This window comes from Adiantum capillus-veneris, chromosome 11, assembly GCF_014529385.1.
Source record: "Adiantum capillus-veneris isolate H3 chromosome 11, ASM1452938v2, whole genome shotgun sequence".
NCBI lineage: Eukaryota > Viridiplantae > Streptophyta > Polypodiopsida > Polypodiales > Pteridaceae > Adiantum > Adiantum capillus-veneris.
Window position 1 is genome coordinate 151,315,975 of NC_140941.1, and position 72,089 is coordinate 151,388,063.

At 41.6% G+C, this 72,089-nt stretch overlaps 1 protein-coding gene and 1 pseudogene across 1 annotated transcript; both read left to right on the forward strand.

Moving 5' to 3' along the window:
* Positions 1-37,879: 37,879 nt before the first annotated feature.
* On the forward strand, positions 37,880-38,417 carry LOC147448232 (uncharacterized). The gene is given in 2 exon segments (XM_086524106.1): positions 37,880-38,335; positions 38,337-38,417. Coding segments are annotated over 2 exon segments (537 nt in total).
* Positions 38,418-39,459: 1,042 nt separating this feature from the next.
* LOC147448233 (uncharacterized) lies at positions 39,460-42,156 on the forward strand (annotated as a pseudogene).
* The last annotated feature ends 29,933 nt before the right edge of the window (positions 42,157-72,089 follow it).

The following is a 72,089-nucleotide window of genomic DNA, read 5'->3' on the forward strand; positions in this document are numbered from 1 at the left end:
ATAAATAGATATATGGATTCAAAGCCATATGGTACTTTATTTATGTATCACCCTATGGCCCTAAGGCCATGGGTTGTCATAGGGCCACAAGATGCCCTCTATGAGCACTAGTAAGAAATCATATATGCTTTATGTTGGCACCCTATGACCCGAGGGCCACAAGGTCTGCCTCTTATGCTAGTAAGAAACCCTTTATGCTACATGTTGTCACTCCATGGCCTTTGGGGGCCATAGGGTGCCCTTGTGCTTGTAACAAATCCTCTATGCTCTATGTTTGCACCCTATGGACCTAGGGCCACAAGGTACCCTGTATGATAGTAAGAAATCCTCTATTCTCTATGTTTGCACCCTATGGACCTAGGGCCACAAGGTAGCCTCTATGCTAGTAAGAAATCCTCTATGCTCAATATTGAAACCCTATGGCCCCAAGGCCATAGGATGTCCTCTATGCTAGTAAGAAAAACCCTCTACGCTCTATGTTGGCACCCTATGGAGATTTGAGGGCCACAATGTACCCTTTATAATGTTACTAAGAAACCTTGTCTACATTGGCAACCTACAGCCCTCGGGCCATAGGGTGCATCAAATGGCTCCTAGGCCACATGGTGCCCTCTATGCTAGAAAGGAAACCTCTGCGCTCTACATTGACACTCTATGGTCCCAAGGCCATAGGGTGCCCCTTACGCCTAGTATGAAACCATCCAAACTCTATATTAGAATCTAATGACCGTAGGCCACAAGGTGAGCTCTATGTTAGTAAGAAACCATCTAAACTCTATGTTGGTAGCCTATGGCCCAAAGGCCATAGGATAGCCAAGGAATCCTTTAGGAGCATTCTCGACAAAAGACCACCTTATGGACCCATGGTGATTTAGTGGCCTAGGTTCCCTTCTTAAGACTCTTTTATTTTTGTATCATATGGCCCCAAGGAAATAAGCTATCCTCTATGCTATCAAAAAACCGTTTATGCTCTTTGTTGGAATCATATGGCCCCAAGTCCATAGGGAGCCAATAGGGTGCTCTCTATGCTAGCAAGAAACCCTCCATACTATATGTTTGCACTGTATGGCACCAAGGACACAGGGTGTCCTCCATGATAGTAAGAAACCCTCTATGCTCTAAGTTTATACCCCATTTGACTATGTTGACACCCTATGGCCCTGGGGCCATAGGGTTATCCCTAAGGCCACAAGGTGCCCTTCAACTTAGGAAGAGACCCTTGATGCCCTAAATTGGTACTCTTTGGCCTCAAGGTCATAGGGTGCCTTCTATGCTAGTAGGATACATTATATGGTCTAGGTTTCCACTCTATAGTGTAGGACTAAAAGGTTTGCTCTATGAAGAAACCATGTATACTATATGTTGGCAATGTATGGCCCTAGGGATAGAAGGAAACCCTAGGGCTATAGGGTGTCCTCTATGCGACTATCATATGGTCCAAGGGCTAGATAGTGACCGAGGTATCATGTGTGTGATAATTCTCTACTATATATACAAAAACCACTTTATGACACTATGGCGTCCCAAGGGCAACAAGGTGCTAATAAAAATCCCTCTATGCTCTATGTTGGCACCCTATGGTCCCAAGGCCATAGGGCGGTCTTTATGCTAGTAAAATTCCCTCTATGCACTATGTTTACGTGTATACTTATAAGAAGCGATTTATGCACTATGTTGGCGTCTTATGACCCTAGATCCATAAGATGTCCTCTATGGTAAAAGAGAAATTGTACATGGGATATGATGGCATCCTATGGTCCTAGGGCCATAGGGTGTCCTCTATGCTAGCAAAATGTGTAAGCTAACAAATGCGATAAATATGCAACACGATATACAAAATTGAATCATTATCATACCTCATACATTTGTTGCTTTACCACACAGTTGAAGGGGTCTTTGCCTTCAAATATCATCATAACATTCAAACATTTAAATCAAACTTTCAAGTACTTTAATTCACAAATGCATTGATGTGTTGGTGGATGGAAGGTCCGGCTCACCATGCACTTTGATTTACAAATCCTGAGGGGCAAAAGTATTTGTGTTGGATTCTCCTTATGGCATTGCACATGTTTTTGAACTTGCATTGCCTTCTACTTCCAATTTACAAACTTAAACAATGGTTATAAATTATACAATCATTTCTTTGCAATAAACCTTGATACAATGTTCCGATTGCTACATGACAAGCTAAGAAATTCTACTAGTCCTAGCTTCTCTCTATTGAAAAAAATTCAAGATATAAATTCCAATTCTCTGCATCATCTAGAAGAGAAACAAAATCATAGTTTGGAACAAAATACTCGCACTTTATATCTTTGAATAAAATCTTGTTACAATCAAAGAACTAGATCTTCACATAATCCAAAGGACAAATGCTTCAATAACCATTTATACTTGATGTTTACTATCTAAGCAAATAATTGGCATTTACAACAAATGTTGAATATATGTTTAATCTAGTTAGTTTCAATACAAAGATAATTATTTCAAAGCAAATATGTTTAATCTAGTTAGTTGCAATTATTTCAAACGCTTACACCATCAATTCACAATAGAAGAACTTACACCCAACAAAAAATGATCATACATCAATTGTTCAAACTCTCATTTTGGAATTTTGAGGACTAAATACTTTTTAGTTTTTTCTAGCTTATTTCATTCTCAATATAATATTAAACCTTAATCACAAGATAAGAAATATATGTCCCTAATGTATATAGACACAAGATATAAGGCCAACGAAAAATGTTCTTGAAACACGTAAAGAGTCTTTAGGTGACCTAGAATAACCAACCTATGGTCTAAAGGCCATAGGGTATCATGTGATGTTTTATAAGATGTGTCCATAAGATCTAGGTGATTTGCATCCATGGGGTGATTTAAGTGCCCCTGTGGAGATTCTATGTCACCACTCTATGGCCTTAAGGCCTTAGGATATCCAAAATGCTCTTGGATAACTTATGTTTCCTTCTAGAATAGCCCAAATACTCATGTGCCCGTTTAGAGACTTTATGTAATCTCTCTATATACATAAGATTGTAGGATAGCTATGTTAACACCCTATGGCCTTAAGGTTGTAGACTAGCCCAAATGCTTATGTGCCCTTTTAAAGACTCTATGTAATCACCCTATATCCGTAAGATTGTAGGGTAGCCAAATGCTTTTGGGGGATTCTATGTTGACACCCTATGGGATTAAGGCTATAGAGTAACCCAGATGCTTATGTGCCCTTTTAGAGACTCGGTGTAATCACCCTACATCTGTAAGGTTGTTGGGTATCCCATTTTCTTTTGGGGGATTCTATGGCCCTAGGGCCATATGGTGTCATGTCTACAAAGAACTCTATGATCCTCAAGTCATAGTGTATTCTTCCCAAACCTCATATGATGAATTAACTTTAAAGTATTACATAATATATATCTTATGACCATATATAAATGTAGAATTCTATTTACCAAAACATGTCCATATAATATCATACACTTAAGTCTAATTCATTTATTGTGAAAAAACTCAAAATCACAAGTTCACATTTTTTCAAAGAAAATAAATTGAGAACAATAACCAGCCAAACATCAATGTTTTTAACATCATGGGCAGATTTGAGATGGGACAAATAAATAAAATGACAACAATAATAATCTAAATATCAGTAATGTAATACCATGGGTGGCTAGCTTAACCTGTTTCCTGTAGACTTTCTAGAATGGCCTCAGCACTTGCATCCAATGGTTCTTCAATTTCTTCTTCCTCTGAATCCTTGGCATTGACTTTATCTGTGTTATCCACACCTACCCACCTTCTAAGATCAAGGTCTTCTTCCACTATGGAATGGCAAAGAGATTCCAATTGCGTCATTTGATCACTACTACATGCAACTGATATCACCTTTCTCTGTTGTTGTAGTGCCTCTTTAGTCCCATAGCCTAATGAGAAGATGTCTATCATTTGATCATCTTCTTTGAGACAGATGAATTTGATTACACGACGTACAAAAAAGGATTTGGCCATGGTCACAACATCATACTCGTCGTCATTGATGCAGAGAGTATGCATTGGCTCCAACAATGACTCTTTAACACTAGAGTAGTTGGTGTATTGCTCTCCTTGACTGAAAAATGCCCAAACCCCAAAAACTACTTCACAAAGAGCACATGTTTGGATGATCTCTGATCCCATTAAGGAGCTCAAAGGTAGAACATGCATTTCATACCATTTAGCTTTTTCAAAAATTGCCTTCTCTAGGGAAGCAGCATGCTGATACTTGACTAAGCTGGCAATTAAAAACTCTGATGGTTGATGTGCTACCCCACATACTCCATCAATTACTTTACCAAATTGGGCAGCACTCCAACCACTAGATGTAAGACTTTTGTGTGTTGTGTCTATGATGCAAACACCAACACGAATTTTAGAGCTATTCTCACTGCTGCAGAGAAACTCAATGCCTTCCAAATTCTTTCCAACACACTTGATTGTCCATGGTAAAATGAATTGCAAACTAGAAGTGCCATTCTTTTCTGCAATGATCCAGTGCACATATCCCCTAGTGATCTCAGGAATTGGCTCTTTCTCCTTTCCTTTTTGTAGTAGGAGATTTAGCCATTGCGTACAACTCGTGAAGAGAGATTTGTAAATCTCATCTGTAATGTTATAATGAGACTTACATTTATCCCATGAAGTAACTGCTATTGCTGATGGATATATCTCTTTAAATTCCATCAACATTTGAGGCTCAAAAACCCTGGTCTTCTTTAAGACCGTTGCACGTGCAGTGAGGTCGAGCATGCCCGCTTGTTGACGTGATTGCTTCACTAAGCAAATCTTCTCATCTGCCAGTTCTTGTTGTAGTAGCTTGACATCATTATCTTCTAAACCATCTAGGTATCTAAAGGTTGTTATGCTTGGTTGTCTCCCACGAGCAGTTGATGTCTGATGCTTCTCCAAGATGTGTATCCACTGATCATAGATTTCATCATCGTACATGACCATGTGTGCTTCTTTGTTGGCAAATGATTTATGGTTGAACATGATGTTCACCACATTTACAAAGGCCTTCAAAATAAATAAAATAAAATTAACTTTATTTCAAGACATATTTGTAACAAAAACAAGCATAGGGAAGTGGAACTTACATCCCAACCTGCTCGACTTGGATGACCGACAGGAATAACTGCCTTGGGTTTTGTTGGTTTAGAATATGCAAGCCATGGACTATGGCCATGCTTCAAGACCTCCACATAAGGCTGGTGTTTCATTGTTGTTATTCTCTCCATGTTCTCCATTCTGGAAATTTGAACAGCAACCTCTTTTGGAGCGTCTACCACTATCCTTGCAGTTCTAAACTTGTAGAACTCTTTTCTCAAAGCATACTTAGTGCTGTTGTTATGCAAAAAAGCTCTAGCCACTATGATGGAATGCTGACCAACTAGAATCCAGTAGTGGTATGTTGATAGCTTGTCTCCATGCCCTTCAACTGTTTGTAAAGGCATTTTTGTAATCGGGTTATACGGCATGAAGTCTGCTACAGTGGAGACTGGCCTAGAGTGCCTTGCAAATTGCTTCAAGAGATATTTCACATATACATCTAACAACAGTCTGCATCTATAGCCTTCTGGTGCAAGGTTGCATTGCTCAACTGGGATCAATTGGGTAAATTTTACACCAAATTTAAAATAGTGGTCAATTCCGACGTATCCATCTAGCCCACTCTTAGAAGTTTTGGCAACTTCTTTATCAAGATCTTTTTCTTTGGGTTGTATAATAGAGTCCAACATAGCTAAGGATGCTGAGTCCACAACCACTGCCACTGAGGGGGTTCCAACTGTTAGGGTTGCAAGTCCACTAGAATCTCCTGCTTCTTGAGTCTGTAAGGGTATAACTGAAAGATTTTCTTCGGCCACATTTCCACTATTTTCTCCAAGTGAGGGAGTCTGACTCTCCTTGAGCGTCTTAGATTGATTTGTTGTACCTCTGTCTTCATTCTTTCGCTTCTTATTCTTCTTTGTGCTACTCAATTTACCTAAATATTGATTGACTTTCTTAAAGCCCTCAATATATAAGTCTATAAAGTTCTCACTTGGAGTGTCGTCTTGAAGCTCCACCCACCCTGCTTTTGTCATTGTCACTCCTTCATAATCAACCTTCACCAATTTTTGAGCAAAGGCCACAGGCTCCAACAAGTAGGAGTCACGTACCATTAAGTAGTTTTACTCCAACGCATGGAGACATTTCAAGATTTGAACAATCTTTCTTTATCTCCTTGACAATACCACAGTCCTTGAAGGGAAATTTCTCTTTATCTTGAAAGAACAAGTGGAATTTCTCATCACTTCCACCGTTTGGTAAGTGAAAATCTAGATACCAAGAACTTGGTGTTGAGCCTGTTGCATCAATTGACTTTGACTTTCTCTTCTGAGACATGTTCTGTAAAAAGAATGACATATATTTAGACAAGATGGATATTATTACATCCATATGGACCTAGGGCCATAGAGTCACCTCTATGTTAAACCATGTGGTCCTAGGTCCAAAGGGTGCCAACAAAATGGTTCTACAAGTGTACCTAGGCCACACTATGGTAGTGTGATCACATGTTCCCTTATGACATTAGAGGACCCTCAAAGAAGTATCCTTTGAATGGCCTAAATACCCCTTTAGAGCCTCTACACCAACACCATATGGAAATCTATGGCCTGAAGGCCATAGGGTCCCCTGCATGCTAGTAAGAACCTCTCTATGCTCTACATTGGCATCCTATGGCCCCAAGGCCACAAGGTGGCCACAATGTTTTAAAGAAACACTTCATGAGGTTTTTCTGGTAACCTATGACCCCAGGGCCATATGGTTCTCTCCATGCAATTAAAAACCACTATTTGCTCTATATTGAGGAGACCTTGTGGGATGAAGTCCATAGGGTCCCCTCTATGCTAGTAAGAACCTCTGTTTACTCTGTAATGGCACCCTGTGGCTTGAAGGTCATAGGGTTCCCTCTATGCTACTAAGAATCTCCTTGTGCTCTATGCTATATGATCTATATTGACTTCCTATGGCCCCAAGACCACAAGGTTCCCTCATCGTTTCCAAAAACACCTCATTGTTTTGCTATGGCCCTAGGGCCATAGCTCTCTATGCCGATATAAAGCACCATGCTCTATACTAGCTCCCTAAGGCCTGAAGGCCATAGGGTTGGCCTCAAGGGCCCCAAGGGTGCTCTGTATGCCAATGAAAAATACTATTCGCTCTATATTGAGAAGACCTTGTGGGTTGAAGGCCATAGGAACCCTTCTATGATGGATTTTTGACAACCAATCCCCCTAGGTCAGGATGTTCTATATGCTAGTAAAAACACTATTTGCTCTATATTGACACCATGTGACTTGAAAGCCATATGGTCCCCTATATTCTAGTAAGAGCCTCTCCATGCTCTATATTGGCACCCGTTGGCCTGAAGACCATAGGGTCCGATCTTTGCTAGTAAGAACCGATCTATGCTCTATATTGGCACCCTATGGCCTGAAGGCCATAGGGTCCCCTGTATGCTAGTAAGAACCTCTCTATGCTCTACACATCCGATGACCCCAAGGCCACAAGTTGCCCTCTATGTTTTGAAGAAACCCTTCAGGAGGTTTTTTGGCAACCTATGGACCAAGGGCCATAGGGTGCTCTCTATGCCATTGAAAAACCCTCATTGTTTTGGTACCCTATGGCCCCAGGTATAAAGCACTATTTGGTCTCTCTATGCTAGTAAGATCTGATCTTTGTTCTATATTGGCATCCATTGGCCTAAAGACCATAGGGTCCACTTTGTGCTAGTAAGAACCGATCTATTCTCTATATTCTCTATATTCAGGCCATAGGGTCCCTTGTATGTTAGTAAGAACCTCTCTATGCTCTACACATACTATGACCCCAAGGGCACAAGGTGCCCTCTATGTTTTGAAGAAACCCTTCATGATGGTTTTTTGGCAACCTATGGACCCAGGGCCATAGGGTGCTCTCTATGCTAGTAAAAACACTATTTGCTCTATATCCCGGAGACTTTGTGGGCTGAAGGCCATAGGTTCCCCTCTATGCTAGCGAGAACCTCTGTTTTCTCTACGTTGACACCCTGTGGCCTGAAGGCCATAGGGTTTGTTGTATTCTAGTAAGAAGCTCTCTATACTCTATGCTCTATGCTCTATATTGACATCCTATGGCCCCATGTATAAAGCACTATTTGGTCTCTCTATGTTAGTAATAACCGATCTATGCTCTATATTGGCACCCTATGGCCTGAAGGCCATAGGGTCCCCCCTATGCTAGTAAGTAACTCTCTATGTTCTACACATCCTATATGTTTTGAAGAAACCCTTCATGAGGGTTTTTTGGCAACCTATGGACCCAGGGCCATAGGATTCTCTCTATGCCATTGAGGAGACCTTGTGGGCTGAAGGCCATAGGGTCCCCTCTATGCTAGTAAGAACCTTTGTTTTCTCTACATTGACACCCTGTGGCCTGAAGGCCATAGGGTTCCCTCTATGATAGTAAGAAGCTCTCTATGCTCTATGCTCTATGCTCTATATTGACATCCTATGGCCCCAAGGCCACAAGGTGCCCTCATAGTTTTGTAAAAACCCTCATTGTTTTGGCACATTATGCTCCCAAGTATAAAGCACTATCTGGTCTCTCTATGATAGCAAGAACCGATCTATGCTCTATATTGGGACCCTATGGCGTTCAGGCCATAGGGTTCTATGTATGCTAGTAAGAACCTCTCATGCTCTACACATCTTATGACCCTAAGGGCACAAGGTGCCTTGTATGTTTTAAAGAGACCCTTCATGAGGGTTTTTTTGGCAACCTATGGACCCAGGGCCATAGGGTGCTCTATATGCCAGTAAAAAACACTATTTCTCTATATTGATGATACCTTGTGGGCTAAAGGCCATAGGGGCTCCTCTATGCTAGAACCTCTGTTTTCTCTGTATTGAGACCCTGTGGCTTGAAGGCCATAGGGTTCCCTCTATGGTAGTAAGAAGCTCTCTATGCTCTATGCTCTATGCTCTAAATTGACATCCTATGACCCCAAGGCCACGAGGTGCCCTCATTGTTTTGAAAAAACCCTCATTGTTTTGACACCTTAAGGCCCCATGTATAAAGCACTATTTGGTCTCTCTATGCTAGTAAGAACTGATCTATGCTCCATATTGGGAGCTTGTGGCCTTCAAGCCATAGAGTATCCTATATTCTTGTAAGAACCTCTCTATGCTCTACACATCTTAAAGAAACCATTCATGACAGTTTTTTGGCAACCTATGGACCCAGGTCCATAGGGTGCTCTCTATGCTAGAAAAAAACACTATTTTATCTATATTGAGGAGACCTTGTGGGCTGAAGGCCATAGGGTCCCCTCTATGCTAGTAAGAATCTCTGTTATCTCTATATTGACACCATGTGGCCTGAAGGCCATAGGGTTCCCTCTATGGTAGTAAGAAGCTCTCTATGCTCTATGCTCTAAATTGACATCCTATGGCCCCAAGCACTATTTGGTCTCTCTATGCTAGTAAGAACCGATCTATGCTCCATATTGGGAGCCTGTGGCCTTCAGGCCATAGAGTCCCCTGTATTCTAGTAAGAACCTCTCTATGCTCTACACATCTTGTTGGGGTATAAAGCCCAATGTGGTCGCCCAGGTAAGTGGGCGGGCCGCCAGGTATGTACACATATTCTTTTGTAAAAACCTAATAAGAACTCACTATGCTCTACACATTACAGTAGAGCGAGTTCACCATATCGTCGTGCTCTTCTTCTCGCACTCTCTCTCGCGTCGCACTTCCGCTCGTACTCCTTCAACTGGTATCAGAGCTCAGATCGAGGCTCGGGGCAGCACTGCAGGAGGCTAGAGTCACCAGCTCAGATTGGACTAAAATTATGAGGTCATCTCGGCCATCGTTCGACTTCAACAAAGGTCTACGCAGACCATTTTCGACTACGTGGTCTCAGCGGATGCAGATCTGACTCTGCAAATTTGGGGTTTTCGGCCTACGACTGCAGGTGTTGAGGATATCGACACTCCTAGAGTGTTGATTTGTGGCTGTCTACACATCGAAGGATGGCTCACAGTTCTTGGAGGCGTGTCACATACGACACGGGTGCATCTACACATAGACTGTAGGCGACATCCACTAGCTCATCAGGTAGCTTGTGTTTGCTGCTTGATATTCCAGATTTCATCCTGACATTGCAGGTACTTCCACATGGGATGTATTGTCAGAGATGATGTATGTCTGTTGAGGGTTTGCTGGCTGTGAGTCACGCAGCAAACAACCGCCGCAGCGGTTACAGCATACAGTGGGAAATTTGTGGATGTATGACTTTGTGGGAAGTCTATGTACTATCAGATTTACTGCAGCCTTTGTTGAGGGTCGAGTGAGGTTTTATTGAGCTGGGGGATTCTCGAATGTTGAGATCCTTTTGGTGATACAGGTCTTGGAGCGATCCCTCGAGCACCCTTAGATAGGCAGCTAGGATGTATTGACTGTGAGTTAGACAGTTGGGATTGCATCTTTGCTTTACTGTCGTTGAGGCATTGTCGCAGACTATGCTTATAGGACAGTGACAGGACAGTGAGAGACAGTACAGGTGCAGGACAGGTTTACCCGCAGCTTACAGTGTCAGAGAGACAGTGTTTTTTGAGCTGTTTTTTGGTCTGTTTTTTAGTACACCAGAGCCATTTTACAAAGGAGACTCTGCCAAAATTTATGCAGAATCTGAAGCTTTCTTGGTTCATTTGACAGGTTGATATTGGTTCAGAGGTCAGTTTACAGGGGAAACTCTGCCGAATATTTCCCAGGAAAGTAAACGACTGTGAAGCATAGCTATGGCTAGATCACAAGACACTGCTCTTTACAATATCAAGAAGCTGGATGGAACCAATTTCCCATTGTGGAAGCAGTAGATTTGGCACGTGTTGGTACAAAAGAAGCAGATAAAACCTATAAAGCTCAAGGGGATAAAACCAGAAGATATGGACGAAGATGAATGGAGCGAAATGGATGAATTGGCACTTTCTACCATTATGCTGACTTTGGCAGAAAGCGTTTACTTCAATGTAGCAGACGAGATGTCGGCTTATCAAGCATGGTTAAAGCTAAGTGATCTTTATGAGAAGCAGAGTGCAGCTTCACAGGTATACTGGCTTAAGAAGCTTGTTGACTTGAAGATGAAAGAAGGGACACCTATGTCCAATCATCTGAATGAATTCAACACAATCTACAGTCAGTTGTCAGCTCAAGGTGTCAAGTTTGATGAACCTGTTAGAGCTATGTTCCTGTTGATCACATTGCCGGAAAGTTGGGACACTTTTCGCACATCTTTGAGTAATTTTGCACCTCCAGATGGTTTGAACATAGCAGGTGTAGAAGGAAGTCTGCTTACTGAAGAAACCAATAGAAAGACAATGGACAAAGGCAAAGGAACGACCTTAGTTGTCAGGGGAAGGACCAAAGAAAAGTACAAAGGTGGAAAGAGGAATCAGTCTCGTAGCAAGTCCCGCAGTGCTAAAGGCAAGAGTGACATAGAATGCTACCATTGTGGCAAGAAGGGTCACATGAAAAGAGACTGCAGAGAATGGAAAGCAGAAAAAGGCAAAGAGAAAGCTGAAGACCATGGTGAGAAGAACAAGTCCTCAGTGAAGATTCAAGAAATAAATGTGACAAACACTGCTGCAGTGACAAACACTGTTGCAGTGGATGACAGTCTAGTGTCAGGAGACATCTACTTCTTGAAGAATACAATGGACTCAGCTCTTCTTACAGCATCTGATGGAAATGCACTGAGTGACTGGATTATAGACTCAGGGGCATCACTTCATGTGTCTCCAAACAAGGAGTGGTTTACCTCTTATGTGCCCACTAAAGATCATGTTCGGCTAGGCAATGGGAAGACATGTGAGATCTTAGGTGTTGGAGATGTTCAATTGAAGTTTCAGAATAGCTCTTCTTTCACGCTGAAGAATGTGAGACATGTTCCCGCAATTACAAAGAGCTTGATCAGCACAGGTTTACTTGATGATGCTGGCTACGTCACCACTTTTGGACAGAACATGTGGAAGATATCCAAGGGTTCTATGACAGTAGCACATGGAGTAAAGTCTGGAGGACTTTACATGATTTATGTATCAAATGTCTCTAAAAATGTAATCAATGTAACCGAGCATCCAAACGTTTCTTTGTGGCATAGCCGGTTAGGACATATGTCCAAGAAGGGAATGGAAATTTTGTCTCGTTCTGGTTATTTGCCTGGCTTTTCATTTAATGATTTTGAATTCTGTGAACATTGTCTGTATGGTAAGCAAACACAGCAGCCACATAAGCATAGAAGCAGTAGAAGAGATACACAGTTGGCACTTGTTCATAGTGATTTGTGTGCACCTATGCCTAACCTATCTCTAGGGGGAGCTTCTTACTGTATGACATTTATAGATGATTACTCGAGGAAAGTATGGGTTTACTTTCTCAAGCACAAGGATGAAGCGTTTAGTGTTTTCAAAACATTTGTGACACTTGTGGAGAATCAAAGTGGCAAGAAGCTTAAATGCTTACGCACTGACAATGGTGGAGAGTATGTTTCAAAGGCCTTTCAGGACTTTTGTGAGTCAAAAGGTATAAAACGTGAACTTACTGCTCCTTACAATCCTCCTCAAAATGGTGTTGCTGAGAGGATGAATAGGACCATACAAGAGAAGGTCAGAAGTATGTTGTCTAATGCACAGCTGCCAAATGGTTTTTGGGCTGAAGCTGTATCAACAGCTGTTCATCTTGTAAATAGATCTCCTAGCAAGGTTTTGCAGAAGGATTCAGTGCCAGAGATGGTATGGTCAGGCAAAATGCCCTCATACAAGCATCTCAGAGTCTTTGGCTATGAGGCATATACTCACGTTCCAAAGGAATTTAGGAACAAACTTGAGCCAAAGAGTAGAAAGTGCATCTTTCTAGGATATGGTAATTCTGGTGAGATGGGGTACAGACTTTGGGATCCCAAATCCAGAAAGGTTGTCCGCAGCAATGATGTTCACTTTAATGAATCCAAATATCATTCTAAACCAGAGAGGGTTGAGGAGATTAGAAGAGTTGTCTTCCAAGAAGATGGACCTGCACGTGCAAGACAAAATGTCAGGGCTCAAGAGGAGCAAGGACAGGATAGAGTGGAACCTCAGGTTGTGGCTGAGCCTGAGCCACCTATTGTGCGTAGATCTGGACGTGTCATGCGACCTCCTGATAGTTTTGTTCCATCTATGAACTATGTCATGTTGACTAATTGCAATGAGCCTTCATGTTACAAGGAAGCAGTGCAAATGAAGGACTCCGGGAATTGGCAATTGGCCATGCAGTCAGAGATGACAGCTCTTCATAAAAACCAGACATGGAAGCTAGTTAAATTACCACGGGGCAAAAAGGCTCTACCTTGTAAATGGGTTTACAGGTATAAGATCACCGCTCATGATAGTCAGCCAAAGTACAAAGCAAGGCTTGTTGCCAAGGGCTTTAAGCAAGAACAAGGCATTGACTTTGATGAAGTCTTCTCTCCGGTGGTCAAGATGACTACATTGAGATGCTTTCTTGCATTGGTTGCCATATTAGATTTGGTGTTGCACCAAATGGATGTCAAGACAGCGTTCTTGCATGGTGATTTAGATGTGGAAATTTACATGCAGCAACAAGAAGGGTTTGTTGAGAAAGGCAAGGAAGATTGGGTATGCCAGTTGTTAAAGAGTCTTTATGGCTTAAAACAATCACCGAGGGCATGGTACCATAAATTCCACAAGTTTATGCTTTCTCAAGGCTACAAACGTAGTGAGTTCGATCACTGTCTATATACAAAGAAGGCTAAGGATGGTAGTTGGTTGATCCTTATTTTGTATGTGGATGACATGTTGATTGCTGGCAAGCACTTGGAACAAATTTCAGTTTTGAAGTCAAAGATGGCAAAATCGTTTGACATGAAAGACATGGGTGAGGCAAGTCATATACTTGGTATGCGCATTGAGAGAGACAGATCAAAGAAGTTGATTTGGTTATCTCAAACAGAGTATATTGACAAGGTTTTGCAACGTTTCAATATGGAGAAGGGAAAGGCATTGAGTGTTCCATTGCCACCATATGTGAAACTTAGCAAACAAGATTGTCCTGTGTCTGAGGAAGAACAGGCTGAAATGGATAAGATTCGATATGTGTCTGCAGTGGGTAGTTTGATGTATGCAATGATTGCTACTCGCCCAGACATTGCATTTGCAGTGGGAGTAGTAAGTCGATACATGTCAAACCCAGGCAAGAAACATTGGGAGGCAGTGAAAGGAATATTGAGATACCTGAAAGCTACAAAGAGTATGCGTATATGCTATGGGAGTCAGGAGCTAAGTGTAAAGGGTTGTACAGACTCAGATTATGCAGGTGACTTAGACAACCGAAGGTCTACGTCAGGGTATGTCTTTACATTGGCTGGTGGAGCAGTATCATGGCGTTCTAGATTACAAGATTGTGTTACTCAGTCTACTACAAAGGCTGAATATGTTGCAGCATCAGATGCATGCAAAGAATCAATTTGTCTTAATCGACTAGTAACAGATTTGGGAATCAAAGAAGAGATGCCTGTGTTATATTGTGATAGTCAAAGTGCTATACAATTGGCTCGCAATCCAGTTTATCACTCAAAGACAAAGCATGTGGATGTGAAGTATCATTTCATCAGGGAAATGCTCAAGGATAAGCAACTTCAGCTTGTCAAAGTTCACACCACAGAAAATCCTGCTGATCTACTTACAAAAGGACTTCCCTTAGAGAGCTTTGCGCATTTTTGCAAGCAGTTAGGTGTAGGGTAGTACATCACTTCTCTACATCTCTTGTATATTAGCTTGTATAGTAGCTTATCTCACACTTAAAGTACCACATTGGACTTTAAGTGGGAGGTTGTTGGGGTATAAAGCCCAATGTGGTCGCCCAGGTAAGTGGGCGGGCCGCCAGGTATGTACACATATTCTTTTGTAAAAACCTAATAAGAACTCACTATGCTCTACACATTACAGTAGAGTGAGTTCACCATATTGTCGTACTCTTCTTCTCGCACTCTCTCTCGCGTCGCACTTCCGCTCGTACTCCTTCACATCTTATGACCCTAAGGACACAAGGTGCCCTGTATGTTTTAAAGAAACCATTCATGACAGTTTTTTGGCAACCTAGGGACCTAGGTCCATAGGGTGCTCTCTATGCCAGTAAAAAACACTATTTTCTCTATATTGAGGAGACCTTGTGGGCTCAAGGCCATAGGGTCCCCTCTATGCTAGTAAGAACCTCTATTATCTGTATATTGACACCATGTGGCCTGAAGGCCAGAGGGTTCCCTCTATGGTAGTAAGAAGCTCTCTATGCTCTTTGCTCTATGCTCTACATAGAGATCCTATGGCCCGAAGGCCACAAGGTGCCCTCATTGTTTCAGATGGAAAGTAGGACACCTTGTGACCCTAGGGAACATAGGGAATCCTATGGCCCTTGAGATTGTAGATTGTCACCCTATGGCCCTTGGACCACAAGGTCTTTAGATGGGACAGAGGGCATCCAAGGGCCCGAGGGTGTCCTACGTACATAGGATACACCATGGTGCATATTAACGGGCACCATGGCAGCCCCATGCACCTAGGGCTCTACGGCCATAGGATCTCCAAAAGGAACATAGGGAATCATATGGCCCTTGCGATTGTACATTACCACCCTATGGCACTTGGTCCATAGGGTCTTCAGATGGAATGTAGGGCACCTTGTGACCCTAGGGAACATAGGGAATCCTATGGCCCTTCAGATTGTAGGTTGTCACCCTATGGCCCTTGGGCCACAAGGTCTCTAGATGGGACGTAGGTCACCCTGTGATCCTATGGATATAGGGCCATAGGATCTCCAAAAAAAACATATGGAACCCTATGGCCCTTGAGATTGTACAAATACACCCTATGGCCCTTGGGCCACAAGGTCTCAAGATGGAACATAGGGCACCTTTGATCCTATGGCCATAGGTTCCTTATGTTCCTTTTGGAGATTTTATGGCACTAGGGCCATAGGATCTTCAGAAGGAACATAGGGAACCATATGGCCCTTGAGATTGTACATTGCCATCCTATGGCCCTTGGGCCACAGTGTCTCTTGATGGGACATAGGGCACCCTGTGATCCTATGTCCGTAGGGCCCTATGTTCCTTTTGGAGATCCTATGGCCCAAGGACCATAGGATCTCCAAAAGGAACATAGGGAACCCTGTGATCCTATGTCCGTAGGGCCATATGTTCATTTTGGAGATCCTATGGCTCGAGGACCATAGGATCTCCAAAAGGAACATAGGGAATCCTATGGCCCTTGAGATTGTACATTCCCACACTATGGCCCTTGGGCCACAAGGTCTCCAATAGGTCACCCTTTGATCCTATGGCTCTAGGTTCTTTATGTTGCTTTTGGAGATTCTATGGCCTTAGTGCCACCCTATCTCCAAAAGGAACATAGGGAACCCTATGGCCCTTGAGATTGTACATTGCCACCCTAAGGCCCTTGGGCCACAAGGTCTCTAGATCGGACATAGAGCACCTGTTAAGTATGGATCCTGATTTACCCTTGTAATTTTCTGTGGTAAAAGCGCACATTTGTAAGGCCCCCATTATGAGGAGAAGCCATCGTGCGTGAAGGAAAATCACTCACCGGAAACCAAAATTTTCACGAACAAGAATCAGGGGCAACTTTAAAGGCCTTGGAGGCGGAGGCCCCCGAGACTTTTTTTTTCGCCGGAATATTATGGCCGGACGGCGGTCGGAAAGTGGTCGGAAAACAACCGGTCGGTTGGCCGGTGGCCGGTAGTCAATGGCCAATGGCCGGTGGTCGGAAGTCAATGGCCGGTGGCCGGTGGCCGAATTCAAAAGCGGACTTGTCTTCTCAAGGGCGGCCACACATGGGCGGATTGGAGGGTCCGATTTGGACTTATTCGCACAAGGGCGGCTACACATGGCTGTCTCTCATAAGAGAGGGCAACCCTTTTGGCCTATAAACGGAGGCCATTTCTACACACATTTCATAGTGTGAAGTTGATGCAACAAGGTGAGTGTGAGGTGGTGAGAGTGAAGCAAGGCGGGAGCTCCATTAAGGGTATAATCCCTTTGTAAACTACTTCTTGTTTTGAAGTACTAAAGCCATTGAGTGGCTGCTTTCCCGTGGACGTAGCCCACATTGGGTGAACCACGTATATCGTGTGTACTCTCTTTCTCTCTCTCTACTCTATAATCTCGTGTATATAAATCTGTCTCTCTCCATTAAGTAATCTACTCAATTATCTATTTAGCTACGTCTTATTTCCTAACAGCACCATGTGATCCTATGGCCATAGTGCCATATATATGTTTTGGAGATCCTATGGCCCTATTTCCACAGGATCTTCAATAGGAACATAGGGAACCCTATGACCCTTGAGATTGTACATTGGCACCCTATGGCCAGATGGGACATTGGTCACCCTATAGTACGATGTGAGACCGCCCTATGGCCTTATGGTCATAGGGTGCCTTAGGGCCATATGTTACTCTTTAGTATGAGGTGAAACCCTATGTAGCCACACCCTGTCTGCCCTTCTAAAGATTCAATGTCTAGTTTTATTTTAGTGTGACTAAAAATGAATTTAAAGAAACTATATTACACCATATCTTACAAGCGCATATAGTGTACACTTTCTTTCCCACCTTCTTGCCTCTTTTTTTTTCCCATCCTCCAGCCCCGAACTGAACCCTAATCCATCCTCATACAATAGTGTGCTCTACTCGTCCTCTTACAACGTGTGCCCAACTCCCCACAACCCAATTACAGGTATCCATAGTTTCAGTATTTTCTGTAGTTATTGTCTTTTGCATTTGCAGGTTAATAATTTTTTGTTGTAATTAGAGATTTTTGCAATTAGAGTTTTACAATTTTACAGTATTAGGTCACTTATGAGGAGTTTTCTGTTTTACAGATTTAGGTCCCTAAAAAGAGTTTTTCATTTTACAAATTTAGGTCCCTAATTAGTGTCTTCTGTTTTATATTTTTAGGTCTCTAATTAGAGTATTCTGTGTTACAGTTTTAGATCTCTAATTAGAGATTTTTCTGTTTTATAGTTCTACAGTCTACAGTTTTACAGTTTTTGAGATGTAATTAATGATTTTTGTTTATTGTTCTAGAGAGAGGTGATTCACAACTTAGCTAAAACGTAATTAGGTTAAGAACATTTAAAACCGAATTAAGCAAAAAGATTAGGGTTTCTACAGGTTACCTCTGAGTAAATCTGTGTTTGATGAAAACCGGCTGCAGCAGTAGCAAGCAGTAACTTAGGTGTGTTGAGGCCGCGATGATGATGGTAACAGATCTGTGTTTGGGAGGTCGCGACAACAGTCCTTCTGTTGAAGGTTGTGGCGATGGCTTCGCGTAGATCTGTGTGCGCGTTGCAACGATGGCGTAGAACTATATTCGTAGGGAGAGAGGGAGAGAGAGACAAAGAAAGACAAGCTCTGTGCAGGTTTCTGTGTAGGTTTCGAGCAAGAAACGAGAGAGAGAAAGAGAGCGATAGCGCGGAAAAAATTGTGGTAGAGAGAGAAGAGAGAGATAAGGTTAGTTACGTTAGGTTAGAAATTCAAAATTCAAATTTTGAATATAGGGGTTGTTCTCACGGGTTTGCAGTCGAGATTACTAGAGTTCTAAGCTTTGTGCGAAAATGAGACATAGCTCGTCGGCTCCGAAATTGAAAGAGCTTTTATAAATTTTTTTTAAAAAAAGAGTATGGAAAAAAAAAAGTTGGTGCAAGGCTTTGTCAATGTCCATATCTTTGTAGTACGAGTGGAACGACACCCATGAAGCAAAATTTGACTTCAGAATCAAAATCTGCATAGTAAAAAATACACTAAAAATAGCTAAATTTTAAAAAAATTATCCTGAAAATTGTGCGCTATTTTTTTGTCCGATATCAATAAGTGTATTTGAAAACCCATTATGACAAAGTTTGTCGTAGCGTAAAAATTATTTTTTAAATTTATGCCACTTGCGGATATCCCTTGAATGGCCGAAATTATTATGAAGACACCTCAGCCACCCCTGGGCTCACACCATAGGACGGCAATGTTGGAGGTCAAGGATCAAAGCGTGCACTTAGTTCCATTTGAAAATCCTATGTCCTAGGGTTTTCTTCTTCTATCTTGTGAGATCCTTGTGGCCCTACGGTGGCAATGTGAAATCTTGTGGACCTAGGGCCATAGGGTGGCAATGTATAAGCTCAAGAGCCATAAGTTGCCCTATATTCCATTTGGAAATCCTGTGGCCCTAGGGTTTAGGGGCGACAATAGATAAGCTCCAATACATAGCCCTATGTTCCAGTTGGAGATCCTATGGCCCTAGGTCCACGATAATGTATAAGCTCAAGAGCCATACCTTGCCCTACTTTGTAGTTGGAGATCCTATGGCCCTAGGGTCATGGGGTGGCAATATGTAAGCTCAAGGGCCATAGGGTGCCACATGTCCCATATGGAGATTCTACGACCCTAGGACCATGGGGTGGCAATGTATAAGCTCAATGGCCATACATTGCCTATGTTCCATTCGGAAATCCTATGGCCCTAGGGTAATGGGGTGGCAATGTATAAGCTCAAGGGCCATACATTGCGTATGTTCCATTTGGAAATCCTATGGCCCTAGGGTCATGGGGTGCCACATGTCCCATATAGAGATCCTATGGCCCTAGGGCCATGGGGCTGCATTGATATCTTGGCCACCCTTGAAATCGAACCCTTGAGCTTAGGGGCCTTAGGTTCTCTTATTGTATGTTGTGAGATCTTGTGGCCCTAGGGCCATAGGGTGGCAATGTATAAGCTCAAGGGCCATACATTGCCTATGTTCCATTTGGAAATCCTATGGCCCTAGGGGGTGGCAATGTATAAGCTCAAGGGCCATAGGGTGCCACATGTTCCATATAGAGATCCTATGGCCCTAGGGCCATGGGGCTCATTGATATCTTGGACACCTTTGACATCGTGGCCATAGGTTGTCTTTTTGTATGTTTTGAAGTCTTGTGGCCCTAGGGCCATAGGGTGTCAATGATCACACCCTTGGGCTTAGGGCCATAGGTTGTCTTTTTTTATGTTTTGAAGTCTTGTGGCCCTAGAGCCATAGAGTGTCAATGCTCACACCCTTGGGCTTAGGGCCATAGATTGTCTTAATGTATGTTTTTAAGTCTTGTGGCCCTAGGGCCATAGGGTGTCAATGTATAAGCTCAAGGGCCATACGTTGCCCTATGTTCCATTTGGAAATCCTATAGCCCTAGGGTCATGGGGTTGCAATGTATAAGCTCAAGGGCCATACATTGTCGTATGTTTCATATGCCAATCCTATGGCCCTAGGGTCATGGGGTTGCAATGTATAAGCTCAAGGGCCATACATTGTTGTATGTTTCATTTGGAGATCTTATGGCCCTAGGGTCATGGGGTGCCATAGGATGTATATATACTTGACATGAAAATCCGTGAGGTGATCTCGAGGACAACCCTATGGCCTTCAGGCCTTAGGGAGCTAATATAGAGCAAATATGCTTTATACCGGCATAGAGAGCTATGGCCCAGGGGCCATAGCAAAACAATGACGGTTTTTTGGAAACAATGAGGGCGCCTTGTGGTCTAGGGGCCATAGAAAGTCAACATAGATCATAGAGCATAGACGATAGAGCATAGAGCACAAAGAGATTCTTAGTAGCATAGAGGGAACCCTATGACCTTCAGGCCACAGGGTGCTTCTCATGAAACACCCACATACATACTTGTTATGCTTTATGCTACGTAAATCAATATAATCTACAAGTGGTTTGTTTAACAATTATTCTTGCAATCTTCTTGCAGGTATGGCTAATTTCAATCATGGTGATAGAGTGTGCATGTTTGTATGCGACACAAAAGGTTGCCATTGGGACTATATTTGAAATAAATCCAAGTGCATATTTTTTTGGCATGCTTACTGGGGAAGGCAATGTATCCGTGTCAGTTGATTTGTGTTTTGAAAAGAAATAACTCATCCCTTTTCCAACAATGGATGCATTGACAGTGGGAGATGCTTTTCATAGTATTGTGAAATGGAGTAGTGGGTTGTTGCAACATATAAATGAGATGCAGTACAAAGGGGCTTCTATGCATGAGGCTGACGAAGCAGAAGGAGCATTGGATGAACAATGTAATGGAATGAGCTACAGAGAGGTTTGGAAGTATAAGAGGGTTCAACTTTGGGATGAAAGAAAAACACATGTAGTAGCCGAAGGGGTTGTCATGTACGTCTGTCCGTTTGACTCTGTAAACTTTGGTGAGCTAGGTGAAGATAACATTGGTATTGGTATCGAAACATCCTATGCAGATGAGGATACTATTTCTACAAAAGACAGTGTATGCAGCATTAATTTAGTTTGTTGGCCTATCAAGAGAGTGACAACTATGGATGGAAAAGAATTTTTATGCTATGAGGATCTACATGCTATGCATGCGTTACAAGACACATGCATTGAATCAGATTATTTGGTAGAGCCTATTTCAAAAAAGCGAAAATATTGCTTTGTAAATAGGAAGCCAAAAATGTCAGTGAAAGCTTCTAAGAGATCCAATTAAGCATCTCTAGCATTTGTCGAGCTTGTTTCAACCATAGATTGTTGTTCCAAAAGGTGTTGTCAATATGCCAATCGAGATAAGGTCATGGCTATGCGCAATGAATTTTGGGGACAGAGTTTGCAAAATAGAACAAAATATGTGTATGATACAATGTTGACTGCATGGCGTGAGAACAAAACAACTACAAAGACATGCTATGTGTTTTCTTTTAATGGTAGTGAGGTTTGCAGTAGAGCTTGGTACGAAATTCATGGCATTCCAAAAACTTCATTTTATCGTTACTGTGAACATTTTGAGAATGGGGTTAGACGCTCAGTGCATGGTAATGATGGTGTCATGAGAAAAGGAAGAGACCATACAGAAACGGGAAGGGCATTGATGCGCTCTTTTGTTGATGAAAACTCGGAGAGAATGCCACATAAGAGTAGAACCATGGAAGATGGTACTAGGGAAACTTTGCTTGCAATACCAAACATGTACAAGCAAGTAGACATTTTACATGATGTCAATAAAACACTTGACAGTATGAGTCTCAAGCCAATGTCTAGCACGACATTCAATAGGATTTGGAATACAGAGTTTGCTAATGTGACATTGTCAAAAACAAATGAGTTCTCCAAATGTGTTGTGTGTAGTCGGATAAAGTCTCAACTAGAGTCAACAAAGGATGACGAGATGATTGCACATTTGAAGGATGAACGTTGAATTCACATGTTGCAACAACAAAGTTGTAGGAATGTGTACTACACCTGGCATAAGTTCTCCCAGTTTCAAAAGGATACGTATTTATGCATTATACATGATAAAATGGATCAAAAAAATACAGCAATACCTAGGTTGCATGTGAACTCAAAAGATTATGCGAATGCATATCAATTGCAAGTATCATTAACAGGTATGATAACACATGGACATGGTCATGGAATGTATGGTCACTTCTCACTTAATGGTCTATGGCCTTCAGATCCCAATGCTACAATTGGTTCCCTTGCATTATGCTTACAGAATCTGGAAAGAACAGAAAACCATGGACAAGGAGATTTATGCCATGACAGTATGCCACGTAGCAATGTAACGTTATTCAATGCATTGAACTCAAGGAGAGCTCTAGACCTCCAAAACAAAATGAAGCAAGAGTGTGAGAGGAATGCATCAACAATGACACCACCATTGGCCATCCAGGGATGTAATGACGAGATTGTACACATACAATCATCTTCCTCTCAATGTGTTGTGGATACCATATCCACTCCTGTATTTCAGAAATTGCCTGAGAATCTTTTGCTACAACTAGATAATTGTGCAGGAGAGAATAAAAATCGATATTTGTTTGCATACTTTTCCTTGTTAGTAGCAAAAGGACTTTTCAAAACCGTGCATTTGGGATTCTTAATGGTGGGTCATACACATGAGGACATAGATGCAATGTTTAGTAGGTTCTCAGAAAGATTGTGAACAGGAATGACATTCACTTTTCCACATCTGATGGAACATTTTCAAAAATGTGAAAGCTCAGCTCCAGCACCATTTTTGATGACATAAGTTCCTGACTTTAAATCCTTTGTGCAAGGGTACATGTGTGACGGACAAGATGCTCTAGTCGGACACTCTAAGCCACTTCAATTTCGTTTCTATATGCAAGGTCCCAGTAATGCAGTACAAAATTCATCCCAAATCACCCGATTGGATGCCAAAGGAGTCGGGAAATGAGTTGTGGAAAACAAATGACCAGGGAAAACCAAAATTACCAACAGGCTGTCTAGATGTGGTACCTATAGCAGACTATGTGAGAGATAGTCCGCTTGTTATTCAAGGGATTAAGTCATATCTTGAATTTTGGAAAAGATGTTCTCTATTAAAGGGAAAGGACCATGACTCCACAAAATACATGGAGCCTGTTATCACTTATTGGCAAAACATAATCAATGATCTTGAACAACCAACCAATAAACACATTGGTGAATATACAACATTTATAGGGAGTCATAGAATGCAAGAGATAGAGGAAGACAGAGATGAGTTTCAAGGATATGAAGAATTGAATGATCACTATGTTGGTCCTCAAAGTGCAAGGCCACAAGAGGCCTTTAGGCCTCAAATTGATGTAAGAAAAGGGGATCTTGTTCTTGTGAAACCCACAGATCCTGAATATCCGATATGGCTAGGAGTGGCAGAGTCAAACGTTGATGTAGACAAATCATCTCCTAACTATAAGAAAGTTCTGATTCAGTATTGGGCACCAAAACATCGAAAACAAAATCCCACAATCCAAGAACAGTATGAGGATTGTTGGAAAAAGAGTTGGTGCTGCAATCTTGTTGACCCAAAGCGCTGGGAGTGTGTTGATACAATTGTATGGTCATGGACTCCAAGGGGTGGAAGAATTGCGGAAACAATCAAGATCCCATCAAATGTCATGGAGAAGGCACAGGCTAGCTTAATAGGAGAAATTGAATAGCATTTCATATCTTGCTCATTGTTTTATTTCCCCAGCTAATGTATGATTTTATGAAGTATTTTTAAACACCCACATAAAAATAAAAATTCTAAAAGGTGTTTCTCAACACCACCATTTTCTTGGGAATCTATCTCTTTTATGAAGTGTTTTGAAACACCCACATAAAAATAAAAATTTTAAAAGGTGTTTCTCAACACCACCATTTTCTTGAGAATCTATCTCTTTTATGAAGTGTTTTGAAACACCCACATAAAAATAAAAATTTTAAAAGGTGTTTCTCAACACCACCATTTTCTTCAGAATCTATCTCTTTGTCACATTCCCAAATTAAATGAAATTTTTCCAAATTTAATGGGAAATAGGAATCCATAGGCGTTGAAATTAGTCCCAAAGTTGTGGGATTTTTCCATTTCATCTAAAATGGTGTTACAAGGATCTTATGTCCTTGTAATTAATGTAAACATGTTGTGAAATGGATAAGGCACGTTTCTTTGTAGCATGTTCGCGAGTTTGGTGAGTTTGACCCATCTATTATAGATTGAGTTGTTGCCAATTACAACTCGTTGGAATCTGATCCTGGCCAACAAGCAGTGATCATCCAACGTAATAGACGTGTTAGCAGGCGCTTTACTCAAGTATCATACGTGAGACTGCAAAATGTAGTCTCTTCAAGATTGAAGGGTGACCGTGTAGAGCACATCCGTAACCAAGCTATCTTTGAGTCCAAGATTGACAAAATGATCAAGACAATCATGGATTCAAAAAGGCTTGTCTACATGAAACGTGAGTCCGACACACCCTTGTATGATGGAACACGAGTGTTTAGATTGAAGGCACTCTTGGTTCTTCTCAACATGCAAGCAAAGTTTGGATGGAGTGACATTAGCGTCACAAAACTTTTTAGGTAATCTCTTGCAATGTGACGAGTTGAATAAAAAACTATACTTATATAATGTACCAAATTATGAGAGATGTTATTGTGTTTCTCTGTGTACATTGATAAAGGAGCACATTTTTCCACCTGATAATGTGTTGCCAGATTTTAGAGAGGATGCAACAAAGTTTTGCAAACCGTGGGGATGGATAACAATTCCATTCACGCGTGTCCTAATGAATGCATTCTTTTTAGGGGGGAATATGTGGACATACAGAAGTGTCTGAAATGTGCGTCAAAAGGCATGTCCAGAGGGTAGCATGGCAGAGGGTTGGCTTGTCTTAGAGTCCCTTGTGTACATTGGAAGTGGATCTCCAGAGATAATCGTGCACGCATACACTTTGACGTACCATTGATGATGAGCACATTTTTGGGATTGTGATGTGCAGTCTCGGTGTGGAAAAGAACATGACGGAGGATCTACTGGCTAAGATCAATCCATCTTGCATGATTCACAACCCAGTGATACAAAAGTGGATTTCACAGTACAAGGATGCAAAGCAAGAGCGACAAAGGGCACGACTAGAGTGGAGACAGGAAAGACGACCATCAGTGTATTATCCAATGATGTTTTTTTTAATGCAGTTATGGATCCAGATGCGTTTTACTCTTCCTTGGACCTTGAGAAGAGGAGGTGGTACAACGTCCACCACGGTGTTGATGCACATGCATGTCATCTTACTCCTTCGGAGTCTCTATCTACTTTGGAGTGATCAATGCATTGTGAGAGCTCTTTGTTGACTAGACGGTCTACATACTTTCCTAGGCACTGACGCTCTAGTGGTGGAGATGGTGGCTACTATGGAGGAGGCACCACTGGCGCTTCCACACCATTTCATAGTCATCGACGCTCCTTACCTCCCCCTTCTTTGCCCGCCCCCACACTGGCACGGCGTTGCCCTCTACTTCGGCTTTTGCGCGACTTTTTGGGCACTCCTGTCTACACACCACTAGCTACTCCTTCGGGACTCACCACACTTAACACTCCTTGCTATACACCACTAACCACTCCTCCTAGGCTCACCCCACTTGACACACCTCATTTTGGAGCCCAGACTCCCGTGGAGACACTTGGAGTGACACCTAGGTTCAAACAGCCCAGGCAAGAGGGCTTGCCATACTTGAGACACCACTTGAGACCCTTGCCAAGACGCCTGCAGTGACACCTAGGTTTAGATGGCCCAGGCGAGAGGGCTTGCGATACTCAATTGACGTCAACAACGGGTTGATGTTGGATGAGGACGGCAAGAAGGTGATAACGCACATCCACGGCCTGTCCTCTCAGGTTTTTTAACACTACATATTAAATAAATGGTCAAAAGTGTCCAATGAATTGAAAGACAGAGCCATCGACATGCTGCATGACGAGTTTCCCGTGGAAAATCTGGATGAGCACGTCAATGAACACTTAATGAGGGTGCAGATGCACGAGTACTGCAAGCACCTGCGCTCCAAAGTGAAGAAAGCAATAAAGCATGGGTGGAGCAAACCAGCTTGGCTGAGTAAAGAAGATTGGAAGATTGCAAAGTGAGAAGCGCACAAGAATCCTAACAAATGGAAGCAACAAAAGGAGGCGGTCATAGCGCGAGTAGAGGCAAGGAGCTCGCACCACTTGGGGATCAGCAGATGGGCATCATTTGAGGTCGACTTTGCAAGTGTTGTTGCCTTTCTTTCTAGGTTTAGTAGTTTTGGGTATTTGTAATCTTAAATTTTAACATAACATTTTCTTTGTATGTATTGAATAGTGCTTGATGACTGGATGTGACCCCACACCGTACGAGCGCAAGTTGCTGGCAAAAAGGGCTTAAACGCCTTGATGGACATTTTGAGCTCTTGATATGGCTTGGTAATTACTTAATTTTAAGCTCTAAAATTTATTGTATCTTTAATAATAAGTTGTTAGTTTGTTTTATATTTATATGTTTAAACTTACAAAAAAATTTATTGTTTTTTTTGTAGAATTCGTGACGAGACGTCAGATTAGCCGACATCAGACTAGCCCTAGCTAGAACTAGCTAGTCTTACTTCTATATAACATACTCGATAGAATCCGACAGATACGTCGTTGGGTCATGACAAGAGGTTAGATTAGCCGCCAACGTCATACTAGCTCTAACTAGGACTAGCTAGAATTACTTCTACATAGCATATATATTAGGAGATGATGTGTATACATCAATTTTGTAGATTGTGAACAACAATGTAAATCAGTTCTACAGTTTTTCATAATGGCTTTTGGTTCTACAGTTTTTGTAGATTGTGAACAACAATGTATTTTGGACGTTCTACAATACTTTTTGTAGATTGTGAACAACAATGTAATGTAATTTGGTTCCATAGTGTTGTTGTCAATTCATTATGCTTTTATCAATTCACACTGCTTTTGTCAATTCTATGCTTTTGTATTGTGTTAAATATATATGGTTGATTGGGTGTCACGACATTGTTTTCCCTGCCACCAAAAAAATTTATGCTCTGGTTTCGCTATCAGCATTGCTATTTAGGAGTCTGCAACATCGCTATGACCGTTGCTATTTTTGATCTGCAACATCGCCTATCATCATCACTATATGCATTTTTATATAGCGACGCTTATAGCGATTCTTATAGCAGCGGTTTCTTTTCGATGCTTTTAGCAACATCGAGGATAAAAATTTCCCAATACATTTCCATCACTAAGGTCGTCACAAGCCTTCAACACCTCTTGTGGTGGATCACAATGAACTAGCAATCTCACTCCATGCCAATTATAAAATATGGTGGTAACATGCCACATCTCAAGCTATGAGTAGGCAAAACAAATGCTCTACCCTACTAATTCTTCATGGTTGAGTGTTCATAGCGTTTATGAGTCCTAGAAAGAGGAATGCAATATCATGGCATACAATATTACCATCCACAAAGGATGTGGTGTTTGAAACCTTTCCAAAAAGGATGTCTAGTACAAGAGCATGGACAATACAAGTACAAAGTTGGTGTATGCCACCTTATTACATGCATTTGGAATCCATAATATCACAATGAATTGGGCTTGTTGTTCAAGTTGTCAAAAACGTCTAAGAACAAGTGTGTTGCTATATTGCAACCCAGTACATATAGACCATCCTAAATAAATCCAAACCAACTTATAGAGAAAATCTTTAGTGTCATCAAAAAAGTCTAAGAACAAGTGGTTTTGCTATATTGCAACCTGAGTGCATACAGAGCATCCTAAATAAATGCAAACCAACTTATAGAGCAACTCTTTAGTGTCATCAAAGTCACAATTAGTATCACTACCATAGCAAATGCAGTTGCAAAATATTTTCTTGATAAAATATCGTTACTTGACAATCCGCTAATTTGATAACAAACTTGAATATGTGTTGCTCAACTTTATACATTACAAACACACCACTAGCAGCAACACTAGCATACAACATATGAGACAACATAAAGATTAGTTCAAGAAGTACAAACCATCACTACGCAACATACCAAAAAGACATCCATATATGTATTGTCAATATTGGCTGTGGAAGATATTGGTAGAAACCATTGGGAGAACAATCTATACAAATGCATGTAGCAAGCAGAGGCTCAATGTGCAATTGGCATTTTGCAGAATCTATATACCACATCAAAGAGAACTGCATTTAGTAAAAAAGACACACATAAATTTGATTCCATACAAATATGTGATATCTCTTAGTTGAGCAAGCGGACAATCAGCTTTCACTACAATGGACTACCAACCCATGAGTCTGAAGCTAAAGACATTGCAATGGAGTCGAACATATTCCCTTTCCTCTTTTTGACAAGAAATTGTAACTACCAAGGTGAAATGGGCTTTAGTGAGTACACTAGAATGAGAGTGAAAAAAATATTTTATTTATACACGGTGTACAAGCTGTACTTGCTCATGATGTACCAATTCAAACAACCTATCATGATTGCAAATTGCGCCGACATTACATTTCTCCAAAGGGACATTGATAACTACAAGAGAACACACAAGAATGCATCTATCCAAGATGCAGTTAAACAGATTATTCAATACAACCTGCATCAACAATGTTAGGTACTCCATCATGGTATCAAAGAAACTTGAGAGACCTCATAACAATGGTGGACACATGGGGACTCCCACATTTGTTATTGACATTCATTGCTGACAAGGTTTTCCAAACTAGATGGCAAGAGGGAGGCAAGAGGTCATTACTATTGGAAAAATTTCTCAAGGCTATAATCCAAATTTTAGGTGGGCAATTGTCCCATTGAATGTGCGGCCCTCTTCCATCACCGTGTGCACACATTCTTGAATAGATGCATCCTTGGTGGAAGTAATATGTTGGGACGTACAAAGCGTCAACTGGTACGCTATAAGATATAGAATCATGGATCATTGTGCATGTTATTTTATAGATCTCTAAAGAGGATTTATCTCGAGCAACAAACAAGATCGTTGCATACATACCAGCACAATCACAAGATGGTTTCTCCTCCGAGCTGCAAAACCTCATTCCACAAAACAAATACACAAATGTAGGGAATCTAACAAAGTAATGGGAGAAGGAAAAGTGTGTAAATGCGAATTTCCATTTGCAACTTAGTATAGTAGAACTCCAACTATAGATCCTTGTGTCTGTTGATGGATTTACTATCAACTTGGTTACAAACACCGAGCTGTTCTTCCATATCATCTCATGTCCTCCTCCTATGGAAAGCACACATGAACATTCAGAGAATCACAAATTCCTCTATATCACATTATCTTCTCAAGTATGCAATGATTGTGAACCCCTTGAAAAACTGAACCTCTTGACAAACAATGTTGTAAGGCATGGACTTCATGGCTCCTGGACAAAGTCAAGCTCCGGTTGACTGCAACCTCAATATTGTCAAACAATCTTTGCAACGCGGAAGCAACAATCAATTGTCTAAAGATACCTAATATCACAAAGATTCACATGCATTGAATACATTGACTCCTCTCCACCATCACTTTTTCAAAGGGTTCTATCTCGTAGCCAGACTATAGTCATGCATCCAATTGATTTATATTGTGCAAGGCCGTTGCATCTAGGAAGCATCACATTCTATGAGTATCACAAAAAATACAAAGTCCTTAAGCTAGGCAAACATTATGCTATCAAAGGCTTTTGTGATGCATATAACAACACTACCATCATGATCCAATGCCTTATTAGGTTCACACAATACGATCCAAGCCACCAAATAGAGGAATTCTTCTTCAACCTTTTACAAAAAGTTTCCTTTAGAAATGAGACAGAGCTTCTCTCCCCAAATATACATCCTCTTCCTACTTTTGTGGATTAATTCTCAATGACAAAGATTTAGAGATGTATATAAATGAACACATACAATGCAACATGCTCAATTTTAAATTTAATAAAACAAAAATTCATCCTCATCCATGAAAATCCAGTCACATGTGTAGTAGATCAACCTATCAAGCCAACAATCTTCCAAAGCCATGGTAGAATGCTCCAGCTGCTTTAGGAACTCTATAAGACCAACAATACAGCTCTCATTTCAACCATCTTTGAAGAGATATCAAGGCTAAACAAAGGTCTACATATGGTAATAGGTGTGTCAGGATGTAAAAAGATGCTCCTCATTAAATACATTGACTTTCCATAAGAGATAGTAAAAACATTGTCCTCACTGCATCTATAGGCATAGCAGTTGCCTGCCTCAATAGCTTGGCGACAATAGTTCACTACCAATTCAAAATTTCATTGTCAAAACAACATTTTCCACAAGCTATAAATCCCACCAAAAATCAGAGATTTATAGCCATACATGATGCCAACATCATTATCATTGACAAAATATCGATGTTGACAAGTACAATTTTCAACATGATCGTTTATCAATACTGAACATAAGTAGTGGAACACTGCTTGATCCATTTTGTCAAAAGCTCATTCTATTGTTCAGTGATCTTGCACAGCTATTACATGTATGCCACCACCAGACACAACTATGTTATGTATGCAACATTCAAAATTTGGCATACATTGTTGTAGCCACCACACACAATATGACTCTCGGTTCACCATGCAATAGACCCCATTTACGTCCAATTCCTGGACATAATCCGTGTTAAGTATCCAATAGAGAAACAAATAGTAGATACTTTGTCACAATGTCTGATTGACGAGCATGAACTCCTCAAGACTATTGAACAACTCAACTACAATAATATGCACACATCAAAAAGATGTCTATAAGTACAACAACTTGATTCTACAAAAGTTTTTCCGAGCATGTGATCTGGTGACGGTTGCACTTAAGACCAATGCTACAGCCTTGTGCAGTATTCCTAAACTTTTGCAGCCTTGCGTGCTCATTGCTTGATAGTATACACCAGCAACCGCTAGGATCATAGCCTCTATACCAAGTTCAACCAGCTTGTCTGCAGGTCTGGTACCTTCTGCAATTTGTTTTCATGCTGCTGGTGCATTGTGTTTATGCTACTACAGCTAGTGATTGCCTGATGCTGATTATTAAGCAACAAGTAGTTTCCTTTGTACAATCATCAGCCTCAGACGTACAGGGCTATTGCAACAATTCCCACATTTGCGTGCTATTCTACGCTCGAGGATACCTTTTCTATCAGAATGTTCCTCATTTATCCTGTCCATGATCACACCCGTTGGTTGAGCTGCCATGGCCTTCGGGGTCACCTGGATTCTGTTTTTTTTTCTTGCTGATCCTCATAAACTAAAGTTCTTGTCTCAATTCTTTTGTTTTTCACACACACACACACACACACACAGAGCTTCGACATCTTTGAATTTTACCTCTTGGTCAGTTCTTGCTCCATAACGGCTACCACATTTGCTCCAAGTGTAACAACAGTTCCCACACACCCTTCACTTGGACATATGGCTTGACTATAGAGGACTTAGCTAGTATTGAGATGGCCACTCGACATTACCTGGGCTGGTGGGTGGGCCTCTTTCTCTCAGGCGGCATAGTTTGTGAGTGGCTTTAGTTTGTACTTAGTGGCTTTGAGGGCATCATCTTGAAGTGGTGGCATCTTTTAGGTGTAGCTTTTAGACGTGCATTGTTCTGAGACTCTGTACAGTTGCTCTCATATTGTGGTTGGGACCTGGTGGTTGGTTTGAGAGCGTTGAACACCAGACTTCGACATTGAGGAGTTTGATCACTAGCAACAGATCCCTTGTTTCCCAGTCACTCTTTCCTTTCCATCACTCCCAGTTCACCTTTCAGTTTGTCTTACTAGTTTAGCCACTCAATTGGGCTTGGTTATACTAGGTTCATTGGCTACGAAGATTGGTTCTTCATAGATACAAGTGTACGCTCTTGGTGGTACCCATTTTTTGGACACTATTTGACTTCAAAATCTCACTATAGAGCGGTTCCGTCTGCAATGTTTGGCCGCACAAATTAGTGCCTCATGTGCCATGCATTTGGGCAATGGTGAGAGATTACCCTACCCACCCTACTCATTGGTCTCATCCCACAACCCCCACCCGAGGGAGTCGCAAAGGGTTGGCAGAGAACTACTTGCCTTCATACTTTTTGATAGCCATAGGCTGCTACGACACCACCTCAACCACCTGTGTCTCCAACAGTTTCTTAGGTTCTAGCTACTCCACCATATCATCCATTATAGGACATACCCTCTACTTTCTAGCATTCCCTCATGGCTCAATGGGCACCTAGACCCACCACCGCCGGGGGGAGTATTGAAGTGTTTGAAAAATGATGTTTTTTTACTCATGGTCCAGACATGGATGATTATTTACGAGGGGAGTATTAAGAAGTCTGAGCAGTGGTTACTCTCAGCACCTCCAAAAGATGTATGTTGCAGTTTGGGGGGGCGTTTGGTTGTAAAAGGACTCTATATCTCATGGCCCGAACCTTTTTAGGTTATTTGCGGGAGGAGTGATGAGGGGGTCGTTGAACAGCTCATGGCCCGGACCTAGATGGTTATTTGCGGGGGGAGTGTTCATCGGTGACTTAATGTTTCTATGTCTTGTAATTTGAGTTGTTTTGCAAATATACTATAATCGTGGACGATTATTTTCTTTCAAGAAGGGGGGATGTGATAAATTGCTGACATGTCAAGCCACTAAAGAATGGAGCCAACCTTTAGATCCTATTCGAGGGGCATAAACCCTAAAAAGAAGCAACAAAAGAAGTAAAAGTTCCACCAACTTTTGGGACCTGGTTCGATGGGGCCCAGAGGACATAAAGGCATTAAAATAAACCTAGATCCACACACACACACACACACATAAAAAAAAATAGCGTAAAACTAATGATGTGGCAGCCAATATGGATTTTTGAATTTTGCACTGGCTTGCTAATGTGGCAACTTGTACGGATTTCCATGATTTATGTTGGAAGCTTTTGAGCAACTACGTTTGGACGAGATGCTTTTGAATTTAAAACTTTTCATGTAACTGCTTTGGAGGCCAAGGGCCTTTAAATATATGAAAAGGGCTCATTCTTTGGCATGATTCGGTGAGAAGGTGCAGAGCGCAAGCACCGGCATGGTACTGAGTTCAAGTAATATAAAGAAATACCGAAAGGGGCACCAAGGTTTGGGGCCAGTACTCTCTAGGGTGGATTCTGCCACTCCGTGTCGCGTGTGCTCTCTCTCTCTTATTCTTATTCTTCTTCTTCTCTTTCAATTCAGTTGTTATTGAAGTGCTAAAAGTCTATTCAGTCTGTTCTTTAAATATGTGCGAAGGGCTCATTCTTTGGCATGCTTCGGGTGAGAAGGTTCAGAGAATGAGCATTGTACTAAGTTCAAGTAATATAAAGAAATATCGAAAGGGGCTCCAAGGTTTGGGGCAAGTACTCTCTAGGGTGGAATTCCGCCACTCCATGTCGCGTGTTCTCTCTCTCTCTCTCTCTCTCTCTCTCTCTCTCTCTCTCTCTCTCTCTCTCTCTCTCTCTCTCTCTCTCTCTCTCTCTCTCTCTCTCTCTCTCTCTCTCTCTCTATTGAAGTGCTAAAAGTATGTTCAATCTGTTCTTTTTTGTTGGCACGTGGTGCCTGTCTTGTGACATCATTAGCTGGACCATTCCCAAAGGCATGGAGTTATTACTATGATCTGTAACACCAGTCTTGGGACCATGTGGGCAACTTGTCGTGCTCACATTCTGGGCTCACAGTCTTCCCCTACATTCTGGGATCACAATCTTCCCCTACATCCACCACTTTGACATCTATTTGGAATAAGTTGCCACACACTTCGTAGCCAGTGGGAGACTTTGATAGATTCCTCCACGACAGCAGAGAGCGTCGATACTCTTTTATTTGGACATGGGTGAGATCTTTATTCCCTTTCAGTCAGGACCAAGGTCGCATCCCATGGCACTATGCACCTCCCCAGTGGTTCATTTTGCATTTGTTAGAAAGTGCGTAGAGGACATTAGAGAAGAATAGGTTGTCCTTCTCTATGCACTTTCATACCTCCAACATTTCTAGCAATAGTTGTCAGAGACATGAAAGTGTAAAGAGAAGAACTGTAACATTTAATGACCTAGTAACTTGTGTGTAGCGGAAAATAGCATGAACATAGTGAGCATTTCAATAGAATAGAATCCTAATGAGCATAACAAGAGTGCTTGGGTGGAAAGAGCAAAAAAAAGCATAACACCTAGTTAGATAGGCATGAACAATACTTCAAAAGAGAGAGAAATTAAGCTATTGACAATAGTTGAGTACCGGATTTACATGGATCCGGTCCCCCCCTCCAAAAGGCCTTGTATTATAGGCTTCTCCCATCAAGAGAGACATTTTACAATACAATTCTTTGTGTTCCTTCAATACTAGCTAGTGCAATGAAGATGGAAGCTTCAATCACTAAGCAAAACACTTATAAAACACAACATCAATTCCCTCACGGTCTCAGACCCAAGACCTCACATACCTTCGAAGATGGTGAGAGTTGGCACGGTATGAGAGTAGATAGAGAGAAAGAAGGAGTAGTATTATGAAAAAAATGTACATCTGCTCACATCATCACTCATATTAACATAGCATAGCTTAGTAATTATCATGGTAGAGGAGATGAGCATGCATTGAATCTTGGCTCTTGGTTGGATTTGCATCACAAAGCCAAGATTTGTGGGTGTAGGCCTCCCTTCTCACACGCTTGGAGTAGGTGATAAGCTTTCCATTAAAGCTTGAGAAGGAGAGGGAGAGTCTTCTTGCTTCACACATGAGATTGTGTGAGTGTGTGTGTGATAATGACTTGACAAATTCAGCCCCCTCATGTTGGCACCTCATTGGACGTCTCCAGGCTTACGTCTCCAGGCTTAGCCAATGAGAATTAAGTAGCATAAGTGATAGCCTTTTGACGTGTGTCCCCATTTTCCCTTTTGTGAGAGCTTTAGGTTGCAACTAAACTCTCATTGGACCCCTTTGTCTCCTGGCAATTACGAATTAGGCAAGCCATTGGGCTGTTGAATGCTCATTGGACCCCTTGGGAGACTGTCCAATAGTCTTCTAGAGAGCTTAATTCTTATTGGTTCTTTTATTAAGTGTTTTTAAATTAACTAAAATCCTAAGTCTCATTGGTCCACCTCCATGGTCATCCAATACGATTTGAGTACTGTTGACGGGCGAGCGTCAATGACATGCATTATGGTTCCATTGGTGTGTACACATATGTGTATGCATATATTTTTTGTAATTACGGGCTCCACAGTGGGTTCCAAGTTGTACATTGATGATTAGATGAGCCTAGATACCTGCAACATGCTATACATTTTTTGGCCGGCCGCCCATTTTTAAAATCCCTTGTATATAAGTCAATTCACAAGATGTGAAGGGGCATTCTTAGAGAAGAGAGTGTGAGAGAGTGTGGAGAAGAAGAAGAGGAGTGGCTATGGAGCTTGAATCTTCCACATCATATGTAGTAGTCATTGGGATTAATGGAAGCTAAGTTCTCTCTACTTTCTCTTGTCTTTCGAGCTTATGTGTGTTAATGGTGTATGATTAGTGTTAATCTTCTCTTCTCTCTCAAGTTTTACCTCTTGTTTGAGCATTCTTGCTTCACATGTGTGATAGATTAGAGTGTGTGTACGTGGGCTGCATACATTTCTCTCATTAGTCTTCTTTGTGTATGCTTAATGTGTGATTAGAGTGTGTGTGCTTGAGATTAGAGCAAAGGGATACACCATTGTCTGCATGATTAGAGAGTTAGAGTGTAAATTGAGAGTGTGTGTGCATAGATCTTGCTTCATCGGCTTTCCTTCTTCTCCTCTCTTGCTTTACCCCTCTTCCTAGAGTCCTCATTTCATCACATTAGATGCATCCATGCCTCCATGCACTAGCCGGGTTCCGATCCACCGGATTGACATTATGTGGGTGGGTTGTGCGTTGTGCTATGACCACCAACATTGGCGCCATTGTCGGGGATTGAGCGCCTAAGCTAGAGGATCACCCGAGTGATGGTTTGAGTTCTAATTTTCATTAGGATGAGGTATTGGTGATGGTGAATGGTTGATTTGTGATGAGATTTTGTTAAAAAAGTTGTGTGTAATTTTCATGTTTTCTCTTCATTTGCACTAATTGATCACTAATTTACTACTAATCCGCTAACAATTGGAGTGTTTTACATGTTTATGTGCCTAATTAGAGGCTTGTGCATCACTCTTACGGGTTGAAATCTCATCAAATTTGCATGATTTGAGTGATTATAAAGTGTGTAATTATGTGTGATTTATGCTAATTTTTATGTCTAATTACTCACTAATCTTGTGTGTTTTTGGTGATACACATGAATAAATCTCTAATTGGATGTTTTGCCTTCATGATTATGTGTTTGATTTGAAGAAAAATGATGCTACACATGATGCTTTGTGATTGGTGCTTGTAGGTGGAGATACAGTGAAGCGGTTGCCTACACACACACGTGTGCAATCGTCAATTGGAGTGGGGAAATCGATGCGATTCTTGTTGTAATGTGAGTACATTAACCCTCTTGAAAATATGAAATTAAAATGTAGGTTTGAGAATTGATACGGTGCACTTAATCGGTGCAAATCTATGTGCACTAGTGTATGCCAACGTGAGGGCAAATGTGTACAAATTGGTGCTTGTTTTTTGGCAATTTTGATGCTAATGTGTTTGATGCAAAACCATTGATTGATTAGGTCATTATGTTGATATGGTTTATGGTTTTCGATTGCCAATTTTGCACTGAACTGCTGTTCAAATTTCGGTAGAATTGTGTGTGATTAATTGATGCATTTTAGGCTTAATTGTTCTTGTGTATACACACATAATTAAACTAATTGCAAGTGGCAAATTGGAGTGTCTATGGTTGTATTGTGATGTTGGATTAGTGGTAAACAAGTGTATGTGTAGAAATTTTCTAATTGAACCACCAATTGCGCTAATTTTTGGGCCAAAAATGGACAAAAAAGAGGTTAAAACAGGTCTTGGTTTGATTGGCAATTGATGTGTTAAACACACACACACACACACACACAAACATACACCCCTCTTCATTTTTCTTACTTCTCTCTCTCGGATTCACACACACACACACACACGTCCAAAAAAAAAAAGTTTTTTTTTCTTTCTTTCTTTGCTTCTCACATATATTCCACATGCATCACACGCCCCACATACTCGACGCTCGCGCGCATGTACACACGATTAGACACATTTAGAGCAGATACATCCGAGAGTTAGGTTTTGCCAGATTTGAGTCCGATTGTATGCATAAACCTCGATATAGTGCAGATTTTGATTTTAGTCTACATTCGACGAGTTGACGAGGTTTAAAGGCCTATCACACGCCGAGAGCGCACATATGATGGCCATGACCACTTCGTGCTCTAAGTACACATTGCTCACACTTGTAGGCGAGCACAGAGGCTGGCCCTTTTACACGGACACATATGGACATTTCTTTGTCCAGTGTCGTGCCTCCTTTGGCCCCACACAGACCCTCCAAGTGGTGCGAGTCCTTCCCGGCGACACGCAGGACGGCACATTTAGAGATGACTATCGTGCCACGTATGTGGTCGACCATTTGATTAGGCTAGAGGATATAGAGCTAGTACACGCAGATGATTGCCTTGAGGCCTTCGACCATCTCGTGCAGGTTACAGTACAGTGGGTAGGTCCTCAAGTGATCTATATAGATAGTGCTCAGCGCATATATCGATTAGAGTGTCACACTTCTAGTAGACGCCTATCCATAGATGTTGTGACACTAGTTGGCGAGCCTAAAGACATATGCTACATGAGCACCACAGGCACTGAGCTTTACTTTTTGACTTGTGGATTGCCGTACGATCCTCGACCGACCCAGCGCCCTACTTCGAGTAGGAGTGCCTCACCTCCTTTAGACATAGTGCCACCACCCACATCACTCAAGAAACCACCGCCAGGATTCTCCTCACCTAGACTTGATTTTCCACCAAGCGTTTTGAGCTATCACGAGTTTAGAGCGATGTACACGACGATTGCTAGCACTTTGCGTACCACTCAGAGTGAGCCACAGATAGAGACCCAGAGCGTTCGAGACACGTACTTTAGAGAGTCTCAATCTCGACACCTTGCACCATCTAGAGACCCATGCCAACCTTTGATGACACAGATTAGAGAGCATACGAGAGAGTCTATGATGACCACATCACCCCAGTTGAGAGCACCAGAGGTAGGGCCCGGTAGATCACCCATTGTAGATATGCATGCCCCTAGACCACTGACCCCCACCCTTCATACACTGTCCGAGACCAGAGAGACTAGGGATAGCATGAGAGATATAGATGGTCAGATCTTGCATATAGTAGGCCGATCTCCACGAGGGGTTGCATATTATGTTGACACTTATGATCACCCCTTTGTGAGTCTAGCCACCCCGCAGCGCATGATGTCTAAACCTAGGCAGATTGTGAGAGCCTATCCAAGCCGATAGAGTAGTTTTTATTGATGAGCTCAAAGAGCAATATCTCTTGATTGAGACCCTTGATTTTGATGACATTGAGTGAGCACACCCAGATGATAGCCTAGACACACAGACACATCCTAGGCTAGTGGAGATTCAGAGAGTTGAGCAGACCGTGACCTATCTAGATGAGCTTGGTCGTAGGTACAGACGCCTGACGAGTGGTGGATCCAGAGATCCTTCAGCCCACCTTCTTGCATATTTGATAGGAGATCCACGTGAGCGAGTTTATAGGGATGTCGATCATGCAGTATATGTTTTGACTATAGGTCTACCCTACTACCCTCGACTTAGACATCATGATTTATGTTTACCCACGACGACCGACGACGACCACGCTAGCTCCACAACTATCGAGAGCTCCGAGTCCTCGAGAGACACCACTAGAGAGATCACCTCCTAGGCTTCTTTTGTCATGTCGTATTCTACCACCTTGGGAGATGCCAAATGAGGATGATAGTGTGCCACAAGAGATAGCTCCAGCACCTAGCCTGCCACCACAGGTAGATCCCCTGACACTAGATCCGAGTCAGAGTATTGTTAGGGAGCCTACACCACCTACCACACTTATCCACAAGACTTCCAGCACACAGCGAGAGATCTCACAGAGTTATAGAGTGAGTGACTCCGATGGCTTTGTTATAGATGAGACCACTCCACAGATTCTAGCTGCCCTTGAGCATCCTTGTTTAGATCTGCCAACCTCACAGAGGCCCTTAGAGATAGCTGTCGAGCTAGAGCCATCTACGAGAGTAGATCCCCCTATGAGAGAAGATGCAGAGCCGATAGCATCACTATCCCACTCTTTTAGCTTGCATAGCGGTGTCATAGCCAGTGAGTCATAGAGAGAGCAGCCACCACATATAGATGTTGCCCTAGTGCCATCTATGAGTGCCGATTCACGATCAGATCACCCGATTGAGCGGAGACCAGCCACGAGCCGTAATTTTCTAGATCAGGTTCCTAGAGACCACATTACTGACACCACAGAGATAGAGGTTACACCACAGATACATGGACGTACATGGACTAGAGTGACCTCTACTAACACCCTATGTAGGGATATGATAGAGCCTGCTAGACTTGTTTGGAGACCACGTACAGAGGCATCTCAGTCATGTGTAGATCCTTCTCTAGGCAGAGGCTCTGCTACGATAGTAGTGCCACTGAGGAGCGACACACGATAGATCAGGCACGTAGGTCTCCACGTAGAGCTTCTAGGACAACCCAACAGGTATTTGTTCCTCGTGACGAGATACATGCTAGATTTTTACCTTGTGATGACACGATCGTATTTCTAAAGATCCATTTGACCGACGACGGACTTTCACATGGTTGGCTCACATCTAGATGGTCACTGGAGGCACAGGATTACTTTGAGGGACAAAGACATGTTTGGGTACCTAGGCCATGAGCGGTAGCACACCCAACGCATACAAGATCATACCCTAGAGCGAGACCTCCACGAGCCAGATGTCGAGAGATGAGACTACCCCTAGAGAGGTCGGTACCTTCATAGCAGATAGTATGTCCTAGAGCTAGATGCACACGTAGACATGCTAGGAGAGCTCAGACTGACATCCCTACAAGAGCGCGAGCATTGCAAATTTGGCTATCAAAGAGCCTTCCAAAGAATATTCGAGTAGAGGCTGATGCCCCCCCTATGCCCATTCCTTGTGCTGTTGAGCAGACTTTACATATGGAGCTAGGTGTTAGCCAACCCTTGACTATTAGAGATCGAGCTAAGAGATTGCAGATCATGCTTCATGGTGAGAGCTCTCTCTTGACTGCTAGTTGCACAAGATTTGAGATTTGTACACATTGATATGTGCACTAGATTTATGTGCATATACCAGAGGCACTTTTTCCCCTTTTGGGTTTTTTCCCTCTGGATATCCAGGTTTTAGACCCTAGCTTAGATGTTTTATTTTATTATTCTGTTACTTTTGTTATTTTATCTTACTGTTGACATACCTCTTGGAGGTACAGTGCTTTTGTTCATCTTTTGATGCAGCACGTAGACAAACATTAGCTTGCCCATAGAGATTGGACGACCATGTAGACATGATGTATCTCCAGACACGAGGAGCTCCCATGACATTGACCTCTTCATCGAGCCCATGCACAGGTGTACTCCTTCCTATGCTATATGGTTTTGTACATTTATATTTATTGATTGTGGCTTCTTCTTGGTTTGATTAAGTGCATTCAATTATGTTTTGATATTTGCCATTAAAGATGTATAAACTTGTCCTTTCTTTAGTTAATTGACTTAGAGTTTAGTTTTATTGATGAGCCTTGAGGTTAGGAGGCCGTGACTTTAGGGTAACTCATTTACTTGACTACTAGTCCTAGTTGGTAAAATTATTTGAGTGTTTGAAACCTTAGGAGTGTTTTAAGCATAGAGAGGCTTTCTCACCCAAACAACAAAGAAAACTAGTGAAAATACAAAGGAAATGGAAGAAAAACAAAAGTGCCACAAGTGTAAAAGCTTAAGCTAGAAGAGGAATCCTTGCTTGATTTGGTACTTCACGCACATGTACTGCCTATGGTACTAGAGCCCTAGAGGTTCCCAGTGTGGGTGCTTTTCTTTGAGAAGCAAAAAGCCCCCAGTATACAAATAAGCACACACGTCAAATGATTTTGCAAAATGTGAAAAATAACAAATGAAAAGCAAGAAAAATGAAATGATAAAGACTTCCATTGAGCTTCAAGTTTTAAAAAAATCAAGATTTTGTTTCGAGTTGTGAGAGTTAGTTACCTAAACTATGACAAACATAATTAGGGAATCTTGCATTGGGATAAATTTACTAACTTAGCTAGTACTAGAGTAAATGTTTTAACCCTTAGTCGTAGCTAACTAATTGATAGGCTCATTCATAAGCCCAAAACTCTTGATTAATTAATTTCAGCAAGTGCAATTTATTTTTCCTTAATGGCAGTGTAACATTTCATAATTCTTTGCATCTACTCATTACTACATGTGTTTTGCCTTTTCCTTATGCCTTATCACCATATATTTGAGCTTGCTACCTCATCCACCTTTTTCTTTAAATTGCAGGCACATTCTTTCTCAAGCATCTACCACGACATGGATTTGTCAGGGACGACAAAGCTTCCGAAGGGGAGAGTGTTGACGAGCGAGCGTCAACGACATGCATTATGCTTCCATTGGTGTATACATATATGTGTATGCATATATTTTTTGTATTTACGGGCTCCACAGTGGGTTCCAAGTTGTACATTGATGATTAGATGAGCCTAGATACCTGCAGCATGTTATACATTTTTTGGCCAGCCGCCCATTTTTAAAAGCCCTTGTATATAAGTCAATTCACAAGATGTGAAAGGGCATTCTTAGAGAAGAGAGTGCGAGGGAGTGTGGAGAAGAAGAAGAGGAGTGGCTATGGAGCTTGGATCTTCCACATCATATGTAGTAGTCATTGGGATTAATGGAAGCTAAGTTCTCTCTACTTTCTCTTGTCTTTCAATCTTATGTGTGTTAATGGTGTATCATTAGTGTTAATCTTCTCTTCTCTCTCTAGTTTTCCCTCTTGTTTGAGCATTCTTGCTTCACATGTGTGCTAGATTAGAGTGTGTGTGTACGTGGGCTGCATACATTTCTCTCATTAGGCTTCTTTGTGTATGCTTAATGTGTGATTAGAGTGTGTGTGCTTGAGATTAGAGCAAAGGGATACACCATTGTCTGCATGATTAGAGAGTTAGAGTGTAGATTGAGAGTGTGTGTGCATAGATCTTGCTTCATCGGCTTTCCCTCTTCTCCTCTCTTGCTTTACCCCTCTTCCTAGAGTCCTCATTTCATCACATTAGGTGCATCCATGCCTCCATGCACTAGCCGGGTTCCGATCCACCGGATTGACATTATGTCGGTGGGTTGTGCGTTGTGCTATGACCACCAACAAGTACACCTTGTGGGCATCTGGGCTAGGGAGATGACATGTGTCCCTCATTCCCTTTGTGTAAAGGAATCTTGTGAGAGTGTGTGTGTGTGTTTCTCTCTCATCCCCTACTTGCAAAGCTCACCCCCTCCTATTTAGGAAGCATGAAGACTTTTTGTACACACACACAAAGAATCCAATTTTACTAAGCTTGACCATTGGACACAACCTTTGAATTTTGGAACCTTAGCATTTTGGAGTTCTTAATGGGCTAAACCTTAGGGTCTTTTAAGCCCATTATTTCACATTGCTCTTTTGCAGATGGCCCGCCCTTTGGATCCCTAGTTTCCCTCCTTTGCATCCCTACTGTGGCTGTTCTACCAGCTTAACCAATATTCCTTTTTCTCCCCTAGCACTTCCCCATATTAAATGATCAGTTTAATATGAGAAAATCATTTAGGAGATTTAGATATTAGTTATTATGACATTACCTCTCTCTTGAAATCATAGTCGTCCTCGACTATGGGGTAGAGAAGATAAATCCTATTCGTTAGTCCTTTTTCTAGCGGGTAGAGGATCCCTATGTTAACTAGTCCATTTGATGCTTGAGAGTCTAAGCCGCTACAAGCATGTCTGCACATTAGTCCTATCAATCTTCCATAGTAGAGGGACAACCTCTACTTGGTGTTTGGGAGACGTAGTCTCCGCAAACTTGATCTAAGCATGCATACTACTTCACATTTGTGCACAATAAAGAAAAAGAGAGTCTTATAAGACAAAATCTTTGTTCATTTTAAACATTTGTACATTTTCTTACTCTAGGGAAGCATTGTAAGCATTGACAAGGTTTAGGTTATCCTTTAATTGTATGCCTTGCATCCATCTAGCATCTTCAAAAGGATAATTCTTAAACTTAATACGATATCTTCGAATAGTCTTACCGCCTCTTAATACCTTGTCTTCATGTCGGAGAATGGATTCGGGATGCAACACCTCTTCTTGGTCCTCAATCTCCGGTGGGTCTTCAATAGTTGGTTCTTGAGGTGTCTCTCCTTTGTAAGGATTTAGTAGGCTCACATGGAAAGCATTGTGTATGAGCCAATGGTTGGGCAACTTAAGTTGATAGGCCATCTCATTGATTGTTCTAAGAATCTAGAAGGGACCATAGTACCTTTTTGCTAACTTAGTATAGTACTTTTGGTGCCCCGTAGGATTCTTGCCTGTCATGTGCCTTAATCGAGCCTTAGGAAATTTAAGTAAGACCCAATAATTTTCTTTAAAGGCTTGGGCTCTTCTGTGCTTATTAGCAGCAGCCTTTTGCCTTTGTTGTGAGATAGAGATAGCATCCTTAATCTTTTGGAAAGATGCTTGTAGGACTTGGCTATACTCATCTACAACGAATATCTTCCCGTGTACCTTAAGTAGCAGGGGACTTTTTGATCTTCTCTCAATTACCTCAAAAGGTGCTTTTCCCGTGGAAGTATGTACAGTGTTATTGTAAGCATACTCCACTAAGGGTAAGTACTTCTCCCATTGGGACCTTTGATCTACTTCCGTTACATAGACTTTTAGTAGATCAAGAATTGTTAGGTTAGCTATTTCACTTTGGCCATCCGTTTGCGGGTGATAGGCCGAAGAGAAATTTAGCCTTGTCCCTAAATTTTCAAAGAGACCCTTCCAAAAATTACTGGTCATTCTAGGATCTCTATCCGACACTATGGACAATTGCAAGACATGATACTTGAAGATTTGTGAAATGAAGAGGGTTTCCATTTGATGGGCTTTGATAGTCTTTTTGACGGGTATAAAATGGGCTTGTTTATTGAACCTGTCTACTATCGTCCATATTCTTGTATTCCCATGGATAGACTTAGGCAATCCAAAGATAAAGTCCATGGATATGCTCTCACATGGTGAATTAGGGATTGGCAAAGGTTGAATCAATCCAGGTTGCTTCCCTCTATCAAACTTTGTCTTTTGGCATACCACACATTTAGAAACATACTCTTTTATGTTTGCTTTCATGCTAGGCCAATAGAAATATGTTTCCGTCCCTTTTAGGGTAGAGTGAATCCCTCTATGCCCCGCATAAGGAGGAGCATGAGATTCATACATTACTTTCTCATGTAGTGAGTTAGTAACACATAGTCTATTGCCATAGAGAACATAACCATCTTGTAAAGTAAATGGTTCCTCTTTCTTCCCTAGTGCAAGGACTAAAATCACATCTCTAAAATTGGGATCAATAGCATACTCATCTATCATAGAAGATAGATCGTTGTGAGTTGCTATGGAAACCGCTTTCACTCTCGACCGTCTTGAGAGTGCATCGGCTACTTGATTATGCTTGCCAGCAACGTGAGCAATATTAAAATGAAATTGCAAAAGAAAATTTTCCCACCTCATTTGTTTGTCAAAGAGCTTGGTCTACGTCATGAAGTATTTAAGACTTTGGTAATCCATCCGCAAAATGAAAGGAGTCCCCAATAGATAGTGCTTCCATGAGTCTAAGGCATGTAGAACTACGAGGAGTTCCTTTTCATTTATGCCTAGAGCTTGCTCAATAGGGTCGATCCTTCGACTTTCATAGGCTATGGCGTGCCCTTCTTGGAGCAAAACAGCTCCAAGGCAATCACCATAAGCGTCACATTGGACCTCAAATGGTTTTGAGAGATCTGGCAGTGTAAGCACAAGTTGAGAGATCAGGTTTTCTTTAAGATTTTCAAAATCATTGTTCTCCTTGGAAGACGATGTATACTTAACATTTTTCTTTGTTAGGTCATGTAATGGTCCTGCAATTTGTGAGAAGCGTCTATAGTATGCACACATACCTATAAAGCTTCTTAGTTCATGAAGATTCCTTGGTTTAGTCCATCCTTTTATTACCTCTAACTTTGATGGATCCATTTGGATGCCATCTTGAGAGATAATGTGACCTAAATATTGAATCTCTTGCAAGAAAAACTCACTTTTCTTTCGATTACCTGGAGGTGTTTCTTGTGTTCGTCTAGTGAATTAGAGTAGATGATAATATCATCAAAGAACACTCTAATAAAGGTTCAATGAGGCCTGAATAGCTTCTCCATCAAGCGTTTGAATGTGGCTAGTGCATTGGTCAAGCCAAAAGGCATGGTAATGTATTCGTAAAGACCAAATGTAGTGTGAAATGCGGTCTTTACAATGTCTTGATCAACTATCCTTATTTGATGATAGCCACTTTTTAGGTCAATCATACTGAAGTAGGTGGACCCTTGTAGCTTATCAAATAGATCTTCTACCCATGGAACGGAAAACCTATTCTTGATAGTGATCCTATTTAGTGCTCTATAGTCGACACACATACGATATGTGCCGTCTTTCTTTTGCACTAATAACATAGGTGAGCAAAATGGAGATGAGCTAGGCCTAACCATGCCCTTTTCAACTAACTCATGCACTTGCCACATAATCTCCTCTTGTTGAGCTTGAGAAACTCTATAAGGAGGTTTATTAGGCGGTGAACTTCCTGGAAGAAGTTCAATTGCATGGTCATCGTTGCCTTGTTTAGGAGGTAGCTCACAAGGGATGTCGTCAATAAAGACATCTTGAAACCCCTTGAGAAAATTGGATAACTCTAATTCCTTGTGGTTGTTTATATTTTCTTTTGCTAAAGCATTAGGTTCATTTTGAGAATCTCTAACAAAAATCATGTACACGGAAATAGAGCTCTTTATTGACTTATTGAAATCTTGTGTATGTACAATGGGTATGGTGTTACCCATCTCCTTAGCGTCTATGTACATATCTTTTTTCCTGAACCTAAAGTAGATTCTCCTTTTAGGGAATTTAACATTGGCAGCCATGCGATCAAACCATGGTGCCCCTAGGATTACATCCTCATGCTTGAGACGAGAGGTAAAGAAGTCCTCTTTGTCCACATAGCTTTGGACATGGAGCCTCAATTTCCCAATTAAGGGAGTGACTGAAGCTTCTTGCCCCTTTAAAGCACCATCTGCGGGTACGACATCTCCCATCTCGTAGGCTTGGATGCCTAGCTTGGTGGCCAACTCTATGGATATGAAATTGTGAGTAGAACCAGGTTCAAAGAGAATAAAAGCATCACTTTCTCTTACTTTTCCCCAAGCATGGCATAGACATCCTTTGTGGTGAGCTTCCTCTTCTTGGATTTCAACCAAGGTAGCTCTAGGAGACTCATGGCGGGTGTTCTTTTGGGGACAAGCGCATTATGCATGCCCTTGATTGCAGCACTTGAAATAGAGTTTATCCTTGCGATAACGCTCAAGATCTTGAGGAGAGAGTTTGTTTTTTCCTTTATAAACTCCCTTCTTCTTAGCTTTGTTGGAATTGCCCTTAGGAAACTTTTGGGCATTGTCCTTCCCCTTGGGCTCATTGAAACCCTTTTTTTCCGCGGCCTTAGAATTTCTTTTAGCCCTTGTTTGGAAATTGATTTGAGAAGCCACCATAGTATGGTGTATAACGTGAGTCCGGCAGGAGCCGGGCCTCTAGTTGTGAGAGGTGTGAAAGAGAGAGAATGAGAACAACACATGCAACTGAATCTAGCAATCATCGTGATCATCAATTAATTGAATTATACTTTGAGTACAACTTAATCCTTAGCCAAGGCGGGCTGTTAACAGCCGTCACTTGGTCATCTGCTAACTAAGAGTTTAAGCTCCCGCTTTACAGTATTAACCGGGCCGCTAACAATGCCGGGGATTAACAAATTATTTAATCAATTTTTAGCTGATGACGGTGATGGAAACTCCCTCATGTCGCTTATTCTTCTTTGAGTTCCCTTAGATTCAGCAAGCTTCAATTCTATTCAATGCCTCATTTTTTATGCTTCAATTACTATCAATTACTCCACAGCTTTCTGCTCCTTATGCTTTGCAATGGCTTAATTGGGCTCATAGGCTTTAACTTCCTCCTGCTCTTCAATTTCTAGCCAAAACTTTATCTCTTGCTTGGTCGATACACTTGCTTTCCTCTTTCGAGCTCATGCGAGCTTCATGTAACACTCTGAGATCCTCTCCTTCTCAAGCTTACTTGCTTCGACCTCGACAAGTTTACTTGCTTCAACCTCGATTTGACCAAGCCTCGACTTTTGCTTGTAATGCTCTTCTCGCCTTGGCTTGCTCAAGCCTTGACAAGTTTACTCCCTTGGTTGCTTCGACGAAGCTCCTCTGGGCTTCTTGCTCCTTCGACCAAGCTCTTTTGTTTCTTCTTGCTTCGCTCAGAATAGTCCTCCTCATGCAAAATCCCCCCTATTAATAGCTCTTTTATTTCTAAGCAGTGACGCCGCCGTCATTGATGTGGCACAGGAACAAGACCAAATAACATGGCAGCAAATTGGATGGTAGCCCAAAAACCGCGAGCAGCGGGTCCAAATGTGAGCGTCCTGGCGTGTTGAGTGCTTTTCCTTCCTTGCTCTCCTCGTCACTTCCACGCTACCTGTCCACTGTCTTCCTCGCCATGCTTTGTTCTTTCTTCCCTTGGTTCACACACCCCTAAGGGTTTTAATTGTCAAGCGACCAGCCTATTGCTTGGGCGTCCATAGTGCCATTTAATTAGTAGGCGGCCTTTGGGCGCCACATTAAGTATACATGTCTACTAAGGATTTTCTCCACACAAAAAATGAAGGCACCATATTTGGTACACATGCCGGTCAAGGCAACGCCAAGCACGACATCTCCGAGCGGCTCTCAAAGTGCACCTCGTTTAACATGCATATCAATTGAAGCTTCCATTGCTTCAAACGCCACATTTGGTATACATTAATCATTGAATTTGGCATGTTAACAAGCCCTGATCACTGGGCATTAATCAAGTAGGCTTCAAAGAATCTTGATGTGCATTTTTTTGGCATCTTTCTTAGCATGGGAGCGGAGGTGCATGACTTTCACCCCCTCTGAACATGCACAGCCTCCGGTCTATGCCAACAACACTTGAATCTGCATCTGCTATAGGTACCTTAAGCTCCTTACCATCATTAGACTCACATAACTGGTAAACATATGAAGAATAAAATAAGGCTTACACCCTATCATCAAGGTTCTAGCTTAATCACTAGGTAGCTGCCCATCAAAAATCTCTGAACTATATCTGTCGTATCTTCAAAGCATTCAATTATGAAAAGCCTGTTTAGTGAACCCCGCCAGACTCAAGTGCTCCAGTTAATGTTGCACACGGCTTGACCATTAAGCTCGCTTTAGAGAACCCTTTCAAGCTCAAGTATGCCTTACTATGTCTGCACACGGAATGGTCGTCAAGTCCTTTACTTTAAGTTCTAGTAGCAAAACCAACTCAAAAGATGTGAAGATACTTCATCAATTGTCCAAATAAATCAACTAGAATCCAGCCATGTTATCTTATTGAATGCATAACCAAACACTCTTCTGACTTAGCATAATCTAGAAAACAAAACCTTGCATCATGCAGCCTGCTACATCAAGCATCTGGTATCCTCTGCATCTGCAACGTTTCACTTTAGTAACCCACAGGATCAAATGGGATAATAAGGAATTTCCCACACATTGGAGCATCATAATACCCACATGAGCATGCATCTCCTATATCAACCAACATCAAGCATTTCTGATGCAAATATGCTACCCCTGGTTTAAATAACACGTAATTACTATGCAAACTTAACAGTATCCATCCATATTGAATCTGCTTTACGAACATCCTTAGAATCTCCTGGATCAAACACCATTGAAATCACATAGCATTGATGGGCTCCGCAATATACTAGAGCTTCACCTGAAGCATAGTGCAGCACCCACATACCATAAATTGTTGGTAACTTAAGCTCGTTAGCGGAAAATATTAAAGAAATTTGACTCCCTTTTACTGGCAGCCAAGACATCACTGACATAAGCATCAATAGGCATAGCAGCCAAATCCAACCACATTTGGCGCATTGTCCAAGGAAATGAAAAACTCTGTGCACTTTATGTAGTATTAAGGATGATTTAGCATCATCACCCCCTCTAGCTTCATAGCCATCATGAAAAACCTTGGGAGTCTCTCGACCTGTATCATTAGAGGAATTTTTACCTATTGAGATTTCACCTTGATCATGAAAAACAGCTTTATCCTATAAATCTTCATCCATAACATCCTCAAGAAAATCACCCTTGGAAGTCTCAACATTAATCAAAACTGTAGGAGTTATCTCCATGCAGCTTATGTACAAGCATAGATGTAAAATCCCTGTCAATAATCTGTCCACAATTAGCATAATCTATACAGTCTTCATACTCATTAATATCATCCTCTGCTTCCTCATTTGCATCCAAGTTACTTAGCAATCCGTCATAGCACTTTAAAGGCTCATCTAGCACCTCCTCTGAAGATGTACACGTATCAGAAAGCTCTTCTATATTGTCATGATCATCTCCTTCAGATCTAGACAAGAAATCATTAATTATAGCATCTTCTTCCATGATAACAGCATCTGCAAACATATGCTTAGTAGCAATCATAGGTTCATTGACATCCTCAAGCTCATCATGTGCTGGGTCCACAATCTTGGTCACTTCATCAGCTACTATGTATATAAAAGATTTGTTTATGCACTCATCTGCATCAAACATGTTGTCCAACTCGGGTATAATGCTGAGAGTTTTAGTAATATCCTGTAGAAGCTCATCTGCTTGATGAACTCCTTCAGAATAACCCATGTCAAGGTCAACAGCTTGCGAACCACTTGATTTACAGTCTATGTCTTCATTGGAACCATTATTAGAGGTAGCGTCCATACGAACAATCTTTGAAAAAAAATTCATATAAGCTTGTTTCAGCATTAAATTCATCATTTACCTTTTCTTTGTTGCTCAAAATACGCTCCTCTGAAATTAAATCCACTACTTCCGGCTCAACATTTTCTTTGGCTTTGCTTCTTACAGAAATATGCTCCCAGAATTCATCATAGTTGAGGAACTGCATTTGATCCCCTCTTGATCCCATTCACCTTTACTGAAGACAAACTGGCTTCGTTTTGTAATTTCTTTTATTTCCAGATCTAGAATCCTTGAGCTTTTGTAAATGAATTCCTCTGCAAAATAGTCCAACCGTGTGGGATATGCTTCTGCTAGTTCTTGTACCTGCTTTTTAAAACTGAGTTTAAAACCTCTTCAAAAGTTGCAATCATCCGATTTTATGGAACATTTCGGATCTTCATCTCAGCTTCATAACATGCAATAAAACCTTCTGGATCATATCCCTGAAAAATATGATACTGCTCCCACATAGCATCAAGTGCTAGCTCTATCGACTCATCAATCTGCTTTTTAATCTGCATGGCTTTTGCTTCCTACAGACATCCCTGAACTAAATCCATCATTTTTGGCAAATGTGCAACTGCTAGATTTTTATCAAATCCATTGGCAGTGAAATCATCAATAAAATGCTTCAATTGTTCTAGCATATCCATCTTTACCTCCCACCCCGGATCGTTTTGCATCGGGTTCACCAAAGATATCGGGGGATATGTGTTTGAAATGTGAACTGGGCAAGCACCGGGGCCTCTGGCTATGAGAGGTGTGAAGAGAGAGAATGAGAACAACAGATGCAACTGAATCTGGCAATCATCGTGATCATCAATTAATTGAATTATACTTTGAGTACAACTTAATCCTTAGCCAAGGCGGGCTGTTAACAGCACCGTCACTTGGTCATCTGCTAACTAGGATTTTAAGCTCCCGCTTTACAAAATTAACCAGGCCGTTAACGACATCGGGGCTTAACAAATTATTTTATCAATTTTTAGCTGATGACAGTGATGGAAACTCCCTCATGTCGCTTCTTCTGCTTCGAGTTCCCTTAGATTCAGTAAGCTTCAATTATGTTCAATGCCTCAGTTTTCATGCTTCAATTACTATCAATTATTCCACAGCTTTCTACTCCTTATGCTTTGCACTGGCTTAATTGCCGCTCAATCTTCACAGGGTTTAACTTCCTCCTGCTCTTCAATTGCTAGTCGAAACTTTATCCTTTGCTTGGTCGATACACTTGCTTTCCTCTTCCAAGCTCATGCCAACTTCATGCAACACTCTGAGATCCTCTCCTTCTCAAGCTTACTCGCTTCAACCTCGACAAGTTTACTTGCTTCGACCTCGATTCGACCAAGCCTCAACTTTTGCTTGTAATCCTCTTCTCGTCTTGGCTTGATCAAGCCTCGACAAGTTTACTCCCTTGGTTGCTTTGACCAAGCTCCTTCGGGCTTCTTGCTCCTTCAACCAAGCTCTTTTGTTTCTTCTTGCTTCGCTCAGAGTAGTCCTCCTCGTGAAAAAACCCCTCTATTAATAGCTCTTTTATTCCTAAGCAGTGGCGCTGCCATCATTCATGTGGCGTGGGAACAAGACCTAATGACATGGCAGCAAATTGGATGGGCAACCCAAAAACCGCGAGCAGCGGGTCCAAATGTGAGCGCCCTGGCATGTTGAGCGCTTTTCCTTTCTTGCTCTCCTCGCCACTTCCACGCTTCCTGGCCAGTGTCTTCCTCGCCATGCTTTGTTCTTTCTTCCCTTGGTTCACACACCCCTAAGGGTTTTAATTGGCGGGCGACCATCTTATTGCTTGGGTGGCCATAGTGCCGTTTAATTAGTGGGCGGCCTTTGGGCACCACATTAAGCATACATGTCTGCTAAGGATTTTCTCCACACAAAAAATGAAGGCACCATATTTGGTACACATGCCGGTCAAGGCAATGCCAAGCACGACATCTCCGAGCGGCTCGCAAAGGGCACCTCATTTAACATGCATATCAACTGAACCTTCCATTTCTTTGAACACCACATTTGGTATACATTAATCATTGAATTTGTCTTGTTAATAACAATCCCTAATCACCACTGACCATTAATCAAGTAGGCTTCAAAGAAGCTTCATGTGCATTTTGCTGGCATCTTTCTTAGCATGGGAGCAGAGTTGCACGACACCATGGCTCGAATACCATTAATTGCAAGGAATAGAAGAGAGGGTCGTTCAACACCAAAACAACACTGGCTCCTTCCAAGCTTCTAATAGCTCAATAGTGGTTAAGACGTAGGCAAGCCCCGTAGGACTCCACTATTAAGGCCATAGCTCTTGAAAATGATGTCCTGTTATCTACATGAAGGCAGGCGTACTGCAAGGCTGAAAAATCCCTATTCTACTTACTCAATTGCAATTAATAATAACAACCATTTATAGCTAACTTGAGGACCTCCCTTCTTGATCAAGAAAAGAGAAACCTTGTGCTCTGATACCAATGTAACATTTAATGGTCTAGTAACTTGTGTGTAGCAGAAAATAGCATGAACATAGTGAGCATTTCATTAGAATAGATTCCTAATGAGCATAACAAGAGTGCTTGGGTGGAGAGAGCAACAAAAAGCATAACACCTAGTTAGATAGGCATGAACAATACTTAAAAAGAGAGAGAAATTAAGCTATTGACAATAGTCATTCGGCAAAATTTGGACTCACAAAGGGGCCCTTTAAGGAGTTTGACTTTACCTCTCTCTACCAAAACGGGCGCATGGATAAATTTTTGCAAATAAACTCCAAAGTTGACGGAGGTTTGAGAGTTAGAATGTCCTCTTCAAGCTCTATCTACTGATATATAGCACGCCATGATATTCCTCATATTTTAGAAGATTCTTTTTTTTTATTCACCTATGATGTGACAACTCTGTCAGAATCTAAGTGAATCAAAAAAAGAATCTTCTAAAATATGAGGAATCTCATGGCATGCTATATATCAGTGGATAGAGCTCGAAGAGGACATTCTAATTGTCAAACCTCCGCCAACTTTGGAGTTTATTTGCAAAAATTTATCCATGCGCCCGTTTTGGTAGAGAGAGGTAAAGTCAAACTTCTTACAGGGCCCCTTTGTGAGTCCAAATTTTGCCTAATGTGAGGACTGGATTTACATGGAGCTGGTCCCCCCTCCAAAAAGCTTTGTATTATAGGTTTCTCCCATCAAGAGAGACATTTTGCAATACAATTCTTTGTGTTCCTTCAATGCTAGCGAGTGCAATGAAGATGGAAGCTTTAAGAACTAAGCAAAACACTTATAAAACACAACATCAATTCCCTCACGGTCTCAGACCCAAGACCTCACACACCTTCAAAGATGGTGAGAGCTGGCAGGGTATGAGAGTAGATAGAGAGGAAGAAGGAGTAGTCTTATGAGAAAGATGTACATCTCCTCACATAATCACTCATATTACCATATCATAGCTTAGTAATGAGCATGGTAGAGGAGATGAGCATGCATTGAAGCTTGGCTCTTGGTTGGATTTGCATCACAAAGCCAAGAGTTGTTGGTGTAGGCCTCCCTTCTCACAAGCTTGGAGTCGGTGATAAGCTTTCCATTAAACCTTGAGAAGGAGAGAGAGAGTCTTCTTGCTTCACACATGAGATTGTGTGAGTGTGTGTGTGTGATAATGACTTGACAAATTCAGCCCCCTCTTTCTCTTGGTCGGCCCTCATGGAATTTACTCATCTTGGCACATCATTGGACCTCTCCAGGCTTAGCAAATGAGAATTAAGTAGCATAAGTGATAGCCTTCTGACATGTGTCCCCCTTTCCCCTTTTGTGAGAGATTTAGGTTGCAACTAAACTCTCATTGGACCCCTTTGTCTCCTAGCCAATAGGAATCAGGGAAGCCATTGGGCTGTTGAATGCTCATTGGACCCCTTGGGAGACTGTCCAATAGTCTTCTAGAGAGCTCAATTCTTATTGGTTCTTTTATTAAGTGTTTTTAAATTAATTAAACTAGATTTACTCTAGTTTAATTCTCATTGGTCCACCTCCATGGCCATCCAATAGGATTTGAGTACACCTTTTGGGCATCTAGGCTAGGGAGCTGGCATGTGTCCCTCATTCCCTTTGTGTAAAGGAAGCTTGTGAGTTTTTGTGTGTGTGTTTCTCTCTCATCCCCTACTTTCAAGGCTCGCCCCCTCCTATGTAGGAAGCATGAAGAATTTTTGTACACACACACACACACACACACACACACACACACACACACACACACACACAAAGCATCCAATTTTACTAAGCTTGACCATTGGAAACAACCTTTGAATTTTGGAACCTTAGCATTTTGGAAGTCTTAATGGGCTGAACCTTAGGGTCTTTTAAGCCCATTGTTGCACATTGCTCTTTTGCAGATGGCCCCCCCTTTGGATCCCTATTTTCCCTACTTCGGATCCCTACTATGGCCGATCTGCCAGCTTAACCAATATTCTAGCTTTTTCTCCCCTAGCACTTCCCCATATTAAATGAACAGTTTAACATGAGAAATCACTTAGGAGAATTATATATTAGTTATTATAACAAGAACATTAGATAAGAATAGGTTTCCCTTCTCTATGCACTTTCATACCTCCAACATTTTTGGCAATAGTTGTCAAACCATGGAAGGAATTGTATCTATGGGGATTAAATGCATTCATTCCAAAAGGGCGAGATGGTGTGTAAAAAGGGCTTGAGTTTTGGGCTGCCAGTGACATCAATGCCTCTTTATTGCCTTATTTTTCCTTATTAGTAAAATGAGCAAGAGGAGCAATGCGGGGATAGAGGCAATAACAACCCTATTCCAATATGCCAAAATTTTGGGTAAGGGTTCAAGTGCCACATTCCGCCTTGATGTATACATAGCCCTCACATTGTACTCCCTGTCTTGTACATGCTTTGGGTGATAGGCTTTTGAGCATCTGCAAAGGTCTCTTTGTACACATTATACAGTTGTTGTTTGTGATACACACACACACATACACACAGACCATGAGGGCTCACAACCCTGGTGACCATAAAGATGCACTCCCTCCCCCCCCCCCCAAAAGAGGGTGGCACCACCAAATACAATCTGCCCATAAGGAGGACATTGGGGCACATATGTAGGGTTTAGGAGGTTGGTTGACTAGCCACATAAAAAGCTCGACACAAAAATACTCCTAAAGGGATGCCCTATCAAGATCTCTTGCTAAGGCTTGCCATGGTCCTCTTCCGATTCTTTAGAAGAAAGCTTGCCCTATTGGAATTTGCGTAGGTTCTCTCCGTTTCCCTGCTAGGATTCGAGTACTCTTCATCCTCCCGCAAAAATGTAAACTGATCGGATCCTATGTAGGAGAAGAATCATTTGAGTTCTTATACCACTGTAATTGGCTTGGACACCCAAGCGGTAAATCAATAGCAATACACGAATAAAACCTGCAACAAATTGAACGGAGAGAGAGAGAGAGAGAGAGTTTCACTTTTAAATGCACTAGCCTCAAAGCTTGGAGCCCCTTTCGGTATCTCTTTTATATTGATTTGTACAAGGTATGACTGTCAAGGAGAGTGTGCTTTGCAATTTGCACGTTCTAGAGTGCTAGAGAGGTCTCCCAAGGCTCATATTTAAAGGCCCCATGCCCTAAAAGCATCAGATATAAAAGCTAGCATCCAAAATTAGAGATTTGGATTTTTAGGGATTTTTGGATTTTTAGGGAACTCTTACAGCCTCCACAATTTGCAGTGCAAATTTCAAGATGTTTGTACAATCATGCCACATCATCAATTTTTTTTGTCTTGGAACTTATTTCCTTCATTTGGCCACATATGGGCGGTTAAAATCATGTCCTCTCTAGTTAGTAGTCCATGTCATCACTTTGTAACACCTCGCAACAAACTCAAAGTAGAGCACTATCAACCCCCTCTAAATGCAAAAATGCGGATTGGAGAGACTTCTCCAATGACAAAAATGTAGCCATAAGTCGCCATTCTACCGGCTGAAAAATATGTAGCTCAACCAGATCTTGATGCACTCTTGATCGCAAGATTGACATCGTCAAGCCATGGCCTTGATACCTGAAAGTGCAATGGAAGATGTGGTCGTCACCGAGTTTGACCATTGCAGGGTTGATCTGCAATTGCCACCAATCTGGCCCATAGCCATGGACATACTTTATTTGTAAGTGTTGAATGCATTGATATGATTGTTAATTTTGCACTGACCACTTGAGTAGCTACAGAAGATTCTGTTGCTTCTGAAGCTACAAATTCCGTGTAGGGCGCCCAGGAGAAGGGAAGCTGGCAAAGCATGTAGAGCGACCTCATAGCCTAGCGAAGGATGTAGATAAAGGAGGAAGGCTATCGATGCCTAGGATCTAGCAGAACATACAGGAAAGGTGGACACTCAAATGGCTCATGCAAGTTAACTGAAGTTCATGCATGGTAGGTAGCAATCCATGCAAGTCAATTGGAATCCAAGCATGGCAGGTAGCAGTCCATTCAAGTCAATTGGAGTCCAAGCATGGCAAGTGGTAGTCCATGCAAGGCAACTGGAGCGCATGCATGGGAGCTACATTTCAAGGATATCAAGTACCAAGCGACCCTAGTGAGAACCAATTTAAGCATAGCAGGAACCACGCAACCCTAGTGAAGGGCAGTTCAAGCATGGTAGGTGCATGGCTGTCCCAAAGCTTCCATTTTTAGCCGAGCATCCACACACAGAGATGAGGAACCGGCCCCTTGTCCAAAACAGCCCATTAGAGGCTTAAATAGAAGAAGAAAATGCACACATTCATTACGTGAAATTTGGACTCACAAAGGGGCCCCTTAAGGAGTTTGACTTTACCTCTCTCTACCAAAACGGGCGTATGGATAAATTTTTGCAAACAAACTCCAAACTTGGTGGAGGTTTGACAGTTAGAATGTCCTCTTCAAGCTCTATCTACTGATATATAGCATGTCATGAGATTCCTCATATTTTAGAAGATTCTTTTTTTTATTCACTTAGGTTCGGACATCATAGGTGAATCAAAAAAAGAATCTTCTAAAATATGAGGAAACTCATGGCGTGCTATATATCAATAGATAGAGCTTGAATAGGACATTCTAATTGTCAAATCTCCACCAACTTTGGAGTTTGTTTGCAAAAATTTATCCATGCGTCCATTTTGGTAGAGAGAGGTAAAGTCAAACTGCTTAAAGGGCCCCTTTGTGAGTCCAAATTTCACCTAATGTGGCACTTGGATTTTGTGTGAACACGTGCACTCTCTCTCTCTCTCTCTCTCTCTCTCTCTCTCTCTCTCTCTCTCTCTCTCTCTCTCTCTCTCTCTCTCTCTCTCTCAAAAGCAGGAGCCATCTCTCATGAGCATTGTACCATAACTCTTTACATTAATAAAACAAATACCAAAAGGGGCACCTTTTCAAGGGCCAACACCACATAGGGGGAGGAACTCCACCTCTCCATCCTCGCCGATCCCATCTCTACCTCTCTGCCGCTTTGTCTCCTAATTACTTTGTTTAAGACCTACATTATCTATGTGCTGAAATTTTGGTTTTCAAGGCTGAAATTTTTTGTTTTGTTGTCCCGCACTGCCTCGGTAGAGCTGCCCCACACAACCTAGCTAAGTCTTGCAAAACCTCCATTGGCATCTTCTTGTTGAAATACATTGTTGTCACTACACAACATTGTTTTGGGTTTCTCAATGATTACACCACCTGAGTTCCTTCACTTTTCAGATGGAGAGAAAGAGAGACAGAGCGAGAGAGAGAGAGAGAGAGAGAGAGAGAGAGAGAGAGAGAGAGAGAGAGAGCTTTAACATCATCGACTGCTACCCTTGGTCAGTTCTTGCTCCATGGTGGCTACCACACCTGCACCGGGCATCTCATGACTGCCCACATACCCTTCATGTGGACATATGACCTGACCATGGAGGACCTAGCTAGTATCGAGGTAGGCACTAGACATTATATGGAATGAACATTGGCTGGTTCGGTGCATGGTGGGCCTCTTCCCCTCATGTGATACAGTTCGGAAGTGGCTTTAGTCTACACTCGGTGGCTCTGAGGGTAGCATCTTGGATCTCATGCTGGGCATGGCATCTTTCAGGTTCAGCTTTGAGACGACCGTTGTACCGAGTCTCTCTCCAATCGCTCTCCTATTGTGGCTAGGATGCTGCTGTTGATTTTAGAGCGTTGGACATTAGACTTCAACATTGAGGAGTTTGAGCGCTAGCAACGGATCCCTTGTTTTTTGGTGACTCTTTCCTTTCCATCTCTCCCAGTACACCTTTTCAGTTGTCTTACTAGCGTAGCCCAGGTGGGGCCTGGTTACACTAGGTACATTGGCTATGAAGATTGGCACACCACGGATACATAGAGGACTATTACAGTCTACCACCGGTTCGATCATACTACCTCGTTCCCTCGCACCATGTGAGTATGATTGGAGTCGGCAGTATAGTCTCCACATTGCGATTCTCTTCTGACTACTTTGGTTCTTGGTTTAAAGTTGCTCGCTCCTTTGCTCCAGAACAACTCCTACACCCACTACCACATGATGAGGATGCGCTTCCATTAGCTCTTGTTCCTCGGCTTTGGCCAAGGATCAAGAGGGATCTTCAATCTTGTAGCCATTGACACGGTTGATGTATGCACTTGAGGTTTCATGTTAAACATTGTTTGTAACAAGGATTTTGTCACTTGGAATGTCAATAGATTGCATCTCACTAGCATCAATGGCCTAAGATAGAATTTTCTTCACAAAGATTTGTGCTCTCATGTAGATTGAGATGTGGATATACTTCTTGTGTAGGAGCATAAGCTATGTATGGACAGTTACCATACATATGGCAAGTTGTTACTTGGGGATTCTCACACATTTTGGGAAACTATGATTGGCCAGTAGTATTCTAGCAGTGGTGTTTGCATTTTTGTGGGACCCTATTGGCATCATTGTGTACGCACCCATGGTACACTGATACTTGGTAGAGCAATGTGGATCACTCTAGAGATTGATGACTCTTTGATTGGTGTGATGTGTATCTATACCTCCATGTTAGCTCAGGAGATACTTGAGCTTTGGCAACAGATTGTGAATGTATTGCCTACTGTGGATTCATGGGTTGTTGGACCATTTGTAGCACCATGCAAGAAAGATGCTTGGGAAAGATTCCTTTTTGCAGTTTCTAACACACATGCTTGGTATATTCCGTCTGTGACTCGCAATCCATAGTCCATAATTTTTGTGGTGTTTCAGGAGACAGTCAGATCATTTGCTAGAGCAACTAGATAGATTTTACATTGTCACATGGGCAACCTCTCATGGTGGGACAGTTATGATTTGGCTTGCTACAGTGCTCTCTAATCATGCCCGAGTTCTTTTTTATTGAGATTTGAGACTTCCTCTATGCCTAGACGAGGATCGCGCACACCTGACTTGGTGTTACACGATGCTTCATTGTCTCGAATAATTAAGGATATTTGGACATGCATTGGTTTTGCAGATCCCGCGTCCCATCTGGCTACATGTATCATTGCCTCCTCCCAGGTTTGTAGATAGATAGCTGCAGAGAGGTTTCGAGGCTTGTTTAGCATGAAACATGAGTTACATTGTGGGGAGGGAGAGGGAGTATTACCTTGGTGAGACTTTGTGGTAGCAGTTACAAATATACAAGGCAGAGAGTGAATTGGCCTACATGTACCTTGCTAAGGGGATTGAGCTATGCAGGGTAGAGAGGGGGATTGACTTAAATGTAACTTGGGAGGGAGAGGGAGTTTTTCTACACAAATTGTGGTCAAAGAATGTAGAAGCTGACATTCTCCTTATGTCAGAATTTATGGTGAGCCCTCAGTGCAATATTTCATACTTGATTTGAGTGACATTTGGAGGAGAGAATAGTTGCAACTAAAGACTCCATGGGTGCATTCGGTTTAATGATGGTTGGTAGAATGAAGATGTATAATCAAGCTTTTTGAATATGAAGCGGTGATGACCATGCAAAAGTTGAAGCTAAAGCCAAGTGACCTTTGCAGATTGACAGGCATTCAATCCATGGGCTGGGAACTTGTGATTCAATCTTTGATCTCTTAATTTAGTGTTGCATCTGTGCCACCACCTCTCCAGCTTCGATAGAGAGAGCTACAATCTTATGCTTCAAGATATTCAAGAGATTTAACTTTGTCTATGCTAGGGAAGGTAGACATTTACAATGTAAAAAGGCGAAAGAAAATGAAGGAAAATCTTGTAATCTAAGGGCTCAAACAAGATAGATCTTCAGTCTCTTCTTAAATAGTGTGCATATAGCTATAACTAAAGAATGCTGCATTAATATGCAAGAAGCCTAGTTGGAAGAGTTTGACATTAAAAATAGAGTAAAATCAATATGGTGCACAAACATCAGAAAGAATTTTCCTCAAGGGAAGGTCAATGAAGATGAGAAGATCGTAGGTGAAAAAATTGTAACAGATAGATGTTGTGTGAATGTTGTGTGAGTATTCATCATAAAAAGTGAGGCTTGTTAGGATAGGATGTGGGTATCGATAAGCTACAAGAGTGGTATGTAAGTCATCATGGAGGTTCAAGGAGGCATCGTGGAGAAATCATTTTCAGTGGAATGCACTTTTGGGGACGGCCAAAAAAGGGGCTAGGGATGAGGGAGGGCCATACTGAGGACGCCTTGCAGGGGACAGGGTGGCGGGCTGTAAATTGGGACACCAAGGGGGTGGAAAGGGACATTGTGGGGACGGTTGGGACGACCATCCAGGGGCGGTTCTGATTCTTCTTCTACAGAGGACCTGATCCTTTCTGCAGCACGCATGGGTTCTTGTGGGAAATCCGATAGAGACGACACTCCTCCGATGGCTAATTTGCCGGGAGATGAAGAAAAGCTAAAACCCAGTAGGGGAATAGAGAAAACTAACAAAGATTTCAATGGGAATATGCCTTCTTCCAAGGAGTCGAGAGATTTTGGAAAATTTTTGGTGGGGAATCTTGACAGAACACAGTAAAAAACGATAACTGCAGGTTGACACGCGAGAAGATATATCAAGTACTCCGAGGACCCAAAATATGTAATCATCTGCAGAATTACCCACTTGATGAGATTCACTCTAGATGGCGAGAGGCCATCAATTCTCCTCTCAAGTCGGTTATGAACTAGAAAGCAAAGCCGAGTGCAGAAAAGAAAAATTTGTACTCGCAGAAAGAGTTTTGGGATACCTTTTTGCCAGTGGAGGATTCTCGTTCCAGAAAATTACTTTGAAGGACCAGATTGGGCAGTTTTGTTGTGGATTGCCAAAAGAGATTTCACAATATTGTCTGCAAAAGAAGTCTCACTCCATTCATGGACTTATGGGACATGCCAAGCAAGGTTTTAGTATACATGCTGGCTCATTGTTTGCAAAACTCCATTCAAAGACTTATGGGACATGCCAAGAAAGGTTTTCGTGTGCATGCTAGCTCATTGACCTATCCTATGGACAAGCCAGTTTCCACCTCAAAGAGGCAAGAGTCTTCCAAGGAAGAGCCAGAACCAAGGGAACTAGATGATAATTCATCAGAGAGTTCCAAAGAAGTAAGAGAATCAGTTGATAGTTCATCGGAGAGTTTCATAGAAGCAAGGGAATCAATTGATGGTTCATCAGAGAACTCCGATAATTCAGATTGAGGTGCCAGTGGACAGGTAGGCCAATGGGGCTATCAATAGGTCACAATGCACAAGAAAAGAATAAAAAAATAAGCTAGGTCCAGCAAATAATTTGGTTAAGCGCACTTTTTGGCTCTCGGTGCAAAGTGAATGGGGGGAAGAGGAACTCGCAGATTCGCTTCAATTTTGAGATGTACCTTGAGGCATTTGGATTATTAGCAATGTCTATTCTGAAAGTTACTGATGAATGAGTTAGTTGAATCTGCTGCGGTGCAGACTGCACAAGAGGGGAGCCACTCCATTCTTTTGTCACAGATTGCCTCGATTGAATAAAGCCACTAAGTTCTCCTTGAGATTTTAGGGATATTGACAAGCTGATAGTATTTTGTGGAATGACTTAATAAAAATATGTACATTGAATTGGAAATTTCCTAGATTGAACATGCTCTTTCATGTGTGTATAGTTAGAGTATGTGATGAAACGATGAAATGTATGCAGCATTTTATCTGATAAACTTAGTACATCCAGACATCTGTTAGAGATCAGTGAGATCTGGATTTGATGGCTAAGTGAACGTGAAATGAATGTTACTCTAGTGCATCAAGATTTCTATCTAGATAAGATGACTAGGTACCGCATTTTTTTTTCAAGAAAAAGATCCTCCCATTAGTTAAAAAATTGTGCAATGGGCTACAGTCTGTCCCTACTAGAGAGGGCTACATCAACATGTGGGGAGACTCCCAGAATGAAAAACAAGATATGTACAAGGATGGCTAAATTAGTAAATGGGAGGAGGAAACAACCACATTGGTGGACGATAGTGCCATCTAGGCATGCCATGAACCATGGTAAAGAAGGGTCCTGGATGCCACAATCTCAAGAAGACCTCGTGGTGCTCACGCATGGGATCAGAGCTACCCTGAAGTCTCTCAAATTGGACCCTGAGTGTATGGACCAGCTCCAGTCAGATGTCGCAAAGAGTCTCCTCCGGTGGAACAGGTCGAGATTCAAAGATGCAAAAACAGTGGGCTCGCCAGATGAACCACAATGTCAGGCCGCAGATGAGCTCGCAACACCACTCTCTATCACTGATCCACTCTTGAGGGACAAGCTCTGTGGATGGTTCGAGCCTAGGCCGGGCCCCCTGGATCACTATCATCTTGCTAACTGAAGCCATCTCAAAGAAAAGCGTTGGGCCCGTGAGTGTGGATCAGGCTGCAGCACCCCAAGTGTACTAACTGGATATAGACAGCATGCATCAGTCGAAGAATCCACAGCCAAACCTGTTGTGTCATGGTACAATCCCACAGACGGAGACGCCGAGTCTCAAGTGGGTGGTCACAAACCGCACATGTTGTCGAGAAGCCACTGTGCATCACCACCCAACTGTAGTAGCTCGATGTACAACTAGCCACTGAAACATGGTGACTATCCTCGTCTTTTGGCTATCCCACAAGCGCTCCCAAAACCTTGCCAAGAAATTGAACGTGAGACCCTCCTCTTGCGAATGAATTGCTGCAGCAAGACGAGCCTCTCTCCGCACTGCTAGTATGTGGCGACTCGGCCTAGCTATGTAGAAGGGGGTCCCCAAGTGATTGGCAAAAGTGAAGGGAATCCACTAAAATCACTCCCCCAGGTCCCATTGCACTCGTACCAAAGGACGGCTCTCCCAAGCCCAAAGCCACCAGTTTCTTAACTCAAGACCAATTGGGTTGGGGTCTGTCATAAAATCTAATATCTAGCTTTACCAAATGATTTTCTCATATTAAACGGATCATTTAATATGGGAATATAAAAGGGGAACAAGAGTTAGGATATAGATATGTGCTTCTATACCTATCTCAACAAGGGACCAAAAGGAGAGATGGTTGCATCTCAATAGGGGTCCAAAAGAAGATGGTCTACCAAAGACCAATGTGCCATAAGTGCTTCTAGACTTATCTCAACAGGGGACCAAGAGGAGAGATGGTTACATCTCAATAGGGGTCCAAAAACAAGATGGTCTACCAAAAAGCAATGAGCAGATAATGGAGCTTAAAAGACCTTAGGGTTAGCTTCATTAAAGACCTCCTAAGGTTAGTGTTAAAAGTCCTCAGACCTAGGACCTTTAGGTACTTTAGACCTTAGGCAATCTAGGCATGTGCTTGAGGTGCTTGTCGTGCTTGATGACAAGGTGCTTGAGGTGCTTGTCATAGTTATTGACTAAGGTGCTTGAGGTTCTTGATGACCAAGGTGCTTGAGGTGTTCAAGGCAGAGGCAAGCCTTAAAGGTAGGGGCATGAGAGAGAACACTCACATACACACTCAAGGCAAGCCCAAGACTCGAGAGGTATTATAGAGGATACTCATTGCAAAGGATGATCCCTTTCCTATCCTTGGGGAAAGGTAAGAGAACATGATGCCTTTATCCTTTTTGACCCTGGCTCAGCTCACAACTTCATATCCACGGAGTTGGCCACCAAGCTAGGCATACAAGCCTACGAGATGGAAGATACATTGAAAGCCGATGGAGCTTTCAAGGGACAAGACATCACAGCTACTCCCTTAATTGGAAAATTGAGGCTTCATGACCAAAGCTATGTCGACAAAGAGGATTTCTTCATTTTCCCTCTCAAACATGAGGATGTTATCCTTGGGGCACCATGGTTCACTCGTGTGGCTGCCACTATTGTAATGGAATCAGCGTTTTAATTTGAGCTGGAGTGGAAAGCGAATAACATATCGAGCATTTCCTTGAGCATTCCTTTGTGAGTAAATGTAGAATAAAAAAGAGAGTGCTTGGATGGAGAGAGAGCAACACTAACACATTACTTCATTAACATGACATGAACAATACTTTTAAAAGAGAGTGAGAATTTAGAGAAATTGACACCAATAGAGGACCGGATTAGATGGAGCCGGTCCCCCCTCCAATAGGCATTTGTATTATAGATTCTTCCATGATGGAAGACTTGTTTACAATACAACTGATTGTGTTCCTTGAGACCTTCTTGATGAGGTAAAGATGGCAAGCTTAACTCACCAAGCATTAGCATAACAACAACAATAAACATGATTAGCATGAAATTGAAAAATGCCCAGCCTCAATCCCAAGACCTCAAACACCATGAAAGGTGAGGAGAGCTGGCAAGGAGTGAGGAAGAAGAGAGAAGTAGAAGTATCTCTAGGAGAAATCAATACCCCCTTGCACATAATCACTCATAGCTCTTGTAGCCTAGCTTAGCATAGTGATAATGGAGATTAGAGAGATTGATAAGCAATCATAAGCATTCTCTTGTGTGGATTTGCATCCATAGCCAAGAGCTTGTTGTAGTAGGCACTCAACTTCTCAAGCTTGGAGAAGGAGATGGAGTTCTTGCTTCACAAGAGTGTGTGAAGAGAAGAATGAGAGAGAGAGAGAGAGAGAGAGAGAGAGAGAGAGGTAGCTTGGTCGACCTCCTTTTCCTAGGCTTTCCTTGAAGCTCATTGGGCCATGTAGTCCTCTAGCCAATGAGAGCTTGCTCCCTTTGGGTCAAGTTGTGTAGTGTCTTGACAAGTGTCCTTCTTTCCCTCTTGTGAGGTTAAGCTAGCACCCCCCCTTTCTTAAGAACAACCCTTGCTTGTGCCTCTACACTTGACATGTGGCCCCTTTCCTCTCATGAGAGTATGGTCCCTTGGTGAGGTGCACACATACTACTCACATCCCTCCTTTGTAGGGCTCGCCCCCTTCTTTGTAGCAAGTTCTTTGAGCTTGGTAAGCAGACAGGCCCCCTACTTAAGCACAGCCCTTGCTTAAGCAAGCTGCCCCCTTGCCTGCTTGGACCTTAATTGCCTAAAGTTTAAAAATTAAAGACTATGTCTTAAGGCTTTTAACACCTACCTTTGCAGGCTTTAATGAAGCCAACCCTAAGGTCTTTTGCTCCATTTATTAACCTTGCTCTTTGATAGACCATTTCTCATTTGGGCCCCTTTACCATTGGTCCCGTGTTGAAATAGATCTATAAGCACATCAGTATCTTAACCCTTGTTCCCATTTATTCTCCCACATTAAGTGATCTGTATAATATGAGAAAATCATTTGGCCTGGTTAGATATTATTTTTATGACATTATCTCTCCCTTGAAATCATAGTCATCCTTGACTATGAGGTAAAATAGATAAAGTCGTAGTCATTAGTCAATTTTACTTAGCGGTGGGATAGAGGATCCCTTTTTACCCTACAATATCTTTCCAACATGGATGACAAATCCATTTGGTGCTTGGGAGACATAGCTGTCGCAAACATGTCTGCTCTTTAGTCCATTTCATTCTCCCAAAGTAGAGTGACAAATTCTACTTGGTGTTTGAGAGACGTCGTCATCACAAACATGATTCTAAGCATGCATACTATTTAAATTTGTGCACAATAAAAAAAGAACTAGTCTTTTAAGAAAAAAACATGGATCATCTAAAAGAAATTTGTACATTTGCTTACTCTAATGTAGCATTGGAAGCATTGACAAGGGTCATACTATCCTTAAGTTGTATTCCTTGCATCCATCTAGCATCTTCAAAAGGATAATTTTTGAATTTAATAAGATACCATCTGATAATCTTACCATGTCGTAGTACCTTGTCTTCATGTCGAAGGATAGCTTTGGGTTGTAGCACCTCTTCTTGGTCTTCAACTTCGGGTGGGTCTTCAATAATTGGTTCACTTGGTGGCTCTCCTTTGTAGGGCTTAAGTAGGCTCATATGAAAAGCATTGTGTATGAGCCAATGGTTGGGCAGCTTGAGTTGGTAAGCCGTCTCATTGATGGGCTTTAAGATTTGAAAAGGACCATAGTATCTTTTTGCTAGCTTAGCATAATACATTGTGTATGAGCCAATGGTTGGGCAACTTGAGTTGGTAAGCCATCTCATTGATGGGCTTTAAGATTTGAAAAGGACCATAGTATCTTTTTGCTAGCTTAGCATAATACTTTTGATGGATAGTAGGATTTTTGCCCATCGTTTGCTGTAAATGAGCCTTAAGAAACTTGAGTAAGACCCAATCATTTTCTTTGAATGTTAAGGCCCTTCTGTGCTTATCAGTAGCAGCTTTTTGCCTTTGTTGAGAGATGGATATAGCCACCTTAATCTTTTGAAAAGATTCTTGTAGGTCACGGCTATACTCATCGACAGCGAAGATCTTCCCATGTACTTTGAGTAGCAAGGGACTTTTAGGTCTTCCCTCAATGATCTCAAAAGGTGCTTTTCCCGTAGAAGTATGTACAGTATTATTGTAGGCATACTCTACAAGAGGTACAGTATTATTGTAGGCACACTCTACAAGAGGTAAGTACTTTTCCCATTGTGAGCATTGATCTACTTTGGTAACATAAGTCTTGAGTAGATCGAACATCATAAGATTGGCTATCTCACTTTGGCCATCCGTTTGTGGGTGATAGGCTGAAGAGAAATTCAATCTTGTTCCTAGATTTTCGAAGAGACCTTTCCAAAAATTACTGGTCATTCTAGGATCTCTATCTGATACGATGGATGTTGGTAATCCATGGTGTTTGAAAATCTGAGATATGAAAAGAGTTGCCATTTGGTGTGTCTTAATAGTCTTTTTGACAGGAATAAAGTGTGCTTGTTTGCTAAACCTATCGACTATTGTCCATATTCCCGTATTCCCATGGATAGACTTGGCTAATCCAAAGATGAAATCCATGGATATAATCTCCCATGGTGAATTTGAGATAGGCAATGGCTGGAGTAATCTAGATTGCTTTCTCCTCTATCATATTTGGTCTTTTGACATACTACGTATTTTGAAACATACTCTTGTATGTCCACTTTCATGGTAGGCCAATAGAAATATGTCTCTACCCCTCAAAGAGTAGGTTGAATACCTCTATGTCCCCCATAGGGACGAGCATGTGATTCATACATAACTTTCTCACAAAGGGAATGGGTAACACATAGCCTATTGATGTGGACAAGATAACCATCCTGCAAGGTGACTGGTTCCTCTTTCTTCCCCAAAGCAAGATCTGACATTATGTCTCTAAAATTAGGTTCAGTAGCATACTCGTCTATCATAGAAGATAGATCATTGTGAATAGCTATAGACACTGCATTAACTTTTGATCGTCATGAAAAGTGCATCAGCCACTTGATTGTGCTCACCAGCAATGTGAGCAAGATGAAATTAAATTGCGAAAGAAAATTTTCCCACCTCATTTGTTTGTTGGACAGCTTGGTTTGCGTCATGAAATACTTGAGACTCTGTTGGTCGGTTTGTAGAATAAATGGAGTCCCCAATAGGTAGTGCTTCCATGTGTCTAGGGCATGTAGAACAACTAAAAGCTCTTTCTCATAAATGCCCAAGACTCATTCATCATATTGAGTCTGTGGCTCTCATATGCTATGGCATGCTCTTCTTGAAGCAAAACTGCTCCAAGGCAATCACCACAAGCATCACATTTAACCTCAAATGGTTTTGACAGATCGGGAAGCATGAGGACTGGTTGAGAGGTAAGCTTCTCCTTGAGCTTATCAAAGGTAGTTTGCTCTTTAGTAGTCCATGCATACTTAACCTTCTTCTTAGTTAAGTCATGCTATGAAGCGTCTATAGTATGTGTTTATACCAATAAAGCTTCTTAGCTCATGTAGATTCCTTGGGTTAGTCCATGCTTTTATTACCTCTAGCTTTGATGGATCCATACTGATACCATCTTGAGAGATAATATGACCTAGGTATTGAATCTCTTGAAGGAAAAATTCGCTTTTCTTTTGGTTAAGAAAAAGCTTATTCTCCCTCAATGCTTGAAAAATCACTTGGAGATGCTGCTTATGTTCCTCCAAAGACTTGGAGTAGATGATGATATCATCAAAGAATACTTCAGTGAGTTTGCGATAAGGTCTAAAAATTTTCTTCATTAGACGATTGAATGTAGCCGGTGCATTAGTCAAACCAAAAGGCATGACTAAATATTCGTAAAGACCAAACGTTGTGCAAAACACTGTCTTTAGGATATCTTCATTCACTATCCTTATTTGATGATAGCCACTCTTAAGGTCAATCCTATTGAACTAGGTAGAGCATTGTAGCTTATCAAACAGATCTCTACCCGAGACATGGGAAATCTGCTTTTGATAGTGATATGGTTTAATGCTTGATAGTTCACACACATAGGGTATGTACCATCTTTCTTTTGCACTCAAAGGACTAGAGAACAAAAGGGAGAGGAACTAGGCCTCACCATCCCTTTGTCTACCAATTCCTGTACTTTCCTCATGACCTCCTCTTGTTGAGCTTGAGAGACTCGATAAGGAGGCTTGTTAGGCGGTGATCTTCCTGGAAGGAGCTCAATACGATGGTCATCATCCCCTCGTTCTGGAGGTAAGTCCATAGGGATATCATCAATGAACACATCTCGGAATCCTTTTCGAAAATTAGACAAGTCTAACTCTTCTTGATTCCTACCATTTACATTTGATGAAGCATTAGGATCTTTTAGAGACTCTTTGACAAAAATCATGTACGCAAAAAGTGAGCTCTTCATTGATTTATCAAAAGCGGGAGAATTTACAAGTGGAATAGTGTGACCACTCACTTGCATCTATATACATATTCTTTCCCCTGTAGTAGGTGAAGTAGATTCTCCTTTCAGGGAACTTCATATTGGCATCCATGTGATCAAACCATGGCGCCCCTAGGATAGCATCCTCATGTTGGAGAGGAGAGATGAAGAAGTCTTCTTTGTCGACATAGCTTTGGACATGAAGCCTCAACTTCCTAATCAAAGGCCCTAAGGTCTTTTTCTCCATTGGTTAACCTTGCTCTTTGATAGACCATTTGTCATTTGGGCCCCTTTACCATTGGCCCCGTGTTGAAATAGATCTACAAGCACATCTATATCTTAACCCTTGTTCCCGTTTATTCTCCCACATTAAGTGATCAGTTTAATATGAGAAAATCATTTGGGTTGGTTAGATAATATATTTTATGACAACTATGATGAAGTTCCCTGAAGGGAGAATTTATTTCAATTATAGGGAAAAAGCCATGTACATAGATGCTAAGGACTTGGGGAAGACTATATCCCTGGTAAATAAGCTTGCTTTTGATAAGTCAATGAAAAGCTCTATTTCTGCGTATATGATTTTTGTTAAAGAATCCGTAAATGATTCTAATGTTTTCACAAGTAGCAATAAAGGGAATCAAAAGGGATTAGAGTTGTCTAATTTCCTAAATAAATTCCAAGATAGATACTAATGAGTCGGGGAACACCATATCCCTGGTAAATAGGCTTGCTTTCAATAAGTCAATGAAAAGCTCTATTTTTGTGTATATGATTTTTTTAAACGAATCTGTAAATGATTCTAATGTTTTCACAAGTAGCAAGAAAGGGAATCGAGAGGAATTAGAGTTGCCTAATCTCCTAAATGAATGCCAAGATGTTTTCATTGATGACATGCCTAGTGAGCTACCTCCAAAATGAGGGGATGATGACTATGCAATAAAGCTTCTAGCAGGAAGCTCACCGCCTAATAAACCTCCTTATTGAGTTTCAAAAGCTCAACAAGAGGAGATCATGAGGCAAGTGCATGAATTGGAGGAAAAAGAGATGGTGAGGCCTAGCTCCTCTCCATTCTGTTCACCGGTACTTTTAGTGCAAAAGAAAGACGGCACATATCACATGTGTGTCGATTATAGAGCACTAAATAGGATCACTATAATTTTATTTTATAAAAATATCCCGTGCCACAAGTAGAAGATCTATTTGGTAAGCTACAAGTTTTGGCCTAACAAATGATCCAGCCGCATTCAAACTCATGATGGACAAAAATCTTCAGGCCACTCAAATTCTCTTGAGGAGTGCAAGCGACACCTCCAGGTAATATTTCAAGTTGTGAGAGAGAATAAGATTTTCATTAATCAGAAGAAAAGTGATTTTTTCTACAAGAGATTCAATATTTAGGTCACATTATCTCTAAAGATAGCACCCGTATGGATCCAACAAAGTTGGAGGTAATAAAAGGATGGCCTAATCCAAGGAATCTACAGGAGCTACGAAGCTTTATAGGTATATGTGCATACTATAGACGCTTCATAGAAAAATTATTGCTAATAGTAGGCCCATTACATGACTTAACGACAAAAAATGTTAAGTATTCATGGACTGCAAAAGAGCAAGAAGCTTATCCCTCAACTTATGTTCACACTACTAGATCTCTCAAAGCCATTTGAGGTCCAATGTGATGCTTGTGGTGATTGCCTTGGAGCTGTTTTGCTTCAAGAAGTGCATGCCATAGCATATGAGAGTCGAAGACTCAACTCTGGACAAATACAAAAAAGAGCTACTAGGTGTTCTATATGTCCTAGACACGTGGAAACACTATCTCTTGGGGACTCCATTCATCCTGCAAAAGGATCACAAAGCCTCAAGAACTTCATGACGCAAACCAAGCTCTCCGTCAAACAAATGAGGTGGGAAAATTTTCTTTCGCAATTTAAATTTCATATTGCTCACATTGCTGGCAAGTACAATCAAGTGGCCGATACACTTTTTTGACGACCAAGGGTAAATGTGGTGTCTATAGAAACTCACAATAATCTATCTTTTATGATAGATGAGTATGCTATTGACTGAGACTTTAAGTATGTAATTACAGCCTTTGCATTAGGGAAGAAAGAAGAACCATTTACCTTGGAGGATGGTTATCTTCTAAACGACAATAGGCTATGTGTTACTCACCCATACAATAAGAAAATCATGTATGAATCCCATGCTTCTTCTTATGTGGGGCAA